This window comes from Rhamphochromis longiceps, linkage group LG1 (assembly GCF_057381845.1).
Source record: "Rhamphochromis longiceps isolate RC_006_pf linkage group LG1, R_longiceps_female_GT1.1, whole genome shotgun sequence".
Classification (NCBI taxonomy): Eukaryota; Metazoa; Chordata; class Actinopteri; order Cichliformes; family Cichlidae; genus Rhamphochromis; species Rhamphochromis longiceps.
In genome coordinates, this window is record NC_140557.1 from 9,889,563 (window position 1) to 9,961,651 (window position 72,089).

The following is a 72,089-nucleotide window of genomic DNA, read 5'->3' on the forward strand; positions in this document are numbered from 1 at the left end:
TTTGAATTAAATGTCAACACAGGTGTAAAACAAAATGTAACCTCATATTCTGCTGAATATAAATGTGCCATTTACTGATATAGATGAGTCTGGAAGAGAAAGAGGCTCATAAATTAACTAGGGGCTGTCCGAGGTTGAGTGACACATCTTTGATTTGTTGCAAGCAGTTAATTTCAATCCAAACCCACCAAGCTGTAATTTCTTGCTGTATCTTGTCTTCTAGACTGCCATGCACAGGAATAAGGAATACACCACCATCAAATAAATGACATGTCACGCAACCTCTAAAAGTTACACTTTTGCTAATGTAAGTGAAAGAAAACACCCTGACGTCACACTTTCAGCTGAACAAACACGTGCGGTCCATCCTTTAACTAGTCAAAACTAATTGTTGGTTGTTCATGGGGACGACCAATTTGTTGATTCCTCCGCTCATATTTTTTCATTGTAATTGATTTCCACTGTGCAATTATTTCCAGACAAATGCAGTATTTTCAGTAGAGCGGTGTATTAAGTTGTGCGAGACGAGGCTCAGGAGGGCAGCCAGTTTGAACAGGAGAGAAACAGAGGGGTGGCTGGATCTGAGCCATGACCCTTCTACTGTCTCTCTCCAAAACTGTCATTTCCATTAGTGTAGACTCACTAGGGCCCTGACAAACTCTCTCATCCCCTCCAACTCTATTCGATTGGACAAGCACTGGACTGTGTCGTTAAATTCTTCATAAATGGTTGTGTTTTCTGAAGCATGACTAGCCCCATAGAGTTGCTTAATGAAATCAGTATATGGTATAGCACTGGGTGGGTGGTAACAAGTTACATGTAATGGAGTTGCATAATTCAATTATAAAATAAAGGTAATCATCACCAATTTCTAATCAAAAGTCCAGAGACTTAAGTCCAAAAGATCAATAAAAGGTTTGATTGTAAACCATTCTTTCTCTTTCCTTAAATCTTTTCATCGAGCACTGACAAAGGTCAGCAAGGCCACTGGCTCAAATTTGAGTGAAACATTATTAAGGATTGGATAGGGACAGACAGTATGCACTAAAATATCAAGCTTTCTTTTCGTTGAGTTCACTTATTTAAATTGCTGCAGCAACTCTACCATATGATCAGGGAAGAACCTTTCAGTGCTGCAATATCTACTTATTTTCCTAATGAAAACAAAAAGGGCTTCTAATATTACATTTATTGTAGTTATATGGAAATAGCTACATTAATTATTAGAGTTTTAACACAGTACATTTCTAAAATAACCCTGCTGACACAATTTACTTATAAACCTGCATCTTTTTGTTGAATATGAAGCACGAGTTACAGTTGGCAACAATCTCAGTTGGTGAAAGCTGAATTTGCAATAATGACAGTTTTAGGTTAATTTTCTGTAGGAGAAGTGTGACCTATAATGCTGGACATACTATGCATATGAAATTGAAGAGAAGAGAAGAGAAGAGAAGAGAAGAGAAGAGAAGAGAAGAGAAGAGAAGAGAAGAGAAGAGAGGTACAAAGGATGAAATGTTCTCTACAGACAATCCATTTACTCCTAAACACACCTTGGGTTATTGAGAACGATAAAAATGCAGCAAGAGCCTTTTGTATTTCAGCGCACAGACACATGTTTCTCCGAGACTGACATAATTGCCATTCTTCCTCTATTTTCTATCTGGGCAACATCAATCTCTGTTGCTGGTCTGTCAGAACTGTCGGAGGCACGGAGCAAAGTCAGGCTTCCCGTTCAGGGCTTTGTGGAGTGCTGGAGCTATAAGCATGAGATGCAGCTGAGGATGAGAGATCATACAACTGGCTCAGCCAAAAGACTCCATCCTCCTCTTTACATCATGTGTCACCAAATAGATTTAGTGTAAAACTCTGACTGTAGCACCAAAAGCCCATACAGGCTGACAGTAACGAATTGATTGTTGTTGTCTCTGCGATGTCTGATATCACATCAATAACATCTAAAATGAAATTGCAAAAGCAGGGACCAGGCTGCAGTGCATATGGACACACATCAGATCTGATGATGATATGAACACTTTATATAAATAAGTATGGTTTGGAATCACATTTGAAAAAAAGGCGTATTGAATCATAAAGTATGAGCTTGTGCAGTTGGTTCCAAAAAAAAATGAAATCCTGTGCACTGTGAACATAGACTAATCACTGTTTCAAAATTTTTTTCCACAACTTTGGGATGAAAAAGATTGTTTGAGGGGAGAAGCAATATTTCACTGGGTGAAATAGGTGCAGGCAATCTGCCTTTGGAGTGGAGAAGGCAGCAGTGTTTTATAATGGAAGAAATTCAATGTGACATGTCGAGAATGAATTGCTCAGTCAACCAGAAATATCCCTTGTTCTAATGGCTTGGGACATTCAGTGGCGTGTTCTCTCCTCCTCCTCCCCCTTCTCTTCCCCACATATTTCTCTCCATCTCTCCTTCCTTTCTATCTCACTCTCTGTCTGTATAAACACAACACACATCTGTAATGAATAAGGTTATAAATAGTTCTTGATTGCTTGAACTATTCCAGAACGTGCAGCAGCCAAATTGAACCAGCTAGTGGAAGCAGAGCATAAATGACCTCCTGAAAAAACATTGTGAGCAATATCAATCCTGACCTTAATAGCAGATTATCTTGCAAAACAAAGCTGTCTCCAAGTAGTTGCAAGTATAAATTCCTGTAACTATTTAATGCAGTTTGTATGTGCATCTGAGGGATTTGAATACACGAAGAGCACAAAATAAATACACAGAAATAGGATTGAATTTGAGGAAAGTATCTTAGTACAACTTACCCTGTTTATACATTGTTGTTGATAAATATAAAGTCTGTAATGCAGTGTTGCTTCAGTGCACAAGTACTTACATTTCTTTATACAGATTTATAGATTAAATCTATATTGTTCATCTCCCTTGTATTTGCAGCCCAAAGTAATTTCCCTGGTGAATCACTGTATATCTGATTTTGTTTAAGTCGTATATGTTAAAATGATGAAGATATTTTCCAAGAAAAATAATTAAACTCCAAAATTGCTATGTTTTACGACTATACAGATACAAGCCTTGCATCCTTCAACGTTATGAGCAAAACATTTTCATTGAAGTCTTTTTAAAGAAATACACAAATATACTTAGACATGCATTATGTAAGCAAATTGCATCTTTAATTCTGCACTATTTTACAAACAGGCAAATGCAGGAAAAGAATTATTATATAAAAAGCCATATTTTCATTGTCCTCTGTCTAAATTTCTAACAAATTGAACAGCTGAATTATAATTATTTTCAATTATGAAGAAAAAAGGAGAAAGAAAAAATAATGGGTTTTAGTGAGATGATCACCACATGCCACCAGAAGAACTTTAGTGTCCCTTGGCCTTGATTCCACAAGCTTTTTAAAAACTTTACCAGATGAGTGTTTATTGTTTCACTAGATTGACTCATCCAAAATCTTCAGTTCGGTTTCCTTTGATACTCTGTCTTGTGTTTGCAAAGGCTATAGCATATCAGTTCACATGTGGTTTTCTCTTTTGAACCATTCAGTGACTGTTTGTGTCCCATGCTAGAGGGTACTGTCATCCTGAAAAAGACCTCCCCTGATCAGGGATGTTTCATTATAGGATAAAGATGATAACCCTTTATGTTGATTTACAGTGGCCCTTCCCTTTAAAGGAGCAAGTGAAGCCAACCCATGTGGGTCAGGTTTTCAGACTTTTCATCTGGCACCCATCTGTACATTCATTACAAACCACATAGAACTACATGACACCAACACTGGCTGGAGCCAAGAAGATATGTGTACATCTAATTTGGGGTCTAAGTGTACATACACTCACCAAGGGCATAAATGCCATGGTAATTTCTTTGAACTACTCTGGTTTAAAGGTGGAATAATTGTACATAAGGTTTTTAAAAAAAACAAAAATTGCATGCAGAAGTTTGAAATTATTTTGGATTTTCTCTAAACAACACAGGGTAGAAACTAAACATACACCCTCCCTAATGTTTGGTTAAATGTCCTTTAGCAAGTTGTGTCCCTTATGATATGGACTATGCTTAAAATCACAAACCTGAAAATTTGTAATGTGGTTATATTGGAGGCTTTGGATATACCATTCCAGAAACTTAAGGAGCTTGGAAGGAAAAGCGACAGGACTTCTTTAAGTTTCTTGAAGAAGTTTCAACAGATGAGGAGTAAAAAGCCACTTTTCTTTCCAACCTCCTTAGATTACATGACCTGGATAACTTAGAACCTACACAAATATTCCAGAAGCTTTATGTTAGCTTGCTTTCACCAAGGAAGATACAAAGGATCATAGTTTGTCATTTCTGGACTTTGTTGTGCACATTGATGAGAATGTAAACCTCAACACTGAAGTTTACGGAAGTCACAACTGTCTGCCACCTACAATCCAGTTTTGAGGTCCCTTCATTGGTGCATTAGCACCCACTCACATCTTGCGTCAGTTGATATAAATAGGTCACATGATAGGGTAAGGCAAGGTCTCACAATGTTTTCACCCAAAACCACTGCTTATAAGAACCCCACCCTTTTCCTCATCTTGGCTAATGTGATGTGGAAGATGATGAATAGTGGGTCAACTACCATCTTAAGCGACAACTCCCACTAGGGCTTAAATACCTGGGACACTCCACTATTTTGGTCATAGAACTAAAGAAGCTACTCAGATGAGAGGTGAAACATCTTCAAGAAACTTAGAGGTCCAGTTGCTTTTCTTTACAAGCTCGTTAGATTGCCGTGACCTGGATGGCTGAGAACCTGCACAGACAATGCTAAGCCAAGAACCAGCCCAGCAGCCAGACCCTGAACTTCAACAGGTAACAAGCTGATGTGCAGTCAGGCTGCTGACTCCATTTCTACCTGTTCATGTTTCCCAAATAGAATCACTGCGGCAATCGCTTTTGTGGAATGTGTGAGAAATGAAGAACATTCAAAAACTGTGGAGATGATTCTTGTTATCTAATCCGATCAAGAAAAGCCCAAAACTACCATGACATTCATGTCCATGGTGAACAAATGGTTAACCAAAACTTCTAACACAAGTCTGATTAAGTGCTAAGGTGCTAAGCTTTTTAATATTTTCATATTTTTAAGATGTCAACAGTTTCTTTTAATTAAAACAGAAAACATGTTTCAACATGTTGAGGGGACAACAGTGGATTAAATACATTTGCACTGACAGAGAATATATCAGTGGAAGATAACAGTTACAAGAAATGAAGATGGCTTTTGGAAATATTAAAAAAAAACCACTGAATACTTGCTTTAGTTATTACCAGTTACGGTGTTTTATCAGTGCTAATGCCATTTTCCAGTGATGGTCATGGCATAAAATTCATTAAAGAACATATAGTAAAATATAGTTTTATCAACACAATCATGCTAAATTGGTCATGTTGCACTTTTATCTGTGAAGTAGGGTGAAGATAATGTGGTGAGATGAATGTGCTGCAGCAGCAGAATTGTATTTTCTCCAGGTCACTGCAGTGTTGTGATATGTGTACTCTTGCCACTGATAAAGAATATGTATTCTCTCCTCAGTGGAGATAGAGGATACACCATCATGTATCCATTCACATTATTGGTTTTTGAGTGTATACACTATATGATTGGCACTTTAGCTATTCATCCAGACCACAAAACATATCTTACCTTACATGAAATATGATTTCTTGAGAAGTGTAATCATAGGTTGGGAGATTGCTTCTATTATCTGGGAGTGAAAATGATAAATTGGTGCTGGGAGGAAAAATGTTTCAAATGTCGGTTTCATCACTGAGCTATTTTCTACACGTGCTCTGTTTCATTGTGTCACTTGTCTCATCGAAGCATTGTTGAAGATTGCGATGATTCTCCTCTCTTTTCGGCAGGGTCAACACAGCATCTGCACTGCCCTGGTCACAGGATGAGTTTGAATGCAGTCAGCACAAGGAGGGGATCTGTGCTGTTCACCGAACACTTATTCACAAATGTTAGCTGTAGCCAAACTGTTGACAAACATACTGGGAGCAAACGAAACTTGGAGGCTAAAAGTATCACAGGATTAAGATAGGGTGTCTGGCTCCTGATAACAGGAAGTAATACATTACTTATTAACCAACATTCACACACTGGAAGTTCAACACTATAATTTTGTACAGAAGCTACAAAAAAATGCTTGTTGATAGAAACTACACATCTGTTCTCATTTTTACTTAATTAAAAAAAAATACATTATTATAGAAAACCTGTTTTGTTTTAGTTGTAATTATCAAAGACAAGATGTAACAAAGAAAGATGTGCCTTTCCAGGTGGTATTGCTGTAACTGAAACACAGTAGTGATGCAAAACAAATCCTGTGATGTTCAGTGTTTTTCTTATTGTCGATAGGTCATTGTCTGTTGCATAAAAAGTTCAAAAACAAGAACAAATTGATCCTATTAAGAAATGTTATCCTTGCCAACAAAGAGACAGCTTATAAAAACCACAGTAAACATTGGCTTCTGCCATTTGCATGTTTCTACTGCTGCAAAATTCAGTGTATGAGAATAGGTTTCGATGAATACACTAAATAATCATGTTTGAGCAGTTTGTACTAAAAACTAGGGTGACCAGATGTCTGATATCAAAACAAAAATATATACCCATGATCCATTTTTCAAGAATTAACATTATCTGTATACACCAGGTTGCTTTGGTCTAGAGGTCATTGAGGGTGCAGGAAAACCATATTAGAAGGTATTAGAAAACACACAGAGTTAGGTTTTCATCTTTTCATGTAATTTATTGGCAACAGTATAAATATACAATAACTCCAGCCTTTTCCTTTTAAGCTTTCATATTTACTTTTGCATGTGCTTGGTGCGTAATGGGATCCTTTATTTGGGGGGGGGGGGGGGGGGGTCTGTGCGTTAGAAGTTATGTGTGGGTTGTTTTGTTTTTTTATGCAAGCACAGCAGAAGAAGAACTGGGTAGTTAGCTTACGTAGTGATATTTATCATGGCTGAATAATGAAAGAAGCATTACGTTAGACTAGCAAATTCCACACAGTAATATTTCACAGTATTTGAAACATTGTTTTAGTTACTAATGATTTGTAGGGAATGCAGTCCAATGTATTTATTCTTTTATTACTGTTTAAGTCGGAAAGAAAAAGGCAGTAAGACACTATCATAAATATACATTCATAATTGTTAGCTTATGTTGGCTTAAACGCAAACACCTGCACTGTCAGATGTGTAAAAGGGTGTGTAGATGGAAAGTATGACAGAATTCCCACACTGTTTTTTATGGTGCACGTAGTATTGCAGGTGTTTATGGTACAAATCCACAGCCGTCTAAAGAGTCTCAGGTCCAACAAAGTGGGCTGTAGAATTTGTTATTAGATCATTAGCATTGAAAACCCCCTTCGTCTTGGAGCTAATGCACTGCTGTCCATTCATACAGACTCATCTCCTCCTGAGCTCTAGCTGCGCTAAGCTAATACTCTCTGAGGCGTTAACATTAAGCTGGGCTACAATGTCCGTTGGAGCTGTGGAAAAAGGGGGCTCCCTGTGCAGCTCCCCATCCAGCACACTGTTTAGAGTCAGCACACCATTAGTCAAATCTCCCCAGCCATGAAAAAAAGATTGGGGGGTGCTTGGGGGGTGGGCAAAACAGAATATGCATGCATAAAATTCAACACATTTGTTCCCATGGCAACCATTCAGCATGTCATTCACTTGTCAAGCTGCATCAGGGCCGATGGGGTCCATTGTCTGGGTCCTGGTGAGCATGGTTGCCTGGAACAGACCAGGCCCCCTTTTCCTCCCTCTGAACGACATCCAGGTCATTCACCACGCTGTTATTTCTCTTTAATTCCAATTCAGTTCGTTTTTCATCGCTAATCACACGACAAATGACCACCATGGTTAAAAAAAAAGAAAAAGAAAAGAAGGGGATAAAGCAGTGCAGTACTGAGGCATGGCTTTTATGATTCTTATGAATAGGAGGGAGGGGTACGGGATTAGGGAGAAATTCAGGACCACTACTCTCAGAACAACACCTCAAAGATTTCTCCACTATAGTTTATATATTTGGTGGGCGGTGAAGGCAGTGCAGAGCCTCAACGTCTATGACTGGCTGTCAAGATTAGTTTAACAGTCACAATAGGAGAAAAGGCCATTTGACTTCTGTAATGTTTTTTCAACATGCTCCACAGTCACCGTTGATTGGCACTGCTCAAGCATTTCCCCTGTGAACAGCACTGTGCTGCTTGGATGTTAAGCTTGTGCAAAGGTTGTTGTATGTCGTACACGCTTTAAAACGCTTGTTCAGCTTCATTGTTCTTGTCTTTTTCACACAAGTATTGTTTAAGACACTGAATGAAAGAGAGCAGAGATACAGAACAGTTTCCAGAATTTTGTTTTCCTCTAACACGTTTCGTGTTTGAGCTCAACACAAAACAAATGCACACTTCCTCCTTTAGTTAATAATTAACCTTTAGCTCTTAAACATGACCTGCACATTTGGAAAAAGCCAACTGTGAGGTTAAACTGCTCTGAATGAAACTGAGAACGTGTCCTGCATCTGGTGCTAAAGCTCAGTCTTAATTTGGACTCACTGGAAGAAGAGCACTTCTTTCTAAAGCTTTTATAACATATTGTCTACTGTTCAAGTGCTCACAAGTAACACAACATTGACCTGTTATTAAAACCTGTGTGGTAAAGGCTGTTCTCCCTGCTCTACACATGAGGACGGCTGTAAGCTGAAGCGTTCAGTCAAACAGCTGTTTTTCAACACAACAGCATGACTGCCCCAATCACCTGCCATGGCCTAATCAATATAGATCAGTGGAGATAATATATGATATTGAACAGTGAGTAAATCTGTGTTGCTGTCAATTCGTTGAAGCAATTATAGATAAAGTTATATACTAAAACAAGAATTCAGTGTTAGAGTTGTGTTTAACATAATAATACATATTAAAACTTTTTGATTTGTATTATTTTTGGCAATATATTCACCCGCACTCATAACTCACATGGCTCTGCACCTTCAAAAGACACCACTATAACCTTCATACTTAGCTTTTCCAGAGATCAGGCAGAAGCACAGCTGTAGCAACTTGTAATACTATTAAATGAGACTTCTCGTAGATCATCTGAGAAGTAAAAAAGGGGGATTTCTTTTTCTTTTTTTTTTTAGTAGAACCGTATCTCAGAGCTACAGCAACCAAATGATTAAGTCTCCACAGAAGCATTACTCTAGTATATTAAAAAATGAAACTGACATACACAGACAAACTGCATAATAATACAAAAGACAGTGTCCTTGAAAATGAAAGGAATGATAAATTACCAAATTGCAAAGTGAACAGGAAAGGGCAGTTAATCAAAAATGTGCTTTTACAATTAAAAGGAGACAGTATTCTAGAAAGAATACTGTTCACTGCTGTGTCCTGGTGTGTGCGAGGCCAAAAGCTTATAAAACATTTCAGTGTTACAGGTGATGATCAAAATGTACTCAGTGCTGTATATCATTATGACTGGTGCAGCTCATTAATGCAGTTGATTAGCTGAGACAGAGTTTGTTATTCACAGACAACAGTATAACATTTTATGATTTTCTAAGTTGGAAGCACAATGACAAACACATTCGTTCGTAAAATAGGACTCAGCTGAAGCAAGTTCATTCAGTGTTAAACCTTGAATATTTTGATTGTTTTTGATTGGCCATCTTTAAATTACATCATCTCATACCCTCCTTGTGTATTTCCTATAAATGTAGCTATTGTTTTGATACTGTAACTTTGCACTTGCTACGGTACCTTCAAATCAGTGTATAGCTATATACTGTGAGACTGCCACGCAATGTGAAAAAAAGACAGAGGCCATTTGGTCCAAATGGAATACTAACAAAAGAGAAATAAAAAGGGTTTTTAAAATATTATATATTAAAAGACACTATCTCTGATAATTTTATACGCATGTCTTTTCTCATTTAAAGGTACAATTGCAACTGAATGACAATGTCTCAGTGGTACTAAATAAATAGCTGCTGTTTGTGACTTTATTGTAGATGCAAAGAGCCCCCCCCCCCCCCCCCCCCCCCCCCCCCCCCAAATCCCTGCAATGGAAATGCTGACTGCAAAGCTGCAGTTATTAAATTTACTACTACAGGTAATAAAATATCAGAACAGATTTACAGTTTTGCGAAAATTTGGTTAACATCCAAGAAAAGAAACAAAGCTATAATAAGCATTAATAAGTAATTTGTTACCTAATCTGTTACATTTATGATATCACTTTTTTTTAAAGTGTGTGTGTATAATTTGAACTCCTACAGACTGAAAGGTCTGGCATATCGTCATGCCTTATATGTATGAGAAACTAAAAACTGGGTGAGTGAGAGCAGGTCAGTCTGCCGTTTAAAAAATGTTGTGTTTATATTTAGGGTGGTACACATAGCCTGTATAGGAATTATAAGTAGTCTAATACCACAGGCTGAATAATGAAACTGAGACAAATGTACACACATGTTTTGAAGGTGACATCAACAACTTAAATGAACCAACTTTACTAGACAACTGAAGCAGGGCTGTTTTAATCAAACAATTAGGTGGGACTTTTTTTTAATATGAAAAATCTCATTATCTTTTACTTTAACAAATAAATCCCAGAAGCTTTTGTGTTTGGTATATTGTATGAAGTTTTTCTTTTCAATACTTCATGCATGGTTCTAGCAATAGAACAATGGTAAAAAGTTAAAGTTAAAACTCACATTAAATGGTCACGTAAGAGTCAAATTTGTTTTTTCATAGGGGCTGATGTGATTGAAAGCAGCATAGAATACTTTGACAATCACATGAACAGATCAAGGATAAGCCGCGAGGAATAAAAAGACCCGTAGGTGCACTCTGGCCCTGCTATAAAGTGAAGGGTGTGAGAAAATGGCAGTTAAACAGTACCCAGGTTTGGGGCTTCTTAATAATTTCTCCTCCATGCTGAAAGTTTGGGTGTGGGATTTGTGCCTAAATAGACATGAGATGTGCTCACCACCCCTGCTCACAGCCAGTACCGGGCCTAATGAGGCATTAATCTGAGGTGTGGGATGTTGCTCTATAGAAAAGCACAGGGTCAGCAAAGCACAATGAAGATGACAACAAAGACTGCAGAGGCAGTGGCCCAAAGGAGCATTTCTCTGAACTGTATGCTCAGCAATCACTTCAAAAGCACGGTGACAGAATATTCACCAAATTTCAATGGAAAACATATGAAAGGACCTTTGAACACTTTTGTTTGTAGGTTTTCCTTTTTTCACATGGGTGATTAACCTCACTTTTACTACCCCACCCCCAAACATATGCGCGCGCACACACACACACACATTAAATGCTAGGAGTCCTTGAAAATAGCATGCTATCGTGTCTGCTGTTGATTAAAATGCTTGCTCATTAAATTTAGTTATGTTTCTTTTAACAAACTGCAATAGGTCATTTTTGCTTGGATGGTTGTAATCTGATAATAATGTTTCATGAGTGCAAGACTGTCTGACTTATTGTTGTAGCATACAGAAAGAAAAGATTTGAGATAACGTAGACAGAAACCAACTGTTGCTGACCCTGTTTTAAACTTCAATCTTAAACATTGACTCTATAATGAAAACAGTGAGGAAGAAATATAATGATAAAATATTGTCTTACTCTATTTGTTTCTATATACAGTTGTTTTTCAGATTAAACACCATTTTTGGCATTGAGAAATGAAACAAAAAGTTTATTGAATACATTTTTTAATTAGAGGTACCAGGTCAACTATAACATTTGCACAATGTCCCAGTGTGAGAAGACATATTAAAACAGTGGGTGACCTTTTATACCAACTGCTCAAAACCAATATTTCCTACAGGGTCAGTTATCACAAACTGCCTTTGTGTCTTTTATATCTGGATCATGGAGCCACAGATGGCTGTTAGACTTGGCCATCTGGATATGAATGTCCAGGCCAGAATGTTTGTATCCCAGAAGAAGCTGACTATTCCCAGATACAGAGAAAAGTCCAAGCTTGACTTTAATAAGTTTGACTACAAAATATGACTTCTTACACTTGAAACATTTACTTTGGGGAAGCTTAATAGCTGGGTAGGTGCTAATTTTAATTATTTGCATGTCTCTCCCCTGCTTTCTCTTCCTCTTTTCCTGATATTCCTCCTAAAACAAATATTTAAAAACATATTTTTATGCTCCTGATGTTCAGTGTAAACTGTTTAAACATAAAGATTTAACAGGAACTCAAACTGGAATTATGTTTGTTTAAGTGGAAAGGTAAAGTGCACATAAACATGTACATTGTAACTCACACAAACATATATAAATGAGTTACTCACAAATATGCCATTAAAAAAGTGAGCAGATAAAAAAACTATTTTTATTTTGCTGGCCATCATCTGCTTAAAAATATGATCCCGCACAAAGAAAACCAGACAATTAATGGCACATATAACTGCATAATGATTTCACTTAATGGTGCCCTTTTACTATCATTTTCAAAAACCATTTAATTTTGTTTTAAATTGATATTTATTTTGGCCTTCCTAATGTTATTTCTCCATGCCCTCATTGTTTTCTTATCTTTGTCTCCCTCTGTCCCTTAATTTTTTAGTTATCACTTCCTTTTTAATTTTTTTTCACCACCTTTCCTTCCCTGTCTCCAGTACCTTGACATCCTGTATTTGTATTCTCTCTGAGTCCCTGATTGTTTTTAGCTGTTGTATATATATTCTAACCTCTGCCTAATTTTACAGTCCTCTTTGCATATAATGTCTATAATAGTCTCTTTTGTCAGAATGCTTATATATTCATGGTGTGTCCTCTCTGTGGACCCCCAGAAGATCTAGTAGGTGATATGAATGCAGCACTACAGATGATACCTACCGCCACCATTTCTCAAGACTAACAAGCTGATCTACACCACAGCAGTGATCAGTGAGATGCTTGGCTACAAGTTGAACAGCCACAAGGAGCAGTAACCTCCATGTAGAAGGAGACTAGAGGCCAAGATCAAGGTAGCACGGAGGGAGGTTAGTCAACTATGGGAGTTGCAGAATGGTGCAACAAAGAAGGTGCCTTTAAAGTACAGCAAGCTGTCCATACCTGAGGCCTTGGAAACTGCCAAGCAAAGACTCACAGCCTTGGACAGCCCCTTGAAGAGGTACAACAGAGAGATAGAAGGCAGGAGAATAAACCAGCTGTTCTCCATGGCCCCAGCCAAAGTGTACTCTCAGTGGCAGGGGAACAAGAATAGCACCACCAGGGCTGGAGACAGAACAATACTGGAAGAGCACATGGGAGAAGGACACAACCCATAACGGCAATGCTCAGTGGCTAGTGGATCTGAGAACAGACCACAGCAACCTCCCTGAACAGGGACCAGTAACCATCGCAGTGGCAGATATCCAAGAAAGGGTCTCCAGTATGAAGAGTTGGACAGCACCAGGCCCGACATGGTTCACACCTACTGGCTGAAGAAGCTGACTGCATTCCGTGAGCATCTGGCAGCACAAATGAACCAGCTGCTAGTTGACGAGAGACACTCGGAATGGCTAACCAAAGGCCGGACAGTCCTGATCCTCAAGGACACCCAGAAGGGACCGGTACCATCCAACTACTGGACAGTAACCTGCCTCAGTACCACATGGAAGCTCCTGTCAGGCATAATAGCGGCTAAGATGAACAGGCACATGGGTCAATACATGAGTGGGGCACAGAAAGGGATTGGCAAGAATACCAGAGACGCAAAACACCAGCTACTGGTAGACCGAGCAGTCAGCTGAGACTCCAAGACTAGGCTGACCAACCTGTGCACTGCCGCACACCTGGATCCTGGAATGCCTAGACCTATACAAGATCAACAGGACTCTAAGAGCCTTCATCAGGAACTCAGTGGGGATGTGGTGGACAACACTAGAGGCCAACTTCAAGCCCATAGCACAAGTCACCATCAAGTGTGGAATCTACCAAGGAGATGTGCTGTCCCCACTGCTGTTCTGCATAGGCTTGAACCCCCTCAGTGAGGTCATTAACAAGACTGGCTACGGATACCAACTACAGAATAGAGCAGTTGTCAGCCACCTCCTGTACATGGATGACATCAAGCTGTATGTCAAGAGTGAACGAGACATCGATTCACTGATCCACACTACCAGGCTATACAGCAATGACATCGGAATGTCGTTTGGACTGGAGAAATTTAGTCAGATGATAACAAAGAGAGGGAAGGTAGTCAGAACTGAGGGGATCGAACTACCAGAAGGCAACATTGCAGAGATAGAGGACAGCTACAAGTACCTGGGGATCCCAAAGGCAAATGGGAACCATGAAGAGGCCGCTAGGAAAGCTGCAACCACCAAGTACCTGCAGAGGGTCAGACAAGTACTGAGCAGTCAGCTGAACAGTAAGAACAAGATCTGGGCTATTAACACCTATATCCTACCAATTGTCAGATACCCTGCTGGGTTAATAAGCTGACAAAAGGAGGAGCTAGAAGCCACTGACATCAAGACCAGGCAACTCTTGACCATGCATGGAGGGTTTCACCCCAAGTCCAGCACCCTGAGGCTGTATGCTAAGTGGAAGGAAGGAGGCTGGGGACTACTGAGTATCAGCACCACACTCCAGGATGAGACAACAAACATCCATGAATTAGTGCTGTCAGCGTTAATCTCGTTAAATGATGTTAATGCCATAACCGCATTAATGCGTCAAATTGCCGTTAGCGAGTTAACACGGATCACCCCGGGCATGGGGCTGCACAGCGTCAACGCGTCAGCGCAAGTAGCTCGTTAACACAGATGTTTCTGTATACTATGCCGGCCACTTGGTTATGGCATTCCATGTATGCCCTGCCTGCTAGCATCTTGCAGTAATGCTTTGTGCAGCCACCGGTAAGATATTCCAATATCAGTCACTTCTTCAATCTGTCGGTGGTACATGCCATGCAGGAGCCTGTCCTTTAATCATGGTTCCTCCTCTTGCCCTCTTTCTCAGGTTTCTGCTGCCTGAGATATTCACTAAGCACATCATTAGTTGTGACCAGGTTCTTAATGTACTCATGCATCTTCGTTGTTTCAACTTGGATAGAGGTTCTGACACTCACTGGTCCTCAACCTCCTTCCTTCTGCTTAGCATACAGCCTCAGGGTGCTGGACTTGGGGTGAAATCCTCCATGCATGGTAAGGAGCTTCCTTGTCTTTATGTCAGTGGCTTCTAGCTCCTCCTTTTGTCAGCTTATTAACCCAGCAGGGTATCTGACAATTGGCAGGATATAGGTGTTGCTTGCACGAATCTTGTTTTCCCCATTCAGCTGACTCTGGTTCCAACTCTCCCATTTGCCTTTGGGATCCCTCGGGTACTTGTAGTTGTCTTCAATGTCTGCAATGTTGCCTTCTGGTAGTACAATGCCTTCAGTTCTGACTACCCTCCCTCTCTTTATTACCATCCTACTCCACTTTTCCAGTCCGAATGACATTCCAGTGTCATTGCTGTAAATCCTAGTGGTGTGGATCAGTGAATTGCTGTCTTGTTCACTCCTGGCATACAGCTTCATGTCATTCATGCAGAGGAGGTGGCTAAAGTTTTTGCTTGTTTGCTGTTGTTTGCGACATCCCCATTGAATTCCTGTTGATCTTGTACATATGTAAGCATTCCAGGATCCAGGTGTGTGGCATTAAGCAGTGGACAGGTTGGTCAGTTTGGTCTTAGCTGATGTTTTGGCCCTCTGGTGTTTCTGCCAATTCCTTTTTGTGCCCCACTCATGGATTGAGCCATATGACTATCTATCTTAGCCACTAGGATGCCTGAGAGGAGCTTCCATGTGGTGCCAAGGCAGGTTATTGGCCAATAGTTGGACAGGTGGTCCCGTTTGAGGATCCTTGGGGATCAGAACTGGTCCAGCATTTTGTTAGCCATTCTGGGCATGTCTTGTCCATTGGCAGCTGGTTCATTTGTGCTGCCAGCCGCTCGTGGAATGTGGTTCATAGGTGTGGATTATGTCAGAGCATGATGCTGTCCAACTCTTGATGCTTAAGACTCTATCTTGGATGTCTGCCACTCTAATGGTCACTGGATCCTTTTCCGGGAGGTTGCTGTGGTCTCCTCTGTGCATTAATGTCTCCAGCCTCTGTGGTGCTATTCTCATACTGTTGCCCTGCCACTGAAAGTACACCTTGGATGGTTCAGTAGAGAACAGTTGGTTTATTCTCCTGCCTTCTATCTCTCTTGTGTACCTCTTCAAATTACTGGCCAAGGCTGTGCTGCCTTTGCTTGGCAGTTTCTAAGGCCTGAGATACAGGCAGCTTGCTGTACTTCGTAGGCACCCCTTTTTTTCATCCACACCCTTCTTCAACTCTGATATTTGGCTAACCTCCCTCCGTGCTGCCTTGATCTCTAGTCTCCTTCTCCATGGAGGGTACTCCCGCTTCTGGCCATTCATCTTGTAGCCAGATGCCTGGCTACAAGATGTCTGCTACAAGGCATCTTGTACCCAGGCATCATGTACAGTGATTACTGCTGCCATAGTGTAGATCAGCTGGTTGGCTTCAGTGATGGCCGCTGCATTCACATCTTATACCTTACCTTCCTTCCGATGGTACTTCATGTAGTCTTGGTAATCGGCCACAGAGCATCCAGGTTTCCTCCTGCTTAGCCACGATCCTATCTCTCAGGTCAGTTGTTCCCACACTCAACACCTTCAGTGCACCAGTTGTTGTTCTTGGGGCTCAGCAACCAATTTCAGACAGTGGGGATGATGATGTCTCCCCCCTGACCCAAAAATGCTAAACAGGCAATATGCATTGCACAGCTGCCTTATTGGAAGAAAAACAGTATTTTGGTAGTAGTGAAAGTAAATCAAGCATTTGCTATGAAATCAAAACAAGTTGAAAGATTCCAAACTTATTCAGAAGTAGAAAGCATGTCACATGATGGCTTTCTCATTACAGATATCCTATTTCTGCTGTGAAATTATTGAGCAGAGACACTTTATTGAATCTTGTTATATATCTGGTAATATGTTATTCCTACAACTCTAGTTAATAGTTATTCCTGATTGGTATTGCTTTTTGATGACTTTTTTTGGAAATTTCCTTTGCTGCATTTCACTGCTTAGCAATTGGCTTGAGTTTCACTTGCTTCTTTTTGAAGTTCTGGTGATAATACACTGTATGCACAAATCTGATCCAGACTTTTCAAGCTAATTACTAACAGGTTGTGAGCCCTGCTGTAATGTCAGCTACAGATGGGGCTCCCTGCTAGGGCAGATCCTGGTGTCATCAACCCAAGCTCCAACTGATGTGAAAACATATTAAAACAAAAATCAGACATCTAATGACAAGCTTGAAAAATATAATCACATCACAACACTTTTTATTTCTGTAATGCTGTTGCATTGTTTATGTGGCTTACAGGATAACATTTACCATGCGTCATCATAAAAAGGCTTTTTTTTTTCTTTTTTAAGTGGTAAAAGGCGGGTAACCATCTAGATCCTTTCTGATATTGATGGCAGTTGTTAAGATTTAATTAGGAAAAGGCACAACTAAAACTTGGATTCACAAACACGAAGTACTACAATCAATAGTATTAATATTATACAGAGAGTACAGAATATTATACCTTAGTATTACACAGAAAAGATGGCACGACGGTCTAATATCTATTATAAAAGTTTATCAGCAAAAATTGCTGACAGTTAAAGAGGACAATAAAAAAAGAGCAATAAATATACAGCATTGGCCATTGTGGAGGCTAAAATACCTTAACATAGTATAACAGCTAGTATTGATTTAGGTTGCCTTCCAGAAACTGTTTCATTGTGCCACAAATGACATTAGACTTTGCATTAAAAATGCCTTTAAAGTTAACTGCTGGAACTTACTGTGCTTAACTTACTGTGTAGCTATGCAATTTATTCATCCTCTAATGTTCATTAATCAGAGAGATCAATAATCAAATTAATCATTGATTATGTGAAATGAATGTACTGAATTAGCTCATGTAACAAATAGACAGCTCTTCATATTACAATGGAAATATGGTCTGTAATAGTTCCATGAAGCAAATTAGATGAATTTCAAGAGGTATCTGCCACTTACTCTTGATCTCTTGTTAAATGTAAATGAGCGCGCTCAGCAGCGTCTCAGCAAGTATGCCATGGATCCTTCAAAAGGGAAACAAATGGCTAAGAGGAAGGGGCATCATGGAAAAGCAGAAGATGGTACTATGAAGCTGATATTATTGTTGATGCCTACAGATATGTAGAGCTTTTTTAAATCCCAGAAATTTTTGCTCGCTTTCATTGAATTTTAGCAGTTGACCTTCTGCGTGCACTCCAATCAAAGCAAGCATTGCTTCAACACTGAGGGAGATATTGAACACTTGTTTTTGACAAAGAGCTGTCAGACATGGTTGCTGTGGGAACACAGACACAAGAGCAGAGATGTAACATTAAATGACACATATATTTAAGTGTAAGATTATGTGCTGTGTTCTTTAGCACTTTGTATTTCTGTTCAACTTATTAACCTCTCCTGGCTGTTTAATGTGTTGCTTGAGTAGAAATAGAATAGAATAGAATAGAATAGAATTCAACTTTATTGTCATTGCACATGCACAGGTACAGGGCAACGAAATGCAGTTTGCATCCATCCAGAAGTGCTTTAGTGATATAGATATATTACAATATATATTAGCAATAATATAGATATGTGAGTAATAAATAATTCAGCTTTTTACTGTATTTGTTAGCCATTTCTTTGCTAGACCCTTTTCACATGAATTTGAAAAGCACTTCATTTGTAACATTAGAGGAAGATAATCATATTTCCATACATATAAGAAAAACAGGTATTCACTGGGCATGACCATTTAACTGTAGATTTAGCATGTTGATCATAATTCTGATCTGTGTATTTTTAGAGCAGTTTGATGTTTGTTTTTGATTTTCAAATTAATCTTTTATTGATGTCTTAATGCAATGCACATCAAGCAAATAGATCAGAGATGAACAAAACTGGAAGCTGCTATCAGAGTGGTGTGGACCAAAGAAAGACTTTCAAAATTAGGCTTTAACAGAATGCAAAAACACATGACAACAACACAACATTGGAAGACAAACTGAGCTCCCACATAAAATTTTATGTTAGACATAAAATGTCCAACATAATCCACAGCTGCTAAACATGTAGGGAGTGCTTGGCTCAGCTGCTTAAAACTACAACAGTGTGTATGCACAAAGGCATACATATGCTCATATACTGTTATAGTCACGCTTATATAGTATACATGGACGTCTTTTTTAATATCAGTCATTCTTAAATTGAACATATATGAGCCTGATTTTTACTCTCATCTGTACCAAAGAATATAATTCGAAACTTTTATTTGTACTACTTAGTTGATCGTTTTCAGATAAATGAAAAATACAGTTTCCCTGCAAGTTATTAGACATGTGATTGACAAGATCAAAGAAAAAACATAATTTTGACACTCAGCACGAATTTACATTAAGTGGCTTTTTGCTCCCTTTATTATTACTAGTTTATTTAAAGAAAAGGCATATGTGTGTTTTTGTTCACATCATTTGTCTATCCTGCTCCTTTGTCTTTTGCAATTTTTACCATGCAGATAAGTCTAGTTTAGAGATACAATTCATATACAGGCTTAAGTGTACAGAACCAAAATTACAGTGTGCATTTCTCACATCAAAATAAAACAATGTAAAAATATCTCTCAAAGAAAGATTTGTCTTGCAACAGTCATTATCTCCTCAAATGATAATATGGAGTGATGATGCAGTTTAAATATGAGCTATCATTTTTGACTTGCCAAATATACTGAATATGAATGAGCTGATGCACAGCGCTCTATAATAGAATTATCCATATAGGTTGACACCTAAATTGGATGAACATATTGGTCAGAGCCTATAATCATTCTTAAATATAATAACTGATCTTTTATTAGAAACAAAAGAGTCCTATCCTGATTAACTTTGTTTTGGTCACAACTTGAGATAACTGAAAAAACTATTATTTGCGCACAGCAGTGGAACACTAGCAAGGTTAGGGAAGCTTGGTATAAATACTCCCGAGCAAAAAAGAAATTTACTGCTACAGTGTAGGTGTTACACCATCTGTTAAGACTACAGAACTCCTACAATCTGGATTCTTTATATTCACATGAGTAATTTAGTATGCGATCCTAATTTGTTCCTGTACTTGTCTAACAAACCAAAACTTTGATCTTTGACTCCAAGAATACCTAAAATGAATTTTACGGGGAGAAACTACACTCACTTTTATAAAGTGAGACAAAATTATAACTAAATGTGTTGTTGTTTTTGCACAGGTGAACTGAATATCACAATCAGATCAAGAGCCTTTTTTTTGCAAGGTTGCACTCAAAATAAAACATCCTGTGATATTTGAAACCAGAGCTACTTCATCCTGCCAAGGACTCTAATCAGAATCTTCAATTATCAAGTGCATTACACATATAACTATATCACATATACAGAGACATATTAGGAACTTAATTGCAACAATATATATGGTACAAATTCAGTAAGACCTCGGATGCAGCTGAACTGGTTAATGATGTTGTTGATGTCAGCTAGGTGTTTGTAGGAATAGATATATACAGTACATGCAAAAGAATACTGCATGTGCTCTATGGCTGTGTTTTCTATATACAACATTTAAAAGATTAATATACCAGCAAACAGCTATTAACCTTTTAAGAATTACAGAAGTAATGCCGCTTTGAGCAGAGAATAAAGTTTCATTCCCACTGTGTGTTGTAATATGAGCTCTGTCCTGTGTAGTAACAGCCTATTCTGTGGCTAATGCATGTTAGTTCATGTAGGAATACACTGCACACATTCATAAAGATAATAAGAAAGGAAACTTAAGGTGAAAGTGAGATAGAGTGGTTACTGCTGTTTTCTGCTGGCCTCTGTTTTCTGTTTCATTGTCTCCTTTGCTTCACTAAGAAGACGCAAAGAAGAAAAGAAGACAAACACACAGTGAAACAGAAACCAGCCTAGCAAGCAAAAAACAGAAATTTCTAACATGTGTTTAATTTGATAAAAGTGTAGATTTTAATCCAAACTGTGACAGTCCTCTAACCTGGCAAGATCCTGCTGTGTATTCCCCTGTTTGTCCCTCTGTGTTGTCTTCCAGGTTACTGGTAGGCGGGATTAATTAGTGCAGCTGGGAGCATCTGGTCAGTCTCCCTGGAGCATTTATGAGCTGCCTGTCTCAGCTTTCAGTCTCTCTCCATTCACCCAGCACCATGTTATTTGTTCGGTTGGCTTCAGCCTGGTTATTTTTGGTTTTACACTACACAACACCACACACATAATATTCAATCACTCATCCAACTGCTGACACACCAACAACACTGACTAACAGATCTCATAAAGTTATTTGTGGGGGGGTTTTTTTTGGAAGAGAGATTTTTTTTTTTTTTGGGGGGGGGGGGGGGGGGGGTGGTTAATAAATAAGTAAACTTTGGTTAAGTTGTACCTCTCCCAATATTTGCCATGGTTTTTGAGTGAGACTATGACAAAACCTTTTCTTAACCCAGAGGAATAACGTTTCCTAACCTAAATCTAACAAAAATGGTATAGTCCTGGCAGGCCTCTGGTTTTTCCCTTCCCTCTTTTTTCCCTCTTCTGTCCGTAGCCTCTCTTGTTCACTCTCTGGCTCTTAGTTGATGTCGCGGGTTGGTTTTTCCTTCCTGGCCCACCTGTGGGTGGGGTTTCCCTTTCCCAGGCGCTCTTCTCCACACCTGTTCTACATTATTGACTTATTGTATTTAAGACCCTGCTTGTGCTGCTACCCTCCACCAGATTATTGTCATCATTATGGCGATAATTAGGCCTCCCATGTCTTTAATGAGTTCTTGTGTGTTTTTCCCTGTGTAACCTTACTTTCTTTTGTGTTCTCCATTTACCAGCCCAAAGCTAAGGTGATTACCTTGTTTTTTGTTTTTTCAGATTCCTGTTGCCACGAGGAGATTAACAGAGACTTCTGAATACACTTACATGAGCCTTCCAACCAGTCACTGCACCTGTAAAAGAAAAATACTTAGCTGTTACTCACCAGAATCAAATCACAAATGCCACAGAATCATGTCAAAACTATTTTTTCTAACTTTTTGCAGTAGAGAACACCACATCACTGTTTCTCGAATACTCATACGTTTCACAATAAAACCTGCAAATCTGCAGTTGGCTTCCTGAGTCTGCCTTTTAGTTTAATTTGTATTAAACGGCAACAAAAAAGCAAGAAAAATGAAAGAAACATAGTGAAATAGAAACATAAATATAGTCCCGACTTGACATGGTGCAACAGCCCCCCTTCAAACGTCAGGTGTGTACCTTTGACTTAATCATTTTAATTGGATGACATTTAGAGTGCAGCTGCATTCACAGAAGCAATAATTGTTAGGATAATTAAGATATGAGAACTGTATAATTATTGGTTCTTACACAGAAAGCTTCAGGCATTGACAAAATATAGCTCTAAAAATAAATTGGTTTCTTACAGAGAAAAATCCAAGGCAGATGAATAATATCTGAATCTTCTGTCTTGAAGCAGAATGCAAAATCTGGGAAGACCAAATGGAGGGGGAAAAGATCCTGCTGAGCAACTGTTTAAATACAGTCACCTACAGGTGTCTAATTAAAGTGATCCAGGCCATGTCCAGTGAGATCTAGGTCATCTCCAGCAAAGCAGGGCAAGAAGACTTCTTGTCACTTAACTAGTAAAAAAACATTTTGGCCATTTCAAGCAACACATTAAACTGCAAAAACTGTTATTTTTTAGCAAAGAAATTGATGAATGTGTCTACAAACTGTAATTTAAAGTTTTCTTGTTTACTTGTGCTTCCTGATAAATTTAACTTCAGAATTTTAGTACTTCAAAGAGTTTCATTGTATCCACTAACTAATTCTGGCAAGTCTGGGCCTTGCTGTGTTACAGAGCTTTTTCTTTGAGAAAATTTACCTCATTATCAATAGGAGTATAGAGAGTAAACAAAAACTTCAGTGTTATGAAGCCAATGTAATTAATTATAGAATTATAAATGTTACATAAAGCTCACTCAGGTTATAATTCTCAGTGGGATTCACTTGGTTCTTCAAGTGACAGCTTTGAGGTATGACCGGGATAAAAATGAGAACAAACCTTGAATTTCAGTCAGAAATGCCAAATATGTATTCAACTTTGAGAATGTATATTACAATCTAACTTACTGTACTTTATATATAATAAATTATATAGTAAGAGAATAACCTGCACATTGGCATTGTGGGTGTGTGAGATGAAAAAAGTTCATATGAGCTATATTTGAATTATCTGTATCATTGTGGGGTGTTTACTTTATAACATAAAGCACCTTCAGGGTCTGTTGTTGTGATTTGGTGCTATATAAATAAAATGTAACTGGATTTTAACAGTTAAAAACATGTTTGGGTAAGAGAACTTGTATTGCACTTTTGCTGAAGGCTCTGAAAATAAAAACTGCTAAATGTTAAGCATTAAACCACTGCTCATGTTCTGTTTGTGTAAACATATGCTTCATAATGTTAAATTTGGATGTTGAAAACAGATGCTAAATGTTAGAGATGGGAGGGAAATATGGGCTCAGTAATATATGTTTTTCTTTTTTTATTATACAGAATGGATGATATCAACAAATTACTTTTCATTCAGGTTATCTTCCATCCTAAAAATTGATAAAGCTGGCCATTTTGTAGCATCTCTCCACAATTCCAGCTTGTCCTTTTTATGGCTCTTGGCTAATGAATTGTATATATAACCCTCTGTCCTCTGAATTGTCATGCTTTTTAGAATGCAGTGTGGGGGCAAAGAAAGGCATCTACTTCATTAGCTTTCAAGTTAGGTAATTGAAATCCATTAGGACAATCTAAAATGGAACTGATGGTAAATATAAGTGATTTTTTTTCCTGTGGAAACAAGGATGGGCTCTTCAAGCAAATGTAAATCTTTATATGCCATACTGTTTGGATATGTGTGCGTGTGTGAGTGTGTGTAATCCGTGCAGAGAGAATAAAAGAGGAGGTAAAAGGGGGGAGAGGGAGAGACATAGTGGGTAAAAAAAAGAGAGAGAGAGGGAGAAGTGAGTGCAGTAATATCCATTAGATTTATTGTGGTGCAATTCCCAGTCCCTCCAGTTCTGCCTGAGGGGGACTATATTACATTTCATCACAGTTTCATTTTCTCCTGCAGATGAGAAATGGGAGTTCTGTTGCAGTAATGTAGCATGTATGTGCTAAATCTCATCTCTAATAAAATCAAACATATCACAACTCTTGGCACTTTTGCTACAGGTCCATGACAAAATGAAACACCATCTGTTATCATATCAAGACCAGCTTATTAGAACTTAAAAATAAAAGACACCAAAGGAATAACAATGAAGATAATGAATACAGGAGGTAATGGGCTGTGATGGGGGATACTGGTTCTAAAGGTGGAAGATTGCTCTTTTAAATTTTAGTGCCACTTCATCCCCTAAGTGCAATAAACATATGCTTTACAAAGACAAACTGTGCAGAGGCAGACTGTCAGCCAAAATCATCGAACAACAATAACAACAATAAGAATAGGTCTGTTATCCTAATTATAATACTAACATTAGGTAGTAAGTAATAGTAAGTAAGTAGCTAAAAACAACCTAATTCAAAGTTTCACTGGCACTGGGAAAAACAAAGGAATGAAGCCTTACAGCTTTGTTCCACAGTATGTCATGTTCCTTGCTCACTTTGTGTTTAGATAAGCATGCTAGCTCCTTAACAAACTATCTGTGGTATTGCTAACAAACAATAACCTCCGGACCTTTAAGGGTTAAATCTTATGACTTTAATAATAGCCCAATAAAAAATAAATTTAAATCCAAATATTATTCAGAGTTGATAGACTGGAAAAATCATATAATGAAAATCAAATTACTTAGAGAAAGTTTTAGGATATTACTCCAGTATTATAGAATCAACATTACAGTGTCTGTTGTTTTGTTTAATATGGTTATTATAGTTATTATAGTTGGTTTATGGTTGTGCTCTAGCTCTAAACTGTTTAAAGTGGGTAATGCAGAGTGTGACAATTTCAAAAACCAGTGCTGATGATAAATGAAGCTAATGGAAGACAGACGAATTTACAAATGTGAGCGTGTGTGTTGTTGTGTTTCTAGTAGCATTAATATTACAACCATGGAATCCCTCTCTACCACTTATTATAATTTATTGTTTAAATAATTTCTGCACTGGTTCCTCTTTTCATGGGACTGCAGGCTAAACAGTTTCAATAAACTAATGTTTAGTTGGTACTAAGGGGCTCAAAGTGTGGCATTACACCAGCAGCAGAAATCTAAACCGCTGATACAAGGCAGAGAACAGATCCATGCTTTCATGTTGTTTAATCCAAATTAAGACTCATCAGATCAGGAAAAGATTTCCAGTGCTATACTGTCCAGCTTTGGTGAGTTTCACATTCATAGCTGACAGGATGGGCATCCAAGTGTGGTTTTCTGCTGCCGTATCCCATCTGGTTCGAGGTTTTACATGTTGTGCATTCAGAGATGCTTTTTTTGTATACCTTGGTTGAAACAAGTGGTTATTTGAGTTACTGTTGCCTTTGTGTCATCTCGAAGCAGCCTGACCATTCTCCTTTGACCTCTGACATCAAAAGGACATTTTTACACAAAGAACTGCCAGTCACTGGATATTTTCCCTTTTTAGGCCATTCTCTGTAAACACTATAGATGGTTGTGTGGGAAAATCCCACTAGATCAGCAGTTTCTGAAATACTCATACCAGCCCACCTGGTACCAATAACCATGCTATTCTGATGCTTGGGTTGAAATTTTGCAGTACTTGACCCTGTCTACATTCCTACATTCACCCACTTACTGCCACATGATTGGCTGATCAATTACTTGCATTAACAAGAAGCTGAACAGGCGCATTTAACGAAGTGAATTATCTGTCCTACAAAGCGCGTTTGACACATTTTTTTCAAACAGTTGCACATCACCTGATGTATTTTCAGCATCACTGTGCTGAAAAGTCAAGGCTCAGTTGTTTTGACAGGTTTCACTATAAAAAATACAAGCCTACGGTATCTCTACATCACACAGCTAACCGCCAGCTAATTGTTGCCATAAGTAACCCTGCACCAGATATTGCTAATTTAATCCAATACCCATGGTGAGTGTAATGACCTGTTCTGTCCTAAGGTGGCCTGCTAAATGCAGACATGTGGTCTTTGAGAAATGATTAGTAGGCTGTATGAACTGATCAGCACAGAGTTTAACAAACCAGAAGACAAACACTGAAACAGAATAAAGGGGAGAAATGGCAGGCCACAGAAGGTCAATATTTGCAAACTGCATAAAGATTAATAGTATCTGGCTATTTATAAGTAGTGGTGGTGCTAAAATATTGAGAGAGTAAGTATCTTGCTGGCAGCGGCCTCATAATGCAGCTCATTAGCCAGCAGAGCGACAGGGTCAGTTGCTTTAGATTGATATTGTGTGTCAGTATCAAATAACTGACAACAGGTGGGGGATTATAATCATGGTTGCACAACTAATAATACCAACATCTTTCTATATCAGTTACCACATCGACAATGGACAATCACTGCTTAAAGGGGTGATGTGAGAGCTCTGTGACAGCAGCACAATCAATGCAGACTTTAATGTCTTCGTTTTAACTGGAGCAAATCCAGTCGAAAGCATCTGATCTTCAGTGCAGGAGCAGCCATAAGAAAACAAAAGAGCAGCAGCAGAAACAAAGGAAAGGAAAAGGCAAGAGAGTCAGGGTGAAAATGATTTTCTCTGCTCTGCTTTGTCAATTTCAGAGTGCCCATCTCCCGATAGTCATTAAATAAGTTGTGTTGTTGTTTTAATTATCGATAGTAAAGCAATCTGTTCATAATTACAAACATTTGCTTGTGGCAATTACAAACAGTGGCTGGTAGCAGTTTAATTTGCCTGCTCTAATCTTGTCTGTAATTAGAGCACACACAAGCAGGGCACCGGAGTTGTTCAGCTCCAAGGCAAACAAGACAAGACTGAAATTCCCATTATAACAAACTGCTGACTGCCTGCGGCACACAGACTTCCCCGCATTCAGTGTGAAACATTTCGTACATTCTAATCCATTTGTTTAGCTTTACAGTGCAATTGCACTGATGTGGCAGGTTCTCATTTCAGCCTCTCTGTAAAAAGAAAGTCAAGTGAAATTGGAAAAATATTTCATAATATTGCACCACGGCACCAACAGGGGCTACATGTGTTTATTCATGCTGAAAAAAGGACTCGTCGTAGACGACACCTATGTCAATATCAGCTGCAAAGTGCACATCGAGCCGGCATAAACTGGGTTATCATTATCACAGTACTAAATCAAGTTCAGTTGCTGGATGTAATAGCAGGATAACTCTTTGAAACAGAGAGTGTTTTGGTAGCTCTCGTGACTTTAATAGCAACGCCATAAACGACACTGGGACAGCCCTGTCTTATCGTGGCGACTCCCTTTATTGCCAAACTGCAACATACAATACACACGGCACAACCACCAGAGGGTGCTGCATGAACCCTTGAGTTAGTCCTTACCATAACATCCCCCTTTCTGAGTACATTATAACCATAATGTTTCCTGTGCTAATCCACATTTATGTCAACACTACATTCACTGCAACTTAACTTGTAGCTGAATATTTCAATGCTGTTACGTTAACTTTTATTCTGTAACGGACATTTATTGTTTCCACTTTATAACAATTATTTTATTTAACTGTGTGAACTTATCCAACTATGAAGGTGGGGTAGACTTCCCAATCCTTCCGCTGAGTGAGGGGATTATTCTGCCCCTGGCTGGTCACTCAGGTGCTCGAGAGTACCTACTACCTACTTCAAAGTCTTTAAGGTACCTCGGTGGGTTTCTGTCTCTGGTGGGATATCTTTTCTCAGTAATCCGGTCATTCGGTGGTGTAAGACACTGCTGTGCCTGGTTCGAAACCGGGCTGCTGCTGTCTTCTGGTATGACAGGGATCTGCTGTTCTGTCGGTTCCGTCTTGGTCTCTTTTAGTGTGATGAGATGGCTCCTGTTTCGACGTAGAAGTCCTCTCGGGGTCTCAACAAGGTAAGAACGCGGCGTCTCTGCTCTGCCTGATATAGTTCCATTTGTTTTCATGTCTGTTATCCAGACTTGATCTCCTGGGTGTAGTCCTGTGAGGTCTTGTGCTCTGTGTCTGTTGTTGAACCATTTCCACTGTTTTTCTCTCTCCTTCCCTTCTCTCTCTCTCAGTTTAGTGATGTTTGTCCAGCCTGGGTTGAGGCAGGATGGAAGTATGGGAACTGTGGTACGAAGTTTCCTCCCCATCAGAAGCTCTGCAGGGCTATGTCCATTGGCAAGTGGTGTGGCGCGATATGCCATGAGAGCAAGATATGGGTCTCCTTCTTTCTGTAGAAGGCTCTTTACTGTTCTCACTGCTCTTTCAGCCTCACCATTGCTCTGAGGGAATCTCGGGCTGGAAGTGGTGTGGGCAAAGCCCCACCCTGAAGCAAACTTTTGGAAATGTTCTGAGGAGAATTGTGGACCGTTATCCGACCTTAACTCTGTTGGAATGCCGTGGCATGCGAATATGGACTTTAAGTGGTCAATCACTGCTGCTGATGTGGTAGAGGACAGCTTAGCTATTTCTATGTATCGTGAGAAATAGTCCACTGCAACCAAATACTGGCTGTTACTCCACTCAAAAAGATCAGCACCAACTAACTCCCACGGCCGTGTAGGAAACTCAGTTGGCATGAGTGTTTCTCTGGGTTGCTGTCTCACCTTTGCACACGTCTCACATTCTGCTACCAGCTGTTGTAGTTGAGAGCTCAGTCCTGGCCACCATACCGACTGCTTGGCTCGTTCCCTGGACTTTACAATGCCCTGGTGACCTGTGTGCAGTCGTGTCAAAACATCTTTTTGTAATATTTTTGGGATAACTATACGCATACCTTTTAGGAGAAGTTCATCTTCAACAGTCAGGTCCCCTGCATGCTGGTGGTATGGGAAACATGGACCTGGTATTTTGAGTTTGTCCGGCCAGCCATTCTTGCAGTAGAGTTTGATTTGTTTTAGTGTTTCGTCTTGGTCTTGCTGCTCTCTTATTTGTTGTAGTCTCTCCTCTGTTGCAGGAAGACCTGAAATCACCTGATGTGCATACAGGTTCATTTCGTCTCTTAATGTCTCGTCACAAACAGTTTTTTCTGGTGCTCTGGACAGCACGTCTGCAGTTGCGATGTGTTTGCCTGGGACATGTGAGATGGTGAAAGAGTACCGCATTAATCTCATTCTCAGTCTTTGTACTCGTGGTGGCAGTTCGTCTAAGTTCTTGGAGCCCAAAAGTGGTACTAAAGGCTTGTGATCTGTCTCAACATGGAACTCAATGCCTATAAGAAAATCAGAGAATCGCTCACATGCCCAGGTTATGGCTAACGCTTCCTTCTCTATTTGAGCGTACCTCTGTTCCGTGGGGGTTAATGCTCTTGAAGCGAAGGCCACTGGTTTGGTTGCGTCATCCTCTTGTTTCTGAAGTAGCACCGCTCCTAGTCCATAGGAGGATGCATCAGCTGATACTGTTGTTTGTGCTTTGGGGTTGTAGAGTGCCAAGTTCGGTGGTTTACTCAGTTCTGCCTTAATGTTGTCAAATGCTGTTTGTTGAGCCTCACTCCAACACCACATGTTTTTGGTACTGAGTAGTTCTCTCAACGGCTGTGTTTTCTCTGCTAAGTGGGGAAGGTACTTGCCTAGATGATTAACCATTCCTAGGAATCGTCTCACTCCACCCACATCCGTGGGCGCTTCCATGTTGCTGACTGCTTTCACTTTCTCCGGGTCTGCTTTGACTCCTGCAGCATCGATGATCTGTCCGAGGAACTTGATTGAGGTCTTTGCAAACTCACACTTCTCACTTTTCAATGTCACCCCAGCTTTTGTGAGCCGTTCCAGGACTGCGATCAGTCTCTTGTCGTGCTGGATTTGTGTGTCAGCATAAACCAGAATGTCATCCATCTGGCAGACGACTCCTTCCAGCCCCTCTAAAAGCTGAGACATTCGTTTTTGGAAGTGTTCGGGGGCCGAAGATATGCCAAAACAAAGTCTATTAAAACAGAACCTTCCGAATGGCGTGATGAAGGTTGTGAGAAGAGCTGACTGTTTGGACAAAGGTATTTGCCAAAACCCTGAGTTAGCGTCGAGTTTTGAGAACAACTTTGCGCCCTCTAGCTGTCCTAGGGTGTGCTCAACTGATGGCAACATGTGTCTTTCTCTTTTCACAGAATTATTTAGTTTGGTCAAGTCCACGCACACACGCACTTCATCTCTGTTTGGTTTAGGTACTGGAACCATTCCTGCACACCAGTCGGTAGGCTGCTCTACTCTGGAGATTACACCTAACTCTTCCATCCGAGCAAGCTCTCTTTTGACTTTGGGTAACAGGGGAAGCGGGACTCTTCTTGGAGTTGACAGGGCAAACGGTTTGGCGTCTGCTTTAAGCTCAATTTTGTATTCCCCCGCCATCCGGCCTAACCCACTGAATAGTGTTGGAAACTGCTGCTTCACTGTTTCTACTGAAGTGAGTGACACAGTTTCTATTCTAGCCACTAACCCGAGTGCTACGCTCGCTATGCGGCTTAGTAATCCTTGTGTCAGGTCTGCTACTACATACACAGGCTGTACTGTAGCTTTGCTTGGAGTGCTCAAGTTAGCAGTAAATTTCCCTCTAACTGTTAATGGAGACATTCCCACCCCATATAGTTTCAGATCTGTGGGTTGCAGCTGCGGTTTTTGTGCTAGAGTGTTGTACTCTTTTTCAGGCAAGACGGTTACGTCCGCTCCTGTATCAATTTTTAGCCAGCAGTCTGCATTGTTAACTTTTACTTTAGTCAACCACGCATCCTCTGTTCTATCTGAGGCTACCGTTCCCAGAAATGCTATTTCTCTTTCTTCTCTGTTACCACCCGCTGCACGTATTTCTCCCACTGCCCCAGACCTACATACTCTTGCGTAGTGACCTTTCTTTTTGCACTGATTGCAGAGTACCTCTCTGGCTGGGCACTGGTGTTTGCTGTGAAAGGGTGTCTTTCCACATCGGTTGCATTGGCTTTTCACATTCCTCTCCGTGGTTTGTGGTACAGTCTTTCGTGGTTTGAAGTGTTTCGTTTTTGCTTTAACGATGTCCACGTTGCAAAGATTCTCCTGCTTGAAGTTGTTTTTAAGAAGATCCTGTTGTTTCTTAACAAGTTCACTTTGGCGAATCCGTATCACTGCTTTTTCTAATGTGAGCTCCGCATCCATTTGTAGTTGCTCCGAGAGTCTCTTGTCTCTTATTCCGACAACGAGTCTGTCTCTTATCATTTCACTGTGCAGCGCCCCGTAGCCACAATGCTCAGCCAAGGCATATAGGGATGTAATAAACCCGTCTGCAGTCTCTCCTGCTTCTTGCTGCCTTTGGTTGAACTTTGCACGTTCAAAGATAACATTTCTTCTGACTACAAAGTGTGCCTCGAGTTTGTCTTTGAGAGTGTGGTACTCACTCGCCTCCTCTTCGGTCAGTAGGGTTGCCAACTCCCTGAAAAATAAATAAGGGACACCTCGTGGCCAGGGCCGGGCGACCCAGTTGTCTTCACCCTTCCCAGTGTGGTGAATTTTCTAGCTCTTTTTTTGTGTGTGAAATTATTTTTTTAACCATTTGACTTGAAGTTGATTTAAGTAGATGCATATTCTATTCTTTGTGATATGAACACATGTGAAACAAATGATCATTTAGCCATTTATTTTTAGCTCAAAATGACAACATTAACACAGTAAAACAGGTCTCCTTCTTAAACAGAAGCCTGTCATGCTTAACTTTTGAGAATATAAGTAAATCTTTCTTTAAAAGCACTCTGTCCTGCTTAACTTAAAATAATAGAAAACAATAGAAAGAAAAATATTCTTGTAACAGTGCACATTTAGTGCATTTAGTACAATTGGCTTCAGTTGAGGTATTATTTCAGCTTTTCTAATGCTAATCAGCTGCGCCTGTTTGTAAACCCGCTTGTTCCCATGATTACGCATCATAACTCATCATCATTATTCATCTATGTATTACTTTTATGTATTAGTCATCTATTTGTTGTAATCATCTATCCTTGCAGTTGTTTATTACACAAAATAAATTATATTATCACACTTCTGGCCACATAGCGCTGATATTCACTGCACATGCCCATATTAACGTTTTCCAGCCAGGTGTTTTCCTTTTCCCATTCTTCCCTTTCTCTGAGGGGAACAAACATTGCTGCTCTAACGCTGGGCTCACACTGTGCGATTTTTGGCCCATTTTGAGCCGATTTTTGAGTGATCGGACCGATTTTGGCCTTCATCGTGCGTCGTGTAGTATACGTGGGGTAAAGAGAAGTGATTAACACCTCACGACCAGCTCCCGATCATCAATCGCTCGTGAGGGTGTCACCACAGGCGCTCACACTGCTCACGCGCAAACACGTAAACGTTGGTGAAAAAGACGGAGCAGCACGGCTGTGCAGCGTGTGATCTGGACACAAGCGATGGAGGCACAACTTGTAGAACTTTGGAAAGCTCATCCGAGCCTTTTCGATGTGGCATCACACAATTATCACGACCACAACAACCGTGAAAATAGTTGGATTTACACTGCTGCTCAATCACAGCTGCCTGATCAATGTTTTTCATTAGCAATTTAGCAAAGTTGATGGTGGTGGTGTGTCTGTGTGAGTGAAAGACAGAGAGAGCGAGCGACAGATTATCTGTTATAACCTTCATTTTATGGAGGCACAGTGTGAGCACTCAGGTCGCATCAGAGCATCGGGCGGTATAGTGTGAGAGTACATCGTGACCTATGAACTTCTAACCCCTGCGAGTCAATCGTGCAGTTTGAGCAGGAGCTGAATAACGTGACTGAAAAAAATCGCACAGTGTTTGCCCAGCTTTAGGTGTACTGTCATCCGAGACTTGCACCGCAGAGTCGGCGTTTGTTCCCCTGTTGGCCATGCTTCTTGTTGTGGTCATCTGTTGTCTTCCGGTATTTTCTCCGACCTTTCCTCGACCAATGAGATGAGCGGTAATCTGAATTGTCATACTCGAATTGTCATAAGTGTGCTGTCAGCTCATTGGTCACAAAGCAGGAGAGGGGCTGGGAATTATGTTTTCAAACAAAGTGTTAATTCCATTAAAAGTTATAGACTACTTTTGATTCTCACTGTATTACGGGACAAAGTGCGTCCCTTATTAGCTCAATACGGGACGTGTACTTTTGTTTCGAAATACGGGACGATTCCGTATTTTAAGGGACGGTTGGCAACCCTATCGGTCAGGTTCAACGAGGTGATCACGTCTTCAGCTTCATCGCCCATTGTATATATCAGAGTGTTAACCTGGTTTTCGTCCGATTGTAGCTCGAGTCCGGATGCTATCCTGAACCTGTCGAAGCGTCGGATCCATTTCGGCCACTCTTCCGGCTTTGAAAAATCAAACTTCGACGGCGGTGATACTTGAAAAGCTGCTGGTGCGGCCGCCATGTTGCTAGTCGCGAGATGCTAGTTAGCGCTTCTTGCTAATTTGTTAGCTTAGCTCTTACGGTGTGTTCACACCGAACGCGATGGACGCGAATAAAACGCCCCAAACGCCCCTAATTTGACGCGTGTACATTCGCGTCTCAACGCGTGTCCAAGAAAAATCCATCGCGCGTCAAAATATGATATTTTGACGCGCGTGAACCGGAAATGTGGGAGGAATGTGGGAGGGAGTTGTGCCAGACCGGTATCTTTGCAAGATGGCAGCTATCGAGCTAGCACTTGAAGAGAGAGTCTCCCTTCTCTATGTACTGTGGAGAGCAGAGCAGCAGCGTAACAGACGTCCTCGCCGTACCTGGGTCCATCAGGTCCTCCAGAGGCATGAGCAGTTTGGTGAGTTTCACCACTTGCTCCAGGAGCTGCGCCTGGATGACGGCCGATTCCAGCGCTATCACCGTTGGCCAGTTTGAGGACCTGCTTTCCCTCGTCGGTCCCAGCATTGCCCGCCTAGACACCAACTACAGACGCTCAATCCCACCTGCAGAGCGCCTGTCCGTCTGCCTGAGGTTAGTAAAACTATTTAATACGGTAGTCCTTTATTGATACCTGTGCTAATATGCTAATCCATCCAGTTATACACTGCTAACATGGATGTGCTATGCTAACAGTGAATGCTGTCGGTGTTTACTGAAAGCAAACTGTGGTACAGAGACGACTCTTTATAATATTTCTAGTGATACTCAGAAGCTCTCATCAAGTCCCGATTTAATTCGATTTATGCTGTTATCAGTGTTTGCATGATAGCATGGCTGTGGTGTCACATCAATGTATGCGCTCGGTGTTTGCTGATATCAAACTGTAGCATTAGGACCACTGAGTTAACCTTTGTAGTGATACTCACTCCTTTTTATTTAGACCTGGTTTAATTCTGGGATAGTTGAATATTTGTATATAATCCCTGCAGCTGTCAGACTCTATAGCAGGGGTCACAGCCTTTATTAAAACAGAGTTAGATAAAACTGTGAACAGTTTGGTTCATCTCTAGTTACATGGTTCTATCTTGATAAGCTGTCTTATCACAGATTAATTTTTCAAAAATATTAATGATTTAAGCAAGGAAAGGGCTACATGTCAACATACAACTCTTTATTTCTATTAATGTCTTACTTCATTCCTACCTGATTGACATGTTTAGGAATTATGAGTGATTGGCTCACTGTAGTTGTGAAAGTTGCTACCAATCAAATTATGATACGTTAAAGTTAAAACAAAACAACTGTTTTAGATATTACCTAATATACATTTTGTAATTATCCTTATAATTACAAAAGGTTTTATGTAAGATTCATGTTTTGTGATTTAAATCTGACATCACAAAAGTATTTTGGAATTTGAATGATGTATTTTGTAACTGCAGTACACATAATACTGATTTTGAACAATTTTGTCCAGGTTCCTTGTCACCGGGGACTCCTTCAGGACCATCGCGTTCAGTTTCAGAGTCGGTGTGTCCACGGTGAGCCAGATCACCCCCCAGGCAGCGACGTCCATCTGGGACTGTCTAGTGGACGACTTCATGGCTGTGCCTTCACCTGGAGACTGGCGCTCCATCACAGAGGGATTCCAGGAGCGCTGGAACTTTCCTCTGTGCTGTGCAGCTCTGGATGGGAAGCACATCCAGACAAAGGCACCCCATATATCATATAGGAGACACACACATTGATATACACTAAATATTTATTTCATTTCTTTTTTTGTGGTGCCCAAATTGATGCACCTGCTTGATTTTGTTTAAACAATTATTGCACACTTTCTGTAAATCCAGTAAACTTCTTTTCACTTCTCAAATATCACTGTGTGTGTCTCCTGTATGATATTTAACTGACATTTTTTTATTGTAACAACCAACAATTTATACAGGAAAATAATGTCTATTAACAAGGTTGCCCAAACTTCTGCATCCCACTGTATCAGTATATTTTGTCATTAGTTTAATATGAAATAAATTCTACATGTGTCAAGTCGTGTGCCAACATTTGCTGTGTAGTAGAACTGAGACATTAGTCATTATAAACATTTATTTGAAATAATATTAAAAGTCTCAAACAGAAAAACATTAAACATAAATATATAAAATATAAGAATTTACAGAGAGACAGGAATAAAAAGGACCAGCTGCTCTCCAGAGCAGGAACAAGGCTGAGGAGGAAATGCTCCATTGGAGACTGGTGTGGCCTCTTCAGGGACTCCAGGATGGCCAGCTCCACCGCCGATGGACCGTCCTGGGACCCGTCCCTCATCTGCCTCGGAGCCGTCCTCCTCTGTGGGCCTGTAAAACAGCACAAAACACAAAGAAATGAGAAGGCTGCTACTAGATTTTAATTTCAACATTGAAAAAAAAAAAAAACAATAATAGGATATAATCAGATTGGTTGTAGATATTTAGTAAAGGTGATCACAAGGGAATCCCACCGACTAAAAAGGTATCAGTGCTTGCTGTACATATCTGTGGGTGCAGCAGCAGGAGCTCAGGGACTGGGGATGCTCTGCTGCAGAATCAGTTGGTTCTATCAATACAGTATTAAATGTTAACAGGTTGGATATAATAATCGTAGAGTAGACAGTGGTCCCTCATTTATTGCAGGGGTTCTCAGAATAACTAGCCCCTGGTCACAGTTCTCACAATTGATTCTCAAAGTGCAAACCTTTGTAGATTGCAAAACGTAAAAGTATTATTATGCCGCGGTTTGTCTTCATCTGCTCGCCACTTTCGTGCGCCTTTTTCCCTCACGGTGCAGGTGTCTATTTCCGAATGAGGCTCATAGTTATGGGTGTTTTTGTGCTGTTTTTTCTATTGGACGCGATGGTTATCAAAACCAAACGTGATAAATTTGGCAAGCGCAGGAGATTTGTCAATCAGGCTGCAGAATGCAATGCTGTACTGTGCAATAAAAAATCAGCGAAAAAGCAAAGCAGTGACGGATGAACAGCGGGACCACTGTGTGCTGTTTATTAATAAACAATAAAATATATTCCTAAATGATAACATGCATAAAAGCAGAACGGTATTTGTACGTCAGTGGGAAAATAGCGGTGGCTTGCTAGCTTTTGTGCGGCTTCCCCGGGTCAGTGAAAACTTTCAAAAGAGAAATGAATGAACTTACCAGGTTGCCCGATCTCTTCACATATCTTCCTCCAAGCTCGGTCCTTTTTATTCCTGTCTCGGTACTGAAAGCAGCTGGTGTTATACAGCTCCGAGTTGTTTGCTACCGCATTGATTAGCCTTCCCCTCCATTGAAGTATGAAAGGCTTTGGCTGGATCTGCCCCTTTGACCTAGGTAACAGCCACGTCACCAGGCTCCTGATTGGTTGTCGCGGCGCGATTTGACGCTGGAGTTCAGATTTTTCCAACTCGAGCGGTAGACGCGAAACGCGCGTATGCACAAAATGCAACACAAAAACTCACGCGCGTGGTTTTATTCGCGAGTCAAACGCGCCAGACGCGCTACACTGACGCGCGTTTCACGCGTTTTGGCGTTTTCGCGACGCAAATCTGCTTCCGAATTTTCGCGGGACCCGCAATCGCGCGTCATCGCGGCTTTCCATTGACTTTACATGTAAACCTGACGCTCTATTCGCGTCCATCGCGTTCGGTGTGAACACACCGTGGCTGTTATTGCAACCTTGCAGGGCGAGTTCTCTCCGGTGAGGAAGTTTCCGTGTTCCGTTATGTTCTTCTTCTCTCCCGAGCACTTCTGACACCATGTTTTGGTAGCTCTCGTGAATTTAATAGCAACGCCATAAACGACACTGGGACAGCTCTGTCTTATCGTGGCGACTCCCTTTATTGCCAAACTGCAACATACAATACACACGGCACAACCACCAGAGGGTGCTGCATGAACCCTTGAGTTAGTCCTTACCATAACAGAGAGCGTACATGTGATGTGACCATAAACAAAGTATCTTATGGCTTAACATTATTTAAATGGGTGTGTGTTTAAAGGATTTGGATATAGGATTTATAAAATGAAATAAAAACTCTCCAAACACTCTGGGAAAAGACTTAGGGGTCAGAAGCTCTCTTCAAACACTCCTTTGCCACATTCTTACAAGCCATCACTGGATCACAGTGAAGATGGGAGGCAGGGAGCAAATGGTTTGACAAGGTGGGGGATGCGTGTCTATCATGTATCTACTTGGGAGTCTCCTCTCCCTTGCCAAGTACATGTCAAGAAATCACTCTCCAAGGTCAGCTTGGAGATGTTGTGTCAAACTGCGCTGGGAACTTGAAGATGGCAAGGAGAAAAAAGAAAAGGAGGGCCAAAAGTGGCAGCGGGGTTATGTCTGGCACAGTCGTAAATGCACTTGTGCTGTGGCAGGAATTGGAGTTGTCTTAGGGCGACAGATCAGCCCATTTGTGAATATCTATTGCTCAGTGTTTGCTATGTTTATGAGGACATCCAGCTAAGACCTAAATGCAGACCCCATACAGTAAACAATTAGCACTCTACTGCAGACTAAATATGTTAGTGACACAAGCTTTTATCCTCAAGGTATGTATGTATACCCAGCTTTTTCTTCTACTTTAAGGATTATTTTTTCAGGGTTACTTCAGATGCCAAACTTTCTTTTCATAGCTTTCTTTAGATATCACTCTCTTCTTTTACTAATATCAGTAGCCTTACACTTTCAGCTTTAGCTATGTTTTCATTTTTTTGCTAACCTGCTGTGTAATAGTTCAAAGAGTGCCCCTCTACGCTAATTTGTAAGCCAAACCAACTTTTTTTGGTCCATGCTGTCTCTGGATGTTTACCAAATAAATTTTATTCAGACAGTGTCGTGAAGGAAGCTGGCCTGGTTTGTTGTGTTGGGCTCTCAACTAGAGTGTGCAGTGTAGATGTACTTTATTTAGAGGAGTATTTATGTCAGTGTCTAGAATAGGCCTAGCTTTTGTTTGTTTTTTGTTTAACTAATTTGAATCCAGAGCCACCATAATTTAATGTTGTTGCTATTTTATTACCGTATATGTTTAGATTTTGGATTGATTTAATAACGTTTTTGCTGTTTATTACATTTGTTGTTTCATACAGGCAAAGCCACATCTGTATTTCACTTTCCTAAAAATCAATCTGCGTGGTTGATTGGTCTAATTTGGTTTTATTTTACCTTGAAGTAGAGTGGCTATCAAGGTTTTCCATCACCAGTCTATTCTAGTCACATTGTGGTTATTAACCCTCCTGCCATCCTTTAAAAAACTCACACCCATCAACCTAGGGACCATTCTCAGCCACGCCATAAAAAGACCATATATCCATATTTTATTCCACTTTAAATTAGCCAACCTTGTAAAACTACTTCTCCCTGAAATATTCATGTAAAGTTTTAATTATATTTTCGTTGTTTTAACCCTTCAAATCCCAGTGTTATTACATGAGCGCCCTGTGTTATAAGCCCCAAAAACCAAAAAACGAAACTAAATATTTCCACAAAAAACCAGTTGAAGTAATATGTGATTGTCATTATAAGTAGGCCTTTAGATGGACCAAAGATTGGCACCAACATACATTTTGACCTGCCATTATTTTTTTTGCATTTTTTTTGCAATTTAAAAATTAAAACTTCAAGGCCCTGAGTCTTCATTGACATCCAAGAAAAGAAGAAAAAATAAAATCATATGATGATAATTTGGGGTTGAAAAATAGCGTTTATAATGGAAGTCAATGGGCAGAAAATGGTCCCCAGGGTGATGGGTGTGGGGATTTCTGCTGCTCAGCCATTTTAGGCTGATTTAAGGAATTCACACTGGAATATTAACATTGACAGGTAAAAACTATCCTGTGGCAAGTTTGGTTATATTCCACTGAACACAGTGGAAATGGCAGCCATTTAACACATAGCAGTGGCACAAAAAGGTCCCAAGAAGGCAGGAAGGTTAAGAAACTATGATGATTCAAGTGTTTGGCTGTAGGAAAAGATTATTCTTTATTTTTGTTATTATGCTGCTCAAACACAAGGTAAGATAATACATGCACGCATATGTGCCTACATGTATTTTCTCTGTTTCTTTCACTTGCGCCATAATAACAACAATTCCCAGAGAACATCTTTTACTGTCATTACAACCCCCATTCCAGTCTATCTCAGACTCTCTTTTCCTCTCAGATGATAGCTATTAATTCCCTTCAGAGTCTGCTTGATGGAAGGCTAACAACATTTTATATTGTTGATACACTTCTGACTCGAGCTGCATGCTCTCAATTACAGATGAAAGATAGCTGGTAACCTGGTTACAAATAGGCTTCAGTGTTTAGATGATGTCAGGCACCTTTATCAAGGAGGGCTGAAAATAGAAAGGAAGCTGTCTATGAACCCCTTCAGCTTCCTCCAGCTCCGATGCTATCCTCCTGTAAAGAGATGGTTAACTGCACATCCAGTTTGGCACAGTGCCATTCCAATTTGGGCTAAGTGATTATCATTCACACTGTCTCTTTGTGGAGACACCGAGCCCAGCTATCTGTGATATTCTATCCAACCCAGTCAATTAAAGGACTGATCAGTAATTGTGGTAATTGTTCAACCACCCCCTCTTGAGAGATTGTCACCACTGTTAATTTTGGGACCCGATGTCAATTTTATTTTCTTTTAACAAAAATGTGCATTAGGTTTAGTCGAGTCACTTTATTTGTACAGAACCGTTGTTCAACAGATGCTAACTAAAGTGCTGCACATTACCAGATGCAAGTTAAAATTAAGTAATAGAGTCATTAAAACAACTATTAACAATTAATTAACAATGATATCAAAATGGGTTAATGAACAGAAGAAAATAAAACAAATAGGCATGAATCTCATTTAATAGTAACCCAGTAAAGTAAGCTGTGAATATTATAGTAAGGTAGTTTAATCCAGAACTTCTGAGCTGGGAGCTCACAAAGTCTTGATTCCAAATCCAATCAAATCTGCTGGTCAAGTGACCTTTAATCTGACACAGGGGAATTCAATCTCCTGTTTATAGAAAGTACCATTTTATAATTAACCTGGTTATGAACAGGTAACCATTTAAATAAACTGCAGTCAAGATATCAGTGACTTAAACATTCCAGAGCATAACTGCAGTCCAGTCTGGATCTAAAAACCAGGAATTACTTTTTCAAGAATATTAAATGAAACAAAAGTCATAACCTTGGATAAAAGGAATTTGATCTGCAAGTCAATTTAACAGACGGACAAAAAAAATAGACTTTGGTTCCAAAGAATTGAGATAAGATGGATCAAATTTTCATTTGTGGAAAAAAAGCACATTCATCTTGCCCAAGATATCTTTTCATTATCTGGCTTTGTAGGCTTGCATGCAGATCTTGTAAGGTCAACAAATGTAATCCACTGCAGCTTTAGGATTATATCTCTCTATTTAGAAAAAAGACTGGAAAAAACGTTGAAATTCATTGCATCCAGTAGGGATGGTGCTTTTATAGGTGTTGGATTTGTATAACCTGCCATAGCCTGAGTACCCTGGTATAAAAAATAGTAAAACAGACAGGGGGGAATATACACATGGTAGGTATTACCAAAAAAAAAGCTTTTATGAGTGTAATATGATATGCCCTGATTATATTTTTATGTTGAAATCAATAAAGGCTTGTTATTGGATAAAATATATATAAATAATGTTCATTTTAAAGCTCGCAAGATAAACTTGGAGTAAATACATACACAGTATAATTGAGATTGTGTTTACAGAGTTTCAGTTGGCTTTTCCCCCCTTGCATTGATAGCTCATCTGTTTTGATGTACACTGCAGAATTTTAAGGTCAGTGTAACAGCACTTCAAAGACTGGGAAAAAAATCTTTATGAAAGGCTTTCATTTTCTTAACACCCAAAGCTGATTTAAATTTAAACACTGAAGAAGAGTATTTGTACACTAGAGCTAGAAATTGTACCTGGTTTATTATCAAAGCAAATATTTGATGGTACATCTGAACAGAGGTGTTTCTTTTTTTTATTTTATCCATATCCGAAGCTCTCTTTCATATATGCATTTCTTTGTTAAGCAGCATGTAATAAAGATGTTCTCTCTCTGGGCAAGAGAAAAAGAAGGGAGCAGTAGAAGTAAAAATAAATTGATGTTTTTTTACGAGTGGCTCTCTGAATGTTTCTGCACCCTGGGTCTGTGGCCTGAATACAAATGCAAACTGTTACATAATGAATGAGTGCTTTACTCGGGGAATAAAGATTAGCAGCTGACCCCTTTTACATCATCATCTTATTTCAGGAATCAGAACCTCTTGGGCATGGCACTTTCTCTGCAGTATTTCTCCTTCAGTCTCCACTTTCAGAATACTCGAGCTGGGACAAAAGTAAAGAAGAGTGATTATATTGCATTCATCATCAGATTAAAGACACGTGGATCTGCAATGACGATCACATACATTATGGCGCTATGATGAATAAAGATGTTGGGATGAAGGGGGGGGGGGGGGATTTAAGTGTTTCTTTAGCTTACTACTGAGGGTCACCAAAAAAACACAGGCTTCTGGTTTGTGAACTTAATGAATAAATCATTGAGCATGACCCCAACCCCCACACACACATGCACACACACACATCAATCCATAGCCCGTCACAACAAAATCTACCCTCCACCCCTCCTCCCCGCTCTCTTTCTTTCTCTACCCTTGCACATCTGCTACCATTACATACCCTGGCCAACATTCACGTTGGTGTTCATTATATTGTGTCACGGTGCGCTCTGGGTCTCTGCCAGCAGAAATTAAACTCTTCAGAAAAGATAAACATCATATTACTTCATTACCCTTTTAAAACATATGCAAATTAGTGCCATTACACCCCACCCCACCCCACACGCTACACTCTTCCTCTACATGCACCCGCATGCACGCACACACACTTTCTTTTCATTTTCCTGAGTGATGAAGTTTGTCTGGCCCGTGTTCAGTCATTGCCTTTGTCACAAGCTGACCATGAATGGGCCGAACCGTGCGGCTCTACCCTGCTCATTTTCCACCCCTGAATTAAACATTAATGCAGCTTGACAGCAATAAATAACATTTATCACAATGGGGATCTAATAATGATTTGGCTAAGCTCGGGCTGCTCATCAGAGCCCATCAACTGACGAATATGGCAGCGTGATTATGCCGGCAGCTGTCTGTGACAACTGTATCTAAATCACTTTGAACATGTCTACCTCTCTTTGATCTCCTGAATGGGCATTGTGATGCAGAGTTGTCTTTCCAGTCATCTGTCTTCTCTTTTTTTGCATAATTGCTGTTCCAATCAAAGATATCATCATGGGGCCATTAAAGCCATTCTGCAGCTTACTTCACATAAGTTTACGTTATGTAAACGTTTACAGCAGTCACCCAAGAAAACAATGTAATGTGCTTCGCAGTTCTGGCTGCAGTGTGTGGCCTTTCACAGATGTTTTTAATTAAATCTTGCTTAAGTATTTTGAGGATTTTTCCCCCCTTTAGCAGAGAATGTAAAATATTTTCGTTTTTGATTGAATTTATTTCATTTACCCTTCAGCGTAGCCGAATTTTGTTCCTCTGCAAGTTAATTGGTGCCAGTGCTGGAGTGTGCCTTTAAAAGTAAGAGATCATTGGCCAACATGGAAAATAACCATGAAATGCATTAAAAGCTGTCCTCAGAATGCAAGCCAGTGTGCACTTTTAAATGCATGTTTATGCATATGTGCACACGCATTCATTCAGGCATACATGTATGTGTACCCATAATGCGGTCTGCCTGATATTATTAGGCTTTTGCCCACCTCTCCTCAGTCAGAGTGTGTGATTCCACAGCACAGAGCGAGGACGAAGTCTAACAGAACATCATGATGAGAGTATTCTTCAGTACTGCGTTTGATCTTTCTGTCTCATTTGACAGAAAAACACTATTCTCAGACAAGTCTCTTTTTTGATCTCAGAAGGCATAATAAAAGTCTTGGCTGTGTGCCTTTGAGATAAGATAGCCATCAGACCTTGTGAAGATGAAAAATATCAAAGATAATTAGAGTGAGAGTGAAAAAAGATAATTAAATTGTATGCTGGGCATGGGCTTCGTTTAATAAGCACATTCATTAACTGCAGTGCTGTATCAGTATTCCATTTGTGTTTGATTAATAATGAACAGGACACATTTAATAAGAATAAAACATTCATCATAAACACATATAAACCAGCTAATCGTATTTCTTTGGCAAATAGTACAATTGGATCTCATTAAACTCTTTCCATTCAGTGGTATCCTGCATGTTAATTGAAATGCCTTTGAACCTTTCAAAATGTGTTCAAGTTAATCATTTGGTTTGATTCACAATTAGTCTAATCTCTGTCAGTGGGAAATGGAAAGCCAAAGCCAAAGAGTGTATCAATTCCGCCTGACAACTGGGTCTGATTCACCTTTTATGCTTTGTGATTGGTTGTTAAGTTCTATTGCAGAGGGGATATCAAGAGGCCACACAAAGCATGAGCTCATTAATCTTCCATGAAACTGCAAGGAAATTGAGTTCAGAATCAGGAACAAAATCCCTAAAAATGGCAAAAGGCTTTTTGCAGTCCTAATGGCAAGCAGCGGTTGAACAAAGCAAGGCAGAGATGCTGTAACATGGTGCTCATATAGGACCCAATCAGTCACTGCTTCATTTAAAGATTGATCATTATCTGATATTTGTGATAGCGCAAGTTGAACTCTGCTATTTCTCTTATTTCTCTTCTCTAATGTCACCACAGTCAGAACTGCAATCACACTGCAATCCATCAGTGGTTGTGTTTCCTGGTTAAAATAGCAAGGCAGGGAAAGACTGACAAATCCGTTGGACCCCCAACTGTGACCAAAGCTCATCTTTTCGACTTAGCTTTTATTGCTTTTATTATTTTATTACTTATTACAACATTTTTGCTCTTAGGGAAATATCATGGTTTGCGTCAAAATGGAAGTGTTAATGTAACACGAGCTACAAAAGAGCAGCTGCAATGAAAGTTTAATTGAGGAGATTAATATAACCTAAATTCAAGGGGCCATTAAGCAGGAACAATGCACTAAAAGCTACTAAACTGTTACATATAGCTTAGGTGACGTGCAGATTCATTTAAATTTGGGTTTCATATGAAAAAGAGCCTTTTAGGTTACACTTTATAAGTTATACACTATATCAATCAATCATATATCCTTTATGGATATATAAAAAAAACTATTAAAGAGATATTTCGGTTGTTATGTTGAAAAAAGTACTTAATAGTACATGACTGAAAATGTGCTTATAGCTTTTATCACTATGGATGCATTAGTGTTTGCAAAACAAAAATATATAAAAAGATTCATTATTAATGAAAAGGGAGGTTCAAAAATGTGCTTGAAAAGTTCAGGCTATGGCTAATGCAAGAATGGTGGAGCAACTTTCATAAAAGGCTTGATTCATTCAGAGCCACACGTAATGAATTTGATTATAAATAGCATTTTAAAGGGGTTTTCAAAGCCCACTCCAAAAGAGTAAACATCCACTATGACAGGCAGCTGTTTTCAGTCGTATTTCTCACTACACTTCACTGGACTCTTCAAAGCACCACTTAAATGAAGAATGATACAGAGATGCCTGTGGCAAGAGCGAGCGTCTTTGACTGCATACAAACTAGCCCATACCAGTACACTGTATCTGATGATTGGTGGCTGCTTCAGTTCAGAGTAAGCTTACTTAAAAACATGGCAAGGAGCCTCACCCTAATCTCCTCCTCACAATGCATCCTTCATGGCAAGTCAACAGTCTGATGTTTTATGCATTTAGAACAGATGGAGTGAGTCAAACACTTATCCACTGGTCTTGTATAGAATTTAATCGCTTTTACTCTGACTCACTTATACCAGAGAAATAAACGCACTGATGTGAAGTTTCTGTTCTGTTATGCCCACTATCATCGCCATAGATAAATACACAGCGATGTATTTTATAGTCATACACCAGTTGCTCTCTAACAAAGAATCATCTGAATAACAAAAAGCCCTTCAGACAGTGAAATGATGAATCGGCCATCTTATTCATCTGAGTTTTATGAAATCAAACACAACAATTTACTGGTGGGGTTTGTTTAGTGTGATCACAAAGATTTTGATTTTAATCCATCCCAGTCAAACATTATGTCATCCCAGTGGTGCATTAATTTCTTTTTCTTTTAGCTGTCGCTAAGAAAGAATTTAACCAGCATGCAGTTAAAAAAGATAACCTGACTACTTATACAAGATGTTGATCATTTAAATTTATATTCTTGGTTCCCTTGTTTAAATACTATTTTTATGTGTCCTGGCCCCCGAATTTCGGAATTGCTGTAACTGTCAAATCTGTGTGGGCAAGTATTTTCAATACTTTCACACCAGTCACAAACAAACTTGTAGTTTTACTAAAATGAGAGTGAATAGTGTTTTTAATAGAGTATAAATTGGTGAGTATTTATGGCAACAGAACGCCTGTATGCAGGAGTGACTCATAATGTGTTTAATGTCATAAACTGGTAATTTTAATGGGTGAGCAAAGCAGTCAGTGCAATGGTGTTTTAAAATTATGCTCTTTTAATAGTTTTTGGACAACAATGGAGCTCTGTAGCACAGAGGAATTAACTATACTGGGCTTTGACAGCAAAGGCATTATTTGTTGGACTGACTGCGTTTTGGTGTTTTGTTTTGGTTTTTGTTGCAGACATGACATCACTTAGGGTGGGGGAAAATTAGTACAGTTAGTGATTTAATGATTTCAGCTTTAAATATATACCTGGTGTAACAATAATAACAATAAAAGAAAATACAATAAATTTCAAATAAAAATTCTAAAAATGTGTGTATTGTATCTGTAAACAGAGAAACCTTGGGAGGCTTTGCTAGTTTTGGAGTCCCCGGTGGCTGCAGGTTTGCTTATGCCTCAGGCTGTCTATCTGAGGATGCATACCCACAGACACCCTGGTGCACATGCATCCTGATGCATGCTCATGCAGCAGTCATAATGTACAGTGGAATATACTGTAATTGTATTAGGTAATATGCTTGATATAAACAGAGAACTATAGCAGTGGTGACCCCAATCACTGGAAGGGATCAAAAACACTTGTCAGACATCCCTTTTCAATTTCAGGCACATCTGTTTACATATCATGTGTTGTTTAGATTATACTGCAGAAAATTCCCCATGGAAAACTGTTGTAAAGTGTTCTTATAAATTGCTGTTTACTGTTGCATTAGTGTTATATAATCCTTTTGCTGCTTAGTTTCCATTGTGAGAAATTAGGAAACTGTTATTAGGCTCCGGCTCCATCTAGATTTAATTTCCTCCCTTTGCCCCACTCTTGGAGAATGGTCTCCTTATGGTCCAAACATACCAACCTTTACAAGCTTCCTGGTATTTGTACCAACTCCTGATAGAGAAGTAAAATCATCCTTTTCCATGTCCACATCATCTGAAACACAGCAGGGATTTGTTTCATTTATGTAACAATGAAAGGAGCTGGCAGAGTGCCCACATATTGCTAAATGGCACACAATGCCAAGAAGCAAGGTGCTTTTTAAACAGGATGGAGAGACACCAGAGAGCGCTTGTGGGGAAGAATGAAAGAATTGGATGGCAGAATAGAAAGCAATCAATGCCTCTTTGTGTTGTGCACAACTTTTACCCAATAGCTCTTCCGCTCTAGGAGCATTTGTGAAGAAAATACATGAATCAAGTTTAACTCTAGTATTGCAGTTATAGAATGCAGTAGCTTTCACTGAAAAAAAACTATCGATCAACTGGAGACATAAGTGCTTTGCTGGACGCCAAACCTTGCAGCTGTACAGTATGAAACATATAATATAAAATATGCTGTAGCCTCTATACGCACTAAACTCCACACTCCCGCATGTAAATGCTGTTTCTCTCGTTTATGCTTGCATGCTTCAGCAACATCTGCACTCATTTATATGTCCAGGTGCTTAAGGGACCATAATGAGTATTATCCACTGCAGATGAGTAACCATCTCTGATCGCATGCTATTTATTAGTGAGTGTGGGAAAGCGCTGGCCTCTGCAGACATACACCTGTTGTTGGACTAAGTCATGGTTACACCCCTTGTCTAGTTTCCAGGGATAAGGGCTGCACTCGGCAAGATGTTCATCTCATTCTGCCAAGTTGAGTTGTTATACAATCCCCCTATTTGCCCAATTTCATGTTTCACTGTCAGATATACTGTGTCATGGGCCCTGGTTCGTGGACCCTTGGTTTTGTGTTCTATGTCAGTTCATTATTCCTTTTGGTTTTTGGGAAGTGATTTATGTTCAGGTTCTGTTCTTTGCTTCATTCCCTCTGAAATTTCGTATTATATTTTTCTTGGTGTTATTTATTAGGGCCTATCCAGCTCACTGTTTGTTTCTTGCTTGTTTTTTAAAGTCCTTTAGTCAAGGTTATCTTTGGGTTGGGTTTCTGTATTTCTTGGTTAGCCAATATTTTGTTTTTTCGTTATTGACTTGCTGTTGTTGCTGTTGTTTTTTTATTTTCTATTCGTGTTCCTTGAGTCTTCTGTTTCTAGTTTTGTTACTCCCAGGTTATTCTTTATGTTTCCATTTTGTTCTTCTTTCTGTCTTGCCTTTACACCCGTCTGGACCTTCTGTCTTCCTGCTGTGTCAAGTTAATACAATTCCCCCCCTGTTAGATTGTGCTGCTCTGTTGTGTTTTATTTTGGTGACACTTGTGTTCTGTATCTTGTGTTAAGTTTAACTTCCCCTCATCTCATTGTGTCTATTGTCTCTAGCTGTGCATTTCTCCTGTTATCTCTTGCTTCATTATCCTGTGCACGTATCCTGTTTTCCCTTATTCATAGCTGATTTGCCCATTGTAGCTCTGTATCTTCCTGCTCTGTGTTTCCTCGAGAACTTGTATTTTCTTGGGATTTTTGGTTCCCTGGTTGTTCCTGTAATTTTGGACTAATCAACGTTACTCCTGCCTCCTGTGCCTAACATTTGAGTTCACAATAAGCTGCTCACACTGCTGACATATGACACACTGACTCCAAATTAGCAATGATTAAACTATAATAACACAATGGAGATTCATTTGGCTTTGCAGACTCTTTTTTGGGGGGATGATTAGTCAAGCTGAGACTGGCTGTTTTTAGTGACCATTTAGTTTTACTGACAAAATGGTATACTTCTGTCAACTTAATGTAATGTAGTCACTGGCTTTTGAACATGCCAATGTGTGAAGTTGCAGAGTGCTTTTTGAGGCTGTATAGTTTTATGAAAGGACACTGAGCGTTTGAAATGTCAAAAAGAATGTGGAAAAATGTGTAGCACAGAATAAATAGCATTTTCAGTGAGTAAAACCACATGCCGTGCAGATATTAGAGGCTAGAAAGATGGCCTTTTAACTGTGCTTATCTGAAACTACAGCTTGAAAAGGTTATTTTTCTGTTTGGATTTAAGTGCAAAGAAATTGTAATGAGCCTTTTTTCCCTACCAGATCCATATATAGTCACTTTGATGCATCTCATTCCTGCTCTGCTCACATCATAACTGTGTTATTTTTTCCTTAAGTTCATGTTTATCCCACAGCACTGCAGAGTAATATACCTTCTTCCACCAAGTAAATAGAGAACAGGTTATGTAATCAATCTTTTGGGAGTTTGAAATCATAATATTGAACACAACTGTCAACCATGCCATTAGCATGATTCATTTCTGCCTTTTACATTTACAATTTTGCTACAAGAACAACATTGATTCTCCGTGTGTGTAAGTGTGCTTTTGTGCGTGGGTGTACGTGTGCGTGTCCATTTGTTTGCCTTTGAGTGTGTGCAAGTGTGATCCCGAGTGTATTGTATATGTATGCGTCTGACACAATTTCCTTCCTATTTTCTTCCATAATTTGAATCAGAGGAAATGTATTAATTTTGCAGGGGTGAGGGGAGCCTACATAGAGCCAGTAAATAAATCTATCCTATTATTACCCACAATGCCCTGTCAGGTCCATACATCATCTCAGCACATCATAATTAATTGCACACTAAACCATTCTGTTCAATTAACCATGTGGGAATGGATGGAGAGGGAAAGATACAGAGAGAAAGGCTGGAGGGGGCTGCGCAGCACTTGAGTCTTTATTTTAAAATACAGCATCGCCATAGTGACCACATGATAACTTATTTTTTGGGTTGTTTTGCTCAGTTTCATTTTTTTTAGTTATTTGGATTCCTCTTTGAGGATACACCCTTACCTGTTTTTATGCCTTATTGACCGTTTCGCCTGTGCATATTTCCATATTTTCCAAAACTGGTTGTATTGTATATGGACAGGAGATTTGTTCAAATTCCACTTGCCCTTCAGTGCTGTTCTAATGGGAAATGTGCTTATGCAAGGCGATCTCACCCTGGAGGCTTCACATTTTCCACCACGGCTCTGTCAGGTCAACAGTCTCATAAAAAAGTGGAATAATATTATGAAGACAGTAATAGTGAAGTGAGTTGGTTGCTAACACATTTCCCATGTTGCCTCAGGAGCATGTGAAGCCAAACATACTTAAATGCAATTTTATATCTTGGAAACATTTTCAGTTTGGGTTGCATCAACTGTCTTTATGTAGCAAAACACTAAGATGGTGAAATGTTATGGCATAGCTAGGGGAATATATATAGTTTGTCAGCTGATTTGGCATTGGCTGTCTGTCTTTGTGGAGACAATACCTTCAGCACAACACAAAGATAAACACAGGCAGTCAAACAAACAACATTTCCTGCCTCTTCAGAAATAGACATATTTTTGGCTGTCAGCAGGCATGCTAAATGTACCATGAAACCACTCCCACAATGATGCAAATCTGATGCAGGGATATAGGTCAAGTTGCTCCTCCTGACTCACCAGCCTGAAATAATCAAGGCTACAAAGTAAAGTAGGGAGTCTTAGTTTGGACAGGATTTGCTTAAGAACACAGAGATGTTATGAACACTGCAAATGTGGAAGAAGGAGGGGAAATGTTAGAGGGAGGATTACAGTTATGGTTAAGTATGGTAAGACTATTTTTTGCAACAACAGAACTGGGTCAGAGACAGATGCTGAGAGGCGATTATAGAAGAACATTTGATCAATGGAATGAAACGTGCAGTTCAAATGGGTCTCAAACCCTTCAGAGGCTCAGTTTACCTTGGGAAAAGTGTTTAAGGAGGTTATTGATTGTTCACTAAACCCCTCCCCAAACAGTGGCTGTCCAATTACAGCTTAGCAACTGTAACTAGGTTTGTTAGGTCTGTCAAGCTTTGGATTTTTCCACATGCCAGAGTAAAGTGCATGCCTCTGCATTAAGACATCGAAATTTAAAGACACACAAACCAACTGCAGACATGTTTTCATCTCTTTCTGGCCACTGTGGACTTTTTTTGTACCATTTCCATATCTGGTAATGATCATTTTGTTTCTCTTTGTAGTTGTTTTGCATCTATTTGTTTAAATTTTTGCATTTCTTCTTCACTACCCCATGTTACTTTCTGGTTCTTTTCCGTCTCTCTCTTTGTAGTCACTTTGATTCTCTGGGGTCATTTTGTGTTTCTTTGCAGTTATTTTGTTCCTATTTGCAGTGGCTTTGTATCTGAATGTGATCATTTTGCATCTCTTTTTTACAGTGTCTCTCTGTCCATTGTGGACCTTTTTTCATGTTGTTTTGTGTCTCTCTGCAGTCATGTTCATTTTGCCTCATTCTCATTTTTATGAACCCTTTGTCAAGATTCTGAAACTCTTTGCAGTTGTCATGAATCATTTTGTCATCTCTCTGTAATTGTTTTACATCTCTTTGTCGTCATTTGTTTTACTTTCCGACAAGGATTGTAAACTGTTTCTTCAAACACAGGCTATCTAAGCCCTGCCTATAACTCTTATTCATTATTTTTTCCATGCTCTTTTATTTTTAGCTCTGCATAGCGATATAAAAATACAGCAAATATCATTGTGACAGCAATGTTGCATTACTTGTCAAAAATGTTATCCATTCAAAGGCTGCAATGTGTTAATGAGACAGATGACCTGAGAGGACATTGTTTTCATGTCCAACAGTGATCCAGTGAGCCCCTCTTGCTTTAATTTCATGCGTATTTTTACATGAAATCATGTTAATGTATCTTTATGTGTTGGATGGTTGACATATGTGTACAGGCCTCTGGACTAGGAGAGCTTAACAATCAGCAATATGATTCTGTCACTGTGCTGGCAGGTTAGCACAGAAGGATAAGATTCAGTGGTAGGAGGTCCTGACTATCAGTCTGTCTTGTCGGAAATAAATGTGTGTGCTTCGTACTTATCTTATACACTTAATCTTTTGCTTTTTTGACTAATTAATAATAGCAATATATTCAAAACTCTTGTAAACAAGCCTGCCCTTTGCCAGAAAGTCGAGAAAGGATGTTTATGAAGGGCAATGAGCAGATGGCCAGATAACTTCACAAATATTTCCGCACTCTGCATTTTGAGACTTGGTTTCAACCATTTCATTATATCTTAAATGGATGCTCAAAAAAATGTGATGTTACTGTTTGTGGTTTGTTTGTTTTGTTTGGGGGGGGGTCACCACTTGCATCACCACTTATATCTGGATGAAGCCTCAGTTTTTAATTATATGTCACATAGGAATTAAGTTCACATAACAGATCACTTGATCGAGCCTTTGCTTAATTTTTCGAGCTTTGTATGATAGTTTCCTGTGTCACATTCAAAGAACAGGCTCAGTGAGCACAATGAGATTCGAGATGAAATCAAATCTTAAGTAAGATCTTCTTTTCAGTGAGTGACCTAGGCACCTACTATTTATCTTTTTGGCTGGATTTGTTGCCTGCAAGAAAGGCTTTTTGGAGCTTGAGAATTTTTAATGATAAAATTGTCACCATGACAACTGTAAACTGCATATGTGAATATGTAATAATACAAAGGCTGATGGACAATATATGTATAATTAAGCCTAATTGAGCCCATAATTAATCCTTTCTTGTTTCCAAAAAGTACCCTGTCTGTGTAGCTTGTAGTGAGTTATCAATCATATATTTAACTTCTGTACCATCACTGATATGAATTCAACTTGTGTTTGTGTGATGTGAGAGTCTGAAACATTACATTTATGTTCTAAAATTCAATATACAATTTGGCTCCTTTAACAGCTTTGTTTTTGTACCATCCCATCTCATCACTTTCCATAAGTAGATCTATGCTCATCATGCTGTAGCTGCAGCTTTAATAATATGTTTGTAATAAAGAATGTGCTGTGGTATATCTTCCCTCTGTCACCCTGCCTTTTCACTTAGCAGAATAAATACTTGTTTCATGTTGAAACCATTTCTGGAAAAGGATGAAAGTCCCAAAGGAAATTTCCTATCTGATGTGCCATTTGTCACTGCTGCATGTAAGTCAGAATTTATGGTACCTATTACTGGATCAGTAAATCCAATGTTCTGTAGCCAAAAGCTCTTTTGTTGCTTGATTTAGTTTATCTGAAAAATACATCTTACAATGAAGTATGAATATATTGGTAGAGGTCATTTATATCAGTTCAGTTCAGTTCAGTTCATTTTTATTTCAAACATTTCAAACATGTGCCTTCACAATCATTACAAAATATCATTCCATTATTTGTTTGAAAAGGAGTAGGCTGAAGTATTTACTTATTTGTCCCTACCCCCTCAAGTTTTACCTCTCATTCATTTAATTTTTTTTTTGTCTTAAATTAAACAAACAACATATGAAACATATAAACATATGAAGTAAAACAAAACATAACATACATAAATCAAAAACAAGAAATTTAAACTGTTTTATGTTTTGACTGTCTTTTATTTCTTCTGTTAGACTGTTCCATAATTTAACTCCTGCAATTGAGATTGACATAGTTCTTAAAGTTGTTCTAGCACTTTGTATTTTTAAATTCCATTTCCCTCTTAAGTTATACCCACCTTCTCTTTCTATGAACAATTTACAGATTTCTTTGGGAAGCAATTTATTTCTGACTTTATACATTATTTGCGCTGTTTTAAGCTTCACCAAGTCTTGGAATTTAATAGCTTGCATTTTGACAAAGAGTGCATTTGTATGGTCCCTGTACCCTACATTATTTATTAATCTAATGGCCCTTTTCTGTATTATAGTTATTGTTTGTGTGTTACTTTTGTATGTGTTTCCCCAGACCTCTACACAGTAGCTCATATATGGCAGTAGTAAAGCACAGTATAAAATGTGCAGTGCTTTCTGATCCAACATATGCTTTGCTTTTCCCAGGACGGCAATGCCCCGTGCCAATTTCCCCCGAACATAAGTAATGTGTGGCTTCCAACAGAGCTTGTGGTCAATGATCACCCCAAGAAATTTTATTTCATTTACTCTTTCTAAATATACATTGTCAACACATATTTCTACTTCGATGTTTTTCTTTTGGTTTCCAAACAACATAAATTTGGTTTTATCGAGATTCAATGATAATTTATTTATATCAAACCACTTCTTTAATATCGTTAATTCCTGTGTGATCATTTCCAAAACCTGTGGCAATTCCCCACCTGCACACAGTATATTTGTGTCATCTGCAAATATTACAAACTTTAAAATCTCCGATACTCTGCAGATATCATTTAAGTACATAATAAACATTTTTGGACCCAGTACTGAACCTTGAGGTACTCCACAAGCTATATCCATCAAATTAGATTTATATTCATTTATTTGTACATATTGTTGCCTATTCCCTACATAGCTTTTTAACCATTCCAAAACCACTCCCCTAAACCCGTACTTTTCCAGTTTTTTTAATAGAATTTCATGATTAACAGTATCAAACAAAAGAATCAAAATAAAAACTACTTGCATAGATTTATACTATTTTGGGTTTGGGAAATTATTATGCTGGTTGGAGATAGTTAAATTATGTTTTGTTTATATAATAACTTCTGCAGGTAATACAATTTCACTGTTTAAATTAAGTTTAGGAAACACCATTACTGTTGGGAATACAGACACTACCACTGGTGGTTCAAATGAATTTGTGTGTGGAGATGCAGGTCAGAGCTATATTTTTGTATAGCAGCTCACTGAAATGCAATATAATTGCTAGCTTGAGTATATTTGTGACTACCAGTGTGCTATAGCAGAACAACATTAAAAAAAAATCAGAGGTAAAAAAAATTCAACTGCTCAGTTGTAGGAAAGACTAATGTAATGTTTTGCCGTGGCAAATAATAGTTTATCAATCTATAAATTAAAAAGCAAAATCACTATAATGTTTTCAACATCATCTTTCTGATTTAAAAGCAAGCCACTTACTGGGGCTTTGAATAACTGAAAGAAAATTCAAGAGGAGTGGGTAAGAGTGTGTGTGCCTGCACAAAAAGATCAAATGAAACCTTGCTACAGTTGTGAGCACAGAGGGCTGAGGGTTATGCAAATGTCTTGGGCAATGGAGGAATTCCCCTTCAGTCCTGTTCCAGATAATATTCAGTGCCAGCAATATTCACCACAAGCAGCTTGGAAATGAAATAATTAAATAGAATCACTTGTACTTGATACATTTGGCCTCTAAAGGTTGAGAAGGTTTAGAGTATGTGTCAGTAATGGTGTCTGTCGTGTCATGACAGATCTTGAGTCCCATATTTGAAATTGATCCCACTATTTAAATTCCACCAGGATTGTCCCTTCAATTTTCTACATTAGTGCTGACCCCCCCATCCCCCACCCCCAATCACGTGTGTCATGAGTGACATGCAATAGTCCATCTCATACAAAACCAGAAGTGGAAATTCTCCCTTTAAGATACAACACAAAGTCATCATTTCCATGCATCAGCAGTGAGCAGGAGGAGAAAAGACCTGATTATTATTATGTGCACAAGATGATGGATCGCACATATATTCTCCCTTATCTTGCCAACAGCAGTATATATTGTGCATATCACCTACCAATGACAGAGATGCAACGGCTTACAGAAGTCAAACAGCAATTTAACTTTGATCACACTGCATTTCTGATTTACATTTGAATCATTCTTTGAGTGCATCAGATGAATTTTTGACCCCCAAAAAAAAAGACCAAGGTCAGAATACATTACGGCTGAACTTGAAAGTTCTCCCTCTCTTAGCCTGCCATGCACTTCAATTTACCGTCTCATTATTCAAAGTGAAAATGAAAATTGGAGCCTGAAGCATTTATATTTGAACAAAGAGAGGGGAAGCAGATTATGAATGTTCAAAATGTAATTTCTATTACACTTCCATTATTCTTCTATTAATCACAGATTCATTCTCTCTGCGCTCTTCAAGTAAAACACGCTCATACAGTATTCATATGCATACAGGAGGGGATAAAGAAATTGGCGAGGCTATTTGAAATGTTTAATTTATGGATGATACATCCTCCTGCTGAAAAGAAAGCAGTTACAGAAAGTGAGGTATATGTTTTAATCACAACTTGTGAAATCTTTTGCTATTTGACAAACATACAGTAAGTAATTATGGCTAAAGCAAAAAAAAGAAAAATCCCTTTGTATGAGAATAATCCTTGTTTCTCTTACTTTTAAATCACAGTATTTGTGAACAGGGACCCACATCTCCCTTTTTGTTCTCCCTGTCTTCTATAGAAAGGGTAATATTCACAAAGAGAGATGAGATTTAATGCATACTGATTACTCTGGAGACCCACTATTCAACTCAGGGAGAAAGCGTCAATTAAAGAGTTTTAAGCCTCTATAAACTGCACCTTAAAACAGCTGATCAACGCTATGCAGGCCTACCTCCAGGATTTCAGCTGAGTTTTGTTTAAATGGAGCAAATTCATCTCTGGAGAGAAACCTTGTAATCCCCCTTAAATCTCTAAGCAGTTGAATAAGTATGCTATTCATACACAATGATTTTTTCCTTTTTCTTTCATTTTTTCTCACACGCGCACAAGCTGAACAGAGGCACAGCAAATACAAAACATTACAGAATCACTCATGGTGTTTAGAAATATTAAAATCATGCCACTGAAACATGTCAGCTTATATACTAATACAAAGAGAGCACGTGGAAAGGAATGCTATCAACAGAACACAAACACCCTCTTGGGATATCTATTTAGATTCATTTGGCTTACTTATGTATGTATTCATAAGCACTGAGGCATGACTGAATGGAGATATTTTCATTTGTGTGCAATGAGGCTTTGACATTAACCTCACTTTTAAAACACATCACAATGGATGTACAATGAACAGTACCATTTGGCTGGGCTTCAACAATACAGTAGTTTATGGATAGTAGCACAAACATATCTGCGCAAACTATTGGTCAGTCATTAGTTTGATTAAGGGTGCACTAACCCCTCAGGGCCAAACCTTGACCTGCCACAAAAGCTGAGCTCCTCTGCACACAGTGAACTCTGTTGCGGTCCGAAAAAGTGAAGAACACAAAACCGCATTCATCGCGCCTTCGAGCGTTGCACAACAATAACACAGCAGGACTATTTTGCGGCACTCGTTTTGATCGAGACCAAATGAAGTGAAGGGGGGTGGAAATGAAGCTTTTGGCATCCAGCAGGAGAATAAGATGTTTAAGACATTGATTCACCTTGGGTTCAGAACCACAGTATCTAATTATAGCCATGGGAATCTAGTCAAGGCCATGGTATTTCAGGCTGGAGAGAGACAACATTCTGCTATAACTATGCTCTGCTCTACATGAATCATATTCCCTATGTGGTTTGGCAGCCATTAAAACAGAAAGCATGCCCTTTCACAGTCAGAAGCCATGGGCTAGTGTACCTCTATTGTACCAGAAAGGTTAACTTTTTTTTTTGACAATGTCTGCGTTATCAAAAACATACTGTGGCAACATACCGAAAGCAAATAAAACCAGGTAGACTAAAACAGACTCAGCTCTGAGGCTATTTCACTAGTAATTACACCAAGGTTGTTTTTTAAGCCAAAGGGCTCCATGCTGTTTCCATTTCATCTGGAAATATTGTGATATAAGTAATCACACCATTAGACATACATATGTCACCAAGCTTCTTACCCAGACATACTTGTCACTCCATGAAAGTGTTGCTTATGCATATATCAGTTCCATCAAAGAGGGGAGGAGGATGGGGGATGGTGTCTTTGTTAGAGAGGGGAGGAGGGGAGGGTTGCTCTCTGAAGCACACAACCTCATTATTCAGTCTATAGAACAGCACATCCACTTCATTGTTCTTGAAATCAGCCTAAACTCACTGGACTCATCCAAAGCCGTCAGAAGGGAACGAGGCTGCTTTATGTATTAAAAGGAACTGCCGATGAGATCTCCAGAATAATCAGTCAAGAGCACCATTATTGGCTTTTTTTAATGCTCTTAGTTGTCAAGTACGCTGATATGATTTTACTTTAAAACGTCATTTGTCATTAGCAATTCAAAATTATACAAGCATGACACAAACATGGGGGAGAGATGCCTCGCTGAGATCTTTCGAGCGGTGTGATTTCCCCGAGGCAGAGCTGAGAGGTGGCTTGAAGATGAAGTGTGATAGTGAGGGATATGTTGGGAGTAGTGTCCGGAGGGCCGGCCGATGCGGTGAATCATTCAGAGAAATGTGAACTGATTTCACCACAGAAGGATGTGTTATGGTCTTTTGTGTTGCAGCATGCCTGCCTGGTTAAGCATTCTGCTGTGAAGTGTGCAAGACAAACAATGGCAACACCAAAAAAACAAAAAAATGGCATGGTCCTCCCACCACTGTTTAATGTAAATATGCTCTAACTATTCTTTTGCAGCCGCATCAATCATGGTGAATATGACAAGGCCCCTTTTGTTCCACACAAAGAGTGTAAACACAGCTGGAGCATGCTGGAGGAACCTTTCCGTCCCCTATCTTGCCACTACACCTGTCTGACACACTGAATCAAAACCTCATTTAAAGCTGTGATTATCCTAATGACACCAGTGTCTTTTCCCACTCTGGCCATTATCGGTTGAAAACCACCCCCTCCTAATTAAAGGCACACAGTCAACACATGGTCAAGCATGAAAAGGATCCTCTTTCCCCCTGCACTCCAGGGAATCAATCACGCTGCCATTTATCATTCTGTTTATTTTGTCAGAATTCATTTAACAAAGATTTCCTTCAAGTGTTACTTAAATTACTTTACATCAGTTTCACAAGAGGTTTTTAAAATCAGTGAATTACAAATCAGATACTGATACATAACATCTTTATGAATTCATTACATGAAAAGCCCTGGTGGACTTAACTGCAACAGTACTCTATGCTTCTGAACCTTGAACTGTGTAGTATTCATAGTGTGCAGTTATTTTAAAACCACGCAAAATAATGCATTAACATAACTCTAAAATTAAAAGTAATAATTTCATTTTGTCATCTCTTGGTTTTCTTCTAGTTGACTGTTGTTTGTTTTTTCTTTTGGGTGAACTTGAATTGCAAAAAGAGAATAATTTAGTTGAAACGCTATCAATTTTTAGTCATGCGCATTTATTAGCCTAATGACAGATCTGTCAGCACTGTGAGGTAAACTATTATATGTCATCTGGCCTAACTTCACTAATGGCTAGCGCATTTCCATAAATGAAATTGCAAAAAAACAAGCTGATGTTTAGCAGGCAATGGTGTGTAATACAAAGTAGCTGAAACCTGACATTCCCTTTGTGTTATTGATTAAAGATAAGATAATGGCAAACAATATATTCTGTTATTAACTCTTGTTTTGTGTTTATTTGCATGGATGACTGAAGTCTTAAGAAACAAGACACATTAGCAGTTTAACAATTTATTCATATAACAAACAGGGGCCTCAGTAGCAATGTGGAAAAGTCATACATATCCACAACATCCAGGAACAACCTCCTCATCCTAGTCCCCAGCCTGGTCACACACCACTGTGGGATGGGATCCCACAAGCAGCATTTGTCACAAGTGTGTCAGTGTGGTTGTGTTATTCAGCACGCTCAAGCTGTAGTGACAAGTGTTCAATGGCCGGGAGGTAGTCTTTGAAAAACCCTACTCTGTGGGTTTGGCCCACTGAGTAGGAAGACAGAGTTCAGCCCAGACTGTGGAAATATGGGAATCTCATCTTGACTGATGTACCCCATCAGTACATCAGTTCCTGGGTCTTCTCCATACTGTCAGCCTATGATCCACATGCCATAAGCAGAATCTACATAATGTTCCTCCACATGTTCAGGTTCCAGTGCACATCTTACTAACACCACCTCAAATGGACCTGATAGTGAAGGGCAGTCATGGCAGGCCTCCTGGCAGCCCTATGAGATTTGAGATTTGCAATATGAGATTTGCTGTAAGGAATTTGTTCCAGATTGTCTGGGTAGAGAGCCATTGGCCATGTTGTCCTGTAAACCTTGTCTGCAAATCTGTAGAAGACTAAGTTTCCTACATACTAACAGGCTGAGAAAACGCTACTCTTGTGGGTTCACCTTCTTAGGATCCCCACTTTGAAACCTGTCTGTGAACTCCCCCAATAGATAGAACTTGGCCTTCAATTTGGAAATGGTACCAAGTAATGCTGCAGCCTGGTTTTGATGGCCATGGGCCCTCTTCAGATCAGTCAAACATGACATGTTTAGAGCAGATACCAACTGACCACTGTAACAACCTACACACTCAACTCTGCTACTAAATTGGCAAATGCATTTTCCTTTCAAATGTGGCAGAACTTAAGGGCTTTCCAACAGTATGAATTTTATTGCCAAAAAGCCTTTTTACCACAAAGAAATAACTGACCTAAAACAATTTTACTTATAAATTTGTGCAAAGTTTCTTTTATTTTCTTATATGTGAAGGCAATCCCTCAATGCCTTAACCCCTTAGTGTCCGGTCAACCAATTGGTAGAGCACATTTTCAGGCCCTATATCTAACTGAGGCTTTCACTGAAATTGACCTACCTTGTTGAGTCTTTTCTACCAATTGGTTTACATCTGTAATGCCAAAAACAATCCACCAGAAGGCACTGTGAATGGAAACTGTTGGCTCTTCTTATACCACTCCCAACCAGGAAGTCAGAAACAAAAAAAACATCCAACATATTTTAAGTGTTTTTGATTAAACTAAGGTAGGAAGATATAATTTTTTGATATATGATAGTGTTAGAGGACTTAATAAACAGATGTTTGTTACTTGACAGCATTAAAAAAGTGAAATTGAATGTTGAATAATTTTTTTAAAAAGTGGTCAACCAAACGGTTGATTTGTCCCTTTATGGTGCTAATGCTAACATAACCTAAATGTTATTAAAACTGATTATTTGCCATAAAATCAGACCACTAGACCTATTTTGTTTATCCATTGCTATTGATAAATCACATTAAGTGTTAGCACAGCAAGAATATGCTGAAATAATTCCCTCAGTAAGTCATTTTCGTAACTTTCTGAGTTAATATTAGTAAATATTGTAAAAAATCAAGAATAACACATGGAAATCACAAATGTCACAACTGATTACCTTTTAACCAAATTACAGTAGCTGGTAAATTAATATTACTAAGTTTTCAAAACTATAACTTCATGTTGAACAAGTACTATATGGACGCTAAACAATTATATGGCTAAAAATCACATGGTCCTGTGGAATGATACTCATGATATCATCCACCTTCTACTACGGTGTGTTTGTGGTCATGGTTTCATATGAAGCCACAAGGGCTGGCACTCTCCACCAATATATTGCCAACAAACCAGATGAGTGGGGCTTTAAATTGTTCTGCCAAGCAAGTTCATCTGGCATCATCCACGACTTGCTGCTGTATCAAGGGGGGTCTACATTCTTCAATGCTCCCCTGAGTGAAAAGCAACAGAAGCTACCTCTAAGGGGCCAAAGTTGTAAAAAACACTATGCAAACCCATAAAAGATCCTCAGCTCTTCACAAGTTTCAGCTTGCACACCGCCTTGGGTGTCAGGTGCATTGGTACTGTATGACCAAACTGCACCAGTGGAGCTCCCCTGATGGCAGACAAAGACCTGATGAAGAAGGGCCATGGAGCCTGTTATTACAGGTCTGATGAAGGTCTGATTGCAATGAAATGGTTTGACAAGAAATGTGTCAACCTCCTAAACAATGCCTGTGGGTTCATGCTTCTTTCATCGGTCAAACGGTGGAGCAAAGAGTCAAATGCAAAGATCACCATTCCATGCCCATCACTCATCCCTGTATATAATTAGCATATGGGAGGAATTAAACTTTCTGATATGCTATTACACCTGTATAAGACAAGTTATAAGTTACAAGTTAAGGAGATGGCACATTCCACTTTTCGGGTACATCCTTGACTTGAATACCTGGTCTACAAGAGGGACTGTGCCCTACTGGACCAGAAACTGATGGCTCTCAAAAGGTTTCCACCTGGCTGTGTCTGAACCAAGTTAACAAGTCAGCATCTAGAGTTGGACAACCATGATCCAGCTCTCCAAGACCAAAGAATAAATGCTACACCCTAAGACCTCAACGACCAAAACCACAAGCAGATGTGCTTGATATGCACTGTTTTTATTTTTTTTTTTTTAAAAAACAAAACTGATTTTGCACAGTAGCATTCAATCAGAAGTGGCCTGAATGTAAGTATTTTGTGCTGTAGCACATTTTTCACATTTGCAGATGAAAAAACTATGTATTTTGTTGTTTGATATAATACGTTGCTGTTTTCATTCCATCAATGGAATGTTCACTGGCATGCTACTAGAAATAAACTGTATCCAATGCCCTGGATAGTTTTTGTTATTAATTTAATTATAATTTGGCCCTTTATTTGTTTTTTCTTTCAACTGTATTATCTAATGTACTTGTATTTGCATGACATTTCATACTTTTGCCATAAACGGACATCTCAACCGTTTGGTACAGATCAATATTTTAAAAACTACAGGGTCTATTGAAAAAAAATTATTGATTGTGGTTATTACTCACCCAAATCAATAAGAAATGCAAACCAAAAAAATTTCCATTGCTTTTTTCTTGGTGAGGACATCAAAGGGTTAAGATTGTTTAGCTATATAGGTGTTTAGTAATTTATTACCAGAAGAGGACTCAAAAGCAGAACCCACAAGACTAAATGCAAGTTTCTTTATTTTAACAAGGTATCAAGTAGAACAAGTAGAAGTTGGAGCTCAGAATGCAGGTACGAACAGTTCAAGTAAGGTATTTTCAGTACAGGAATCCAAACAGCAAAACACCAGCAGCAGGTTAGTGTTGCATTAGGGTTTTATTTTGTTTGTTTGTTTTTGGTAGATTTTCTTGTTCAGAATTCAGTTGAATTCTTACTTATATTTCCTTGTAGAGTTCCCAGCAGGGGAGGCTGGTCAAAGTTAAGTAAGTTCTTACTTTTACAGGTGAGCCACTTAGTCATCTAAACTTGCATTTAACTTAACCTGCAGGCTTCTTTAGGAATGAGCCAGAACACATACCAAAAGGCAACTGGAAAAGGAGACAATACAGCACAGTCACTAAACAAACAAAAAAAAGACACGCCATACTCACAGGAGTATTGCCCAATTACTACCAAAAGGGTGACAACAATCTAACAAAGAGTGGATGTTTTATCTGGCTTTTTTTCCCCTTGAAGGTGATCAGTTAATTGCAGATCGGTGTGCTGGCTAACTAATGGGTAGAAATTCCCCACGCAAGCGTGGTACCCAGGCCTGTACAGGTTAATACTGCACACTTATTACCAAAATGAAGAAATAACATGAAAGGATGACTAAAAGTCTTCATCTTACCACCAAAAGATGGAAAATGAAAAGAACTTCTCATACCTGAACAGTACACGAATCAGTAACCCCTGTACTCATATTGCAAATGTATAATTAATTTCAAACCGGTACATGTTAATCTGAAAACTAGCCTGACCCAGACTCCAGGTAGTAAAATGAACTACAGGAGTACACCTAAACTCCAGTATCTAGTATCTAAATGTTAGCATAAAATTTCCAATTACTGTGTTCACAGACTACATTAGGGGAGTACAAAAGATAGACAAATATTTCTCTCAACAGAGTATATCAGCAAGAGGCACAGTGGTGGACTATTCAAGTTAAATCACACCACTGACAAATGTCTTTGGTACATAAAGTGACAGTACCAGGACAACCTTGCTAGAATAAACCACCTCTTCAGTGGAAATTGAGTGCAGCCAGAAAATTAGTGGCGCTAATAAAAAGACAGCATCAATAAAAAGACAGTGATTAAAATCCCCTCATCACACTGGTATACTTCAGGCAAATGACTGAGCTGAGATGGTAGCTTATCTATCACAGATAGATATTCTGATTTAAGGTGGAAATGCAGTATCACACCATTTGTCACAATCACCACATCGGTGGCAGTACTATAAAACGTAGATGTTTTACAAGACACTACAGTGGTCTCTGGTACTTCTTCAATGTTTGTATGTTTATGTGGTAAATGTGTTTCTTACCTTCACTCTGGAATGCCAATCTTTGTCACTCACATGCGCAAAAACCTTGTATTTGCCACAAAATCTAGCAGAGAGAGCTTATCTTTAGCTAGGATAAAGTGTAGGGCCCCACTTATCCTCAGCCTGAAATGTTTGTGAAGCAAGTGGCCCTAGTGGTGTTTTTTGATTATCTGGAAGATTCTAGCAAATGAGCGTGACAAATCTTAGAGAGGAGTTTGACATGGGTTTTCATTAGCACTTTGATAGAACTCGTGGATTGACTCACAGCAAATAAACAACAGGAATGAGATTCCTTCATCTCAGTTTTTCTCTGTTTCATAGTAGGTGTTAAATAGCCTGTCTTATGTAGAATTAAAGATCACTCCAAAGTGTCCTGGGATTCAGGACAGTAGGCTCTGTAGATTATGTGTCGAGTACATTTTAGAAATAGAAGTTCATACCTTAATCTGTCTTGGTTGGGCATGTGAAACCAGGGGAGGAAAATACTTAAAAAATGTCAACTACACACTGGATTTCATTTAGAGATCTGTGCAACCATCATTACCCCTCATTTCATTGATCAGCAACAACATGCTCAAGCAATAACTGGCTGTCATTTATGGCTGCAAATATGCTGCACTGTAAGGTTTTTGTTTTTTTTGTTTTTTTTTCTGAAACCAATCAGGTTCTAAATTTAGTTTAGCAAAACAGCATATTCAGCTAAATGCCCAGCAAATGGAATGGAAAAAGTGATGGACAAGCAGAGTTCCCACTTACAATAGTTTAATAGCATTTAGTGTTTAACATTTAGTCAGTCACTGCACTCACCCAATCAGCACTGCCAAAATAAAGGCGCTGTAAAGTAAATCATTGTAGGCCTGAGCTACATAACCTAGTTGACCTTGCAGGGATAATGCGTTGTTGCTGATATGGAGAGTATGAGAGTGAAGAAAATTCAATTTTGATTCAGCAGAGTAGTTTCAAGTACTTTTGGTCTAATGGAATGGGAGAGTTGTTGCATACAGAGGTCACCCTGGACAGGCTTTTTATTTTTCCTTCAGTTGGCTGAAATCACGATGTTCTAGATAGGATTTGTCCTTGTTTTCAAAATACTGTTATACACAGTACCAGCGTTTCCTTTTCTGCTTAGTTGCCATAGTGCTACATTGACTTCAAATTCCCAGAATGTTTCATGGGTTCTTTGACATTTTTAATGTTCAGCTGGACGACCCATACTGGCTCTTATGATTCAGGAATTAAGGCACTTTTAGTAATAATAATAATTGCTATCACTAAAAGACATTAACAGTGTACTATTAATGTCTTTATACTACAAGTGAACTTGCTGTATTCTCCTTGTGATTGCTTGTAGTAATCATTAAAAGACATTAACAGTGTACTATTAATGTCTTTATACTACAAGTGAACTTGTAGTAATCTTCTTGTGCAGCAAGGTTAGATGTGTTTCATGGGTCCTTTAACATTTTTAATGTTCAGCTGGATGACCGATGGATTTTTGGATTTCATTTCAAAACACCTATACTGTGTCGTATGTTTTAGGAATTCAGACACTTTTAAGAATAATACTTTTTCCTATCATTAAAAGCCATTATTGGTGCACTATTGATGTCTTTTATACCAGCGGTCCCCACCCCCTGGGCTACGGACCCGTACTGGTCTGTGAGTCGTTGGTACTGGGCTGCGAGAGTTGAGGTTTGGGTGTGAAATTTAAGGTTTTCAGGTTTTTTATCGTTGTTGTTTTGTTTTGTTTTGTTTTTTATCATTTTTATCATTGACTCAGTTTCCCTGGGTCTTTTCCTGTGTGTTATGAATAAATCTTCTTTTCTTGGTACTGGTACTGGTTTAATTTTATTGTATTTATCCAGACACCTAAAGGCTGATCCATGAAAATATTGTTGGACATAAACCAGTTTGTGGCGCAAAAAAGGTTAGGGACCGCTGTTTTATACTATACTGAATCAGAATCAGAATCGCGTTTATTGGCCAAGTATATGCGCAAACACATACAACGAATTTGGTTCCGGTAGACGGCGCCTCTCAAGCACAACAATGTAATCACAAAAACATGTAAACTGAACACTGTTATACTACACGTGAACTTGTAGTATAACAGTGTCCGCAAAGACTGTAGCCCAGTAGCCCTAATTTCAGTAAGGTCATACATAATATTTGATGATTTGTAGACTTCTTGAAGATTATATTTAGGGATTCAATTTTAAAGAAACCCAGCAGAGTAAACCAAGAATTGAGAAAACCACAGATACTGACTGTTACAAAAAAAAAATCAATATGAGAGTGAAGACAAGATTGAAACTCATTGCAGTTTGTATCATAACTGAGCGATACCTGTCAATACTGAGCCAGGGTTTCACGAAACCACTTGTCTCTTCCACCCTGTGAGAGAGAAAAAGTCACTGCTGTGCTGCCTGCATGTTCTCATTCTCTTCCATTTTAGCTCAAGGCCTCTGGACTTACCTCAACAAGACCTCATCAGATTCTGCAGCTCTGTTTACAAATTCTGTTAGGAGACAGAAAGAAAAAATCCAATTCTCCACAGAGGAATGGTACACTTTTTCTCTCCTTTTTTCATATATTATTTGACATGGCAGGAACAAAACATACTGTGAGAGTTAGACAGAGCAAAACTTCCAGCAATGTATACCTGGCCATGTTTTCTGAATTATTTACCTTTAGTAGCCCCTTTGAAGGAGACTGAGAGTGTACTATGTGTCCCTTCACATGACAGCTGTGAAGCAATTCTCCAAGTTTGGTTTTTACAGCTCTTCTTCAGTGCTCTGCTGGTTTGCCCTTTAATTTCACCTCTGGTGTGAGAATGCCTCAGTACCCATATGAAATACAACTGACCTATGGCAACGTTGTCAGAAGAACCAATGACATTTTTTTTCAAAAGGCAAAGTTTGTAGACAAAGGCTAGGTTTGGAATTATTAAAGCTGAAATGTTTATGTTGTCTGCTTCAGTTTTGGTTGATGACATGTCAGCAGTAGGAAGACATGCAGTCGTTTTCTTTTGTTTTTGACAGTGGCATTTTTGACTGGTCACAGTAAGGATTGATAGCTTAGTGTCTCAATAAACCATTCTGGTGACCGTGGTTTAATGTTATTGTAACCCATGTGAAATACAGGGCTGCAAAATCCCTTTTTGTAATCTAAGGCTATAGCCTGTTATTGTCACAAGGGGGCGCTGTGATGCAGTCTTGTGTTCTGACGACCTTGCGTCTAGTGCGCAGGAAGTATTACCTCTCTCTTCCTGTGAGATCTTCCCTCTGATGGCGGTCAAGTACGTGTCGGAGCGCATGGAAAAAGTATCTTGGTATGCAATACTGCAACCCGGTTAATGAGACCAGATTGTTTTACGTATAAATGCTAATAAGGTACTCTTTTATTAGGCCCCGAACTCTGACCACAAAGGGAATAACGTCTGTCAAGTTATTTGTGTCTGAAAATCCCGGTGAGTCACGTGCTTTCGTTAGCTACCTGTTAAGTTAGATAATGTATTTCACTAGCCGATTCAGCTCAGAAACCTTTGAACAAAAACCAATCGGGAGCTATGAGAATCTGGCGTGTTGTTTCACTTCTCCTGTTGTTCTTTACAGTGTGTTATAAGTGTTGAATGCTTTGAGCTAAACGATGCCGATGCTAGATGCGATGCTAGCTGCTAATAGCTGTTAGCCACCCCACCCCGCTGAAGCCATATTCCGATCGGGGAGGTATTCAAGTAGAAGCAATAGCTCTGTTTATATTAGAATGGTTATGTCTTAATAGATATGAGCATATTTCAAGTTTAATAGTATTTGCACTGAATTAAGTTACATTTGCTTGTAAGCCTTAAGGATGAATGTCGCTTTCATTGCTATGACTGTTTACATTACTGTTTAAGCTGCTGATGTTCTTTGTTGTGATATAATTTTGATAAAATTGTTGATACTGGTACAAACAAGTTACTGTAACTCTTGTAACTTGGTAAAGCTAAAGGGAATGCCATTTGTGATTAATACATTTGGAAAAGAAGTTAATGAGCTCATGTTAAGAACACAAAATGGGAAAAGAAATTGATTGTTCTGCACTGTTTGTGTAGATTGGTTTTTTTTGAACTACTAGAAGAATTCTGGAGAACCACTGACGGCGAGAACAGCCCAAATGAGATCCTGGATGATCGTGAAATGGTGTGGCCAGCCATGCGATCGGATTGTGGGATTTGCCTGAGAAACTGATTCAAGCAACCCTGGATTACAGATAAGCCCTATGCACTACTTTTCCTACCCGGATAATAGGGTTTGCACACTGACAATTCCCCTACAGTACACCTGTTTGGGTTTTCAACGACTTTAAAGGACAATTCAGACTGGACAATTCAAACTTCACAACAGGAACACTTTAATCTGTTTCATTCATTCCCAAGAGCTCTGATACTGTTCAGTATAAATCTTCCATTTAAATGTCTTTATTTTGTTTTGTTTTACATGTATTCACCTTTAAAATGCACTATTAGTGTGCAATTTGGGTTATTGTGTTGTATATGTATATAAATGGTACTGAGGCAATAAAGGTCCCAGTTATTCACTTCCAAGCCAACTCCTTTTGTGAGTCCCCAAAACAAAACCTCCTCCTGAACCTAGTAAGATGTCTAGGGTCTCTATTTGAAGTGAGAGTGTACTGGTCCTGAGTAGAGGCGCTACACAAAACGTGGCGAGCCAGCCAGGAGGTTTAATTCCTTTTATTTTGGAAGTTGAGCAACTGGTGCTTTCGTGCCTTTTGGGTCAAATCATTACAATTGTCCATGACATTCTGGGTTGGAGCAATAAGACAACATGGATGTAATCCAAAGTGAAGGTGTCAAAGTACCTAACTCTGTCCTAGTAGGAGGGTTAACAGGCGATGAGGTTGACAATGAGGTTGACAATGAGGTTATTGATTACTTAGGGCAGTTTGGTTCTATTGGAAGAGTAATCAAAGTAACTAGCACAGAGGCACAGTTTAAAAACACAGCCATTGTGGAGTTCCAATCAGGTGAACCAGTCCAGTTCCTTAAGGATAGCTTGCCTTGCAAAAGACAAAGCCGTAACCCAAGTGTTGTCCATCATATCCAGCTTCTGTCTGCGCTGTATGCTGCAGACAGGGGTTCATGTTTAACCCATTCTTACCTAACTGAACTGAAAGGGCTTGCTAAACTGAGTGGTGCAGATTTTGAGAAGGTTTTACTAGATGAGCTGGCCAGAATGAAGAAGTCCACTGAGAGTGATCCCGCAGTTGGGCCAAATGTAACAGTGCCTAATCAGAATCTGCAGCTCACTAGTGACACAGACCAAGATGAACCAGCCATCATAGAGCATCAAAGTCCTCTTAAACTGGGCAGTGATTTAACCCACTTGCCTGAGCATGACTCTCACTCATCCTCTCCAAGTGTAGAAGTGACTCCCTCGCACAGAAAAACCACTATCTACTTACCACCTGAACAGCTCACTACACCTGAAGTACAGAGAGTAGTAGTTGAGCATGTCATTAAGAACAATGAAATGCCTTCTCAAGGTCATGCAAAGCTCAGGCCCTTCTCGGGGAAAACCCCTTGCTCTACTTTCGAAGCTGATTATGATACGTGGCGCAACAATGTTGAATTCCACCTCATAGATTGTACCATATCTGACAAACATATGTTAAGGAAAATAGTTGAGAGCCTTCTTCCACCAGCTGCTAACATTGTAAAGCACCTTGGTCCTAACGCTTCTCCCCATGACTATCTCAGCCTTCTTGACTCAGCATATGGTACTGTTGATGATGGGGATGAGCTTTTTGCCAAATTCCTGAGCACAAACCAGAACTCAGGTGAAAAGCCTTCTGCCTATTTACAGCGGTTGCAGATAACCCTGAGTAAAGTCATTAAAAGAGGTGGCATCACTACAAATGATTCAGATCGCCAACTGCTTAAACAGTTTTGTAGAGGTTGCTGGAACAACAGCTTGATCACAACCTTGCAGCTTGAACAGAAGAAGGACAAGCCACCTTCATTTCCAGAGTTGCTCCTCATGCTACGTACTGAGGAGGACCGGCAAGCGGCAAAGTCCAGCCGAATGAAACAGCACTTAGGCATTTCTAAACCTAAGGCACATTTGAACTCCCTTGAAGTAGGAGAGTATGTCACTGATGATACAGACGTATCAGCTGTTAATGATAGGCTAGTGCCTTTTGATGCACATAAGTTAGAAAGGAAACTTGCAAAGCTACAAGCCCAAGTGGCTTCACTGAAAGCATCAGCTATTGACAGTTCAAGCCAGAACTCTGACAAGCCAAATAAGAAAACCAAACCTAAGTTCAAGATTCTTCCTAAAGAGAAATCTGACCCAAGTGAGACTAAGCCCACTAAGAAGCCACGCCCATGGTACTGCTTCAGGTGCGGCGAGGATGGTCATATTGCTCCCTCTTGCAGCAATGAACCAAACCCTGAACTAGTTGAAATGAAACGTAAGGAGTTCAACCAAAAACTACAAGTCTGGGAGGAACAGAACATGTCAGCTTTAAACTAAAATCAGTTTCTGGGGAGGGACTACCAGGAACTGAAAGTAATCATGAACGTCCCAAACCGGAACCTCAGAGCAAAGTATCTTCTCTCTCTCGTGCAGCACGACCCCAGATTAGGTTACCCAAGGGACTTGTAGGACAGAAATGTACAGCAAATGTTACCGTGTCGGGAGTCAATTGCAGTTGTCTCCTTGACACTGGGTCTCAAGTGACCACAGTGTCCGCTTCATTTTACAACACCAATCTTTCAGAACATCCCATTCAGCCTATCAGTGGCCTGGATGTTGAGGCTGCTAGTGGCCAAAATGTTCCTTACTTGGGATACATACCCATCAGCCTTAAGTTTCCAAAAAGCTTTATTGGAACTGAGCCTGAGGTTTCTAGCCTTGCTTTAGTAGTACCTGACTTACGCTCTAACTGTGACTTGCCTGTGCTGATTGGGACAAATGCACTTGATGTTCTGTACGACGAATATTGTCAAGGTAAAGATCCCAATGATTTGTCGTCGGTCTATGGCTACAGGCAGATCCTCCGTACACTCAAGGTCAGGAGAGAGATAAACCTAGCCGGAAACGATGGCTTTGTAACTCTTAAGGGCAAGGTGCAACACGTAGTACCAGCTCAAGGGAGGGTCCTCCTTGAAGGCTGTGTCAGATCCAGCAGTGCTGGTGAATGTGCCATTGTTGAACAGCCAACGACATCCACCTTACCAGGGGGAATTTTTGTGGAGTGCTGTCTTGTCACTTTGCCCAAGAAGCATCCTCATAGGTTACCTATATGGGTGAGAAATGAAACTGAGCATGACGTAACACTGCCTTCTAGATGTGTCATTGCAGAGCTCCATAGTCCTGCAAAGATATATGACGAATCACCCATTTCAACCAAAAATGATGACACTGTGAAATGTTGTAATGTTACTGCACAGCCAGTTGATGAACCTGCTCACCCAGATTTGACATTTGACTTTGGCAATTCTCCCCTCCCGCAGGAGTGGAAAGAGAGGGTTACCCAGCGTCTAAGTGCCTATGCTGATGTTTTTGCCCAGCATGATTTGGATCTTGGACATGTATCTAAAGTCACACATCACATAAACTTAAAGGACGAAGCACCCTTTAAGCAAAAGTCCAGGCCAATCCACCCAAATGATTATGAAGCTGTGAGGAAGCACTTGCAAGCACTCCTTGATGCAGGAGTAATCCGTGAATCAGAGTCCCCTTATGCTTCACCGATTGTGGTGGTTAAAAAGAAGAATGGAGAGGTCCGTCTTTGTATTGATTATCGTAAGCTCAATGCGTTAACAATACGAGATGCGTACGCACTTCCAAACCTTGAAGAGGCTTTCTCAGCCCTTGCTGGATCCAAATGGTTTTCAGTAATGGATCTCAAGTCTGGTTATTACCAGATTGAGATGGAGGAATGTGATAAGCCCAAGACAGCTTTTGTGTGCCCCT

At 39.4% G+C, this 72,089-nt stretch overlaps 1 protein-coding gene across 1 annotated transcript; it reads left to right on the forward strand.

Moving 5' to 3' along the window:
* Positions 1-34,005: 34,005 nt before the first annotated feature.
* LOC146678272 (uncharacterized) lies at positions 34,006-35,520 on the forward strand. The gene is made up of 2 exons (XM_085426817.1): positions 34,006-34,223; positions 35,110-35,520. Exons 1-2 carry the CDS (start codon positions 34,039-34,041, stop codon positions 35,378-35,380), a joined length of 456 nt encoding a protein of 151 aa, XP_085282943.1. The 5' UTR covers positions 34,006-34,038; the 3' UTR covers positions 35,381-35,520.
* The last annotated feature ends 36,569 nt before the right edge of the window (positions 35,521-72,089 follow it).

What these genes read in the sequence shown, in the direction of transcription:
- LOC146678272 (XM_085426817.1), top strand. Translation starts at nt 34,039, where the DNA reads ATGAGCAGTTTGGTGAGTTTCACCACTTGCTCCAGGAGCTGCGCCTGG. An exon ending in CGCCTGTCCGTCTGCCTGAG is followed by an intron (nt 34,224 to 35,109) that starts GTTAGTAAAACT and finishes AATTTTGTCCAG; the next exon opens with GTTCCTTGTCACCGGGGACT.